A 60,948-nucleotide genomic window follows, 5' to 3' on the forward strand; every position below is an offset into this window, starting at 1 on the left:
GTCGGCTACAACGTCTCTTTTCCGGCCTGCCATGGCTACTGAATTCACTTCCTCCGACCATACAGGCTTTTCTCCGGCACACACCTCACCTTCTCTCAGCCACTCCTGCCTCGCTGCCCGACTCGCCGGATGTGATCTTGCCCGGCCCGTCGGAGCCGTCTGCGGGGAGGAAACGCCGATCGCGCCGCAAGCGCGCCACCCCACAGCCGGACGTTCGGGCTTCTAAATCGCCGGCTGTGGTGAGTGAGGACTCTTTTTCATTTTCAGACTGCATGACTGTTCATTCAGGGGCTCCGTTTTGTGTGGCGGATGTCAACGCGAGCTGCTTATCGCCTGTGCAGCTACCGGCAGCTCGGTTAGCTCCCCCGCAGCCATTCTCAGCTCAGTTAGCTCCCCCGCAGCCAGTGCTCCTCTCAGCTCAGTCTCCTGTGCCTCCTTCAGCTCAGTCTCCTGTGCCTCCTTCAGCTCAGTCTCCTGTGCCTCCTTCAGCTCAGTCTCCAGTGTCCCCTTCAGTTCAGTCTCCAGTGCCCCCTTCAGTTCAGTCTCCAGTGCCCCCTTCAGTTCAGTCTCCAGTAGCTCCAGTTCCGCCTGTAGCGCAGGCCCCAGTAGCTCCAGTGCCGCCTGTAGCGCAGGCCCCAGTAGCTCCAGTGCCCCCGCTACCCGTAGCTCTGGCTCCAGCAGTACCGGTTCCACTCATTCACTCCATGCAGGGAGAAAATTTAAGGTCCAGTCAGGGAGTTTCTCGCGCTTTAGCTGCTTCAGGCACCGTTCTGCACTCCAGGGCTTCCCCAGAGGCTAGGTCTCAGTCCCCAGCTGATTCTGGACCCCTGAAGATTAAGCAGCCCTCAGAGAACAACTCCGTGTCAGTGCTGTCTGAGCAGGGCCAGTGCTCAGCACAGCACCCATTGCCTTCATGTCTGCCAGAGGACTCCATGCCTGTTGGCTTTGTGATGGCTTCTGCTGGAGGGTCCAAGGGGCCCGTCCAGCCTTCGTCTCGTGTCTCCGCTGGAGGGTCCGAGGGACCGCTCCGGCCTTCGTCCCGTGTCTCTGCTGGAGGGTCCGAGGGACCGCTCCGGCCTTTGTTCCCTGTTTCCGCTGGAGGGTCCGAGGGACCGCTCCGGCCTTTGTTTCCTGTTTCCGCTGGAGAGTCCGAGGGACCGCTCCGGCCGTTGTCTCCAGTCTCCGCTGGGGGGCCCGAGGAGCCCGTTCAGCCACCTGTCTCAGCTGGAGGGCCCGAGGAGCCCGTCCAGCCACCTGCTGCAGCTTCATCATCATCCTCGCCGGCTGCAGCATCATCATCATCCTCACCGGCTGCAGCAGCATCATCATCCTCGCCGGCTGCAGCATCATCATCAGCCTCGTCTGGTCCAGCCTCAGAGCCTTCAGCCTCGTCTGGTCCAGCCTCAGAGCCTTCAGCCTCGCCTGGTCCAGCTTCATCCGAGTCTTCATCCTCGCCTGGTCCAGCCTCATCCGAGTCTTCATCCTCGCCTGGTCCAGCCTCATCCGAGTCTTCATCCTCGCCTGGTCCAGCCTCTGCAACCTCGCCTGGTCCGGATCACCATCGCCTGAGTGGCCGCCGTTGCCTTCCGCACGGCCGGCCCCCGGACCGCCATCGCCTGAGTGGCCGCCGTTGCCTTCCGCACGGCCGGCCCCCGGACCGCCATCACCTGAGTGGCCGCCGTTGCCTTCCGCACGGCCAGCCCCCGGACCGCAATCGCCTGAATGGCCGCCGTTGCCTTCCGCACGGCCAGCCCCCGGACCGCAATCGCCTGAATGGCCGCCGTTGCCTTCCGCACGGCCGGCCCCCCGAACTGTGTCCACGTCGCCGCCGTTGCCGTCCGCACGGTCGGCCCCCCGAACTGTGTCCACGTCGCCGCCGTTGCCGTCCGCACGGTCGGCCCCCTGAACTGTTTGGACTCCTGTGCTGTCGGCCCCCTGGCCGGCCCCCTGAACTGTTTTGGACTCCTGTGCTGTCGGCCCCCTGAACTCTTCTGTTTTGGACTCTGTTTTTTCCTGTGTTCTGGTGTGCTTCGTTTCTTTTGGTTTTGGGCTCGTTTTTTGTTTTTGTCTTTTGGCCTTCTGGTGCTCCGGTTTTGTTTTGCTTCGTGCCCTCCTTCCTGGGCCCCCGCCGCCCGCCCTGGTCGGGTTGTTTTCTGTTTTTTCTGGCTGTTTTGTTTCTTGTTGGGCTGTCTGGGGCCAGCCTTTGAGGGGGGGGGTACTGTCATGATCCTGGGTCCTTTTGACCCAGCGTTTTGTGTTTTCTCTTCGCGATTTTGGTTCTGTTCTTCCTCTGGTTAGTGTTTACTCTGTTCTGCCCGTGTGTTCCTGTATCTAGTCCGCGTTTCTTAGTTTGTGTCCTTTCATGTGTAAGTTCCTGTTTTATTGTGAAGGTCGGTGTCTTATGTGAGTGTTTTCAGTTTGCCTCCCTAGTCTCGTCATGTTAATTACTCCCAGCTGTGTTCCCACCTGTATGTAATCCCCCTGTGTTCTCTGAGTGTATTTAAGTTGTGTCTTCTGTCATAGTAGTTGCTGGTTCGTCTGTGTTGTTTCCCCTCGGTCTCCCTGTATGTATTTCCCCGGACCTCCCTGCACCGTCATTCCTGGTTTGTGTTGTTAGTTTACCCAGTTTAGGTTTCGGTTTCATGTTCACACCCCGTTGCTGTTTGTACCCACTGCTGTAAATAAACACTCACCTGCACCAGAGCTGCCACCTTTTGGGTCCTTACTACAAATCCACACGGCTTGCCCCGCAGACCGTGACAAATACAATGACACAGTCAAAGAGAAACTGCATTGAAAGCGCATGCTAAGGTGGTTTTCCACACTGGAATCTCCACGGTGCTGCTGGAACTCAGCTTTATCTTGTCTCTTTTTTTAAAGATTTTGAACCTTGCCTTATTTTTCATTCTTGTATTTATTCACCTACATCTACTAACACCATTTTGAAAGCCTACAGTCAGAGGTTCTTCTCTTCAGTACAGCATATTAGTAATAAGACCTGGACGTAATATTGCACTGACAGCGGTGGCAAGCAGTATGAATAAGAGATTCTTGTGAATTTAATATGCACACCATATTATTATTGATGTTGTTCTTGTCTGCACTATATTTCTTCCTTTCTGTATTTTAACTGGTGGAGGTTACAAGCATTACTTTGACTTTAGCTCCATACAAAACATGTGTTTGACATGTGTATATTTGTAAGATTTTTTTGTGTGTTGTCATACTTCTACTGTGGTTTCTTGTATGTTTTACATAACTTTTCAGCTCCTGATTTGGTCAAATGACAAACATAACAAGCAACAAAATAACTCGTAAGTTGAGGCTGTAGTTCAGTGGTTTGAGATGTTACAAACCTCACACATTAAAATACTGCAATCAGTAGATACCTTGAGTCTTTGGTAAGAACCCACAAGATGGACGCAAATTTGGTACATGTAAAAACGTTTTGAGACCTTTTGATCACATATAGAACCCAAAACCTATATATAGGCCCCGATAGATTTGACACATTTCTCATATAATGAACTGATATAATAAATATATTTATATTTTGTACTGAAGCTCAATTAATGTCATATTTATAACTTGTTGTCTCAAAACTAAAGATAGTCAGATAGTCAATAACAAAGACAGTCAGTTATTTAAAGAACAGGGATTCTCAGACAAGTTCCAGACACTCAGTCAGTGTAAGTCACTCAGCCTACATACAGGTTAAACTCTTTGTCAAACATTTCCTCTGTAGAACATCTCTGCAAAGGCTTAAAGCTTTCATTTTCTCACCACATAGTGTTTCCTTTTTTCACATTTCCATATCTATCCCATCAGAAAAGAGGAGGAAAGCCATCCATTAGTGGACAAGTTGTAATTGTCATGAGGCTTACTGTACAGAGAGATGGGCCTTTTGGAAATAAAATAAAATCCTGCTTAATTAATGGTGACATTAATCATGGTTTAGCCCAACTGGCTAAGAGGTGCTTCATTCCCTGTCTGATTTATGGGCAGGACATGAGAGAGGGACGGAAGTTAAAGTGATGACACAGTAAGAGAAGGAGACTAAGAGAAAGTAATAAGAGATATTAATAGGAATTACAGTTGTTGCCTTTAGAAAGTTATATTTTGCTATGCCTTGTTTTTGTTTTGGGGCTTTTGAATCAATAAAAACAAAAAATTATGTCATGGTTTATCAAATCGATTTGCCAATTTTTAAACATCCCTTGGCTGTCAAGTTACCATGTAATAATTTATGTTTAGGGAGGCTTTATCACACTGGGGCTTGTGTTTTTAATATGAAGACCTAAAAATGGCTTATTGCTGCATAACTAAGGGAGGATTCAGGGTCACCAGATCCAGTCCTAACTATATGCTTTATTGAAAAGGAAAGTTTGAGGTCTAATCTTAAAAGTAGAGAACGTGTCTGTCTTCCAATTCCAAACTTTACTTAGAAGCCAGTATGGGAGAAATATGCTCTTTCTTATTAGTCCCTGTTAGCACTCTTACTGTAGCATTTTTCAAGGAGTTTTGAGGAAATCCTGATAGTAATGAATTACAAAAGTCCAGCCTAGAAGTAAGGCAAGGCAAGGCAAGGCAAGGCAAGGCAAGGCAAATTTATTTGTATAGCACAATTCAACAACAAGGTGATTCAAAGTGCTTTACAGAGACATTAGAAACAAAAACATATAAAAAGCATGATTTAAAATTGATTAATTCAAGCAAACAAACAAACTAACTAAACACACACATTTCACACCTGTTCGCGCGATCTGAACCCTTATCGTAAGGGGAGCTACCAGTCCTTCTGTGGACGAGCTACTTTCTATTTTAAATTCAGGGAATTTAAAATAGAGTAATAAAGTATACTCTATTTAACTCTATAATAATAAGTAATAAATACATGAACTAGTTCTTCAGCATCACTCTGAGACAGGAGGTTTCTAATTATAGAAAAAAATGGAAGAAAGCAATACAACATTTTTTTTGCACATTGAAGGATATATCCTTTTCAAAAACAACTCCAAAATTCCTCACAGTGTTACTAGCAGCCAAGGTATGCCATTCAGAGTAAGCATCTGGTTAGACACCATAATTCTAAGAATTTTAAGACTGCAAGATTTTGAAGTTTTATTTGAATTTAGAAGCAGAAAATTAGTGGTCATCCAGGTCTTTTTACTTTAAGAGATTCCTGCAACTAAAGTGTGTTATCTGGCTTCATGGATATATAAAGTTGGGTATCATCCGTATAGCAGTGAAAATGTGCTCAGGCCTTCTAATGATACTACCAAAGGAAAGCATGTATAATGTAAACAGAATTGGTCCTAGCACGCAACCCTGTGGAACTCCATAATTAACCTTAGTGCTCCATTAGTCTCCTTAAACTCTCTATTTACATAAAAAAGTTGGAGTCTATTGGACAAATATGATTCAAGCTGCTGCACAGCAGTACCTTTAAGACTTATTGCATGCTCTAATTGCTGTAATAAAATATTATGGTCAACAGTATAAAATGCTGCACTGAGGTCTAGGAGGACAAGCACAGAGATGAGTCCACTGTCAGAGGCCATAAGAAGATCATTTGTAACCTTCACTAAAGCTGTACTAGTGTAGTGAGTTCTGAAACCTGACTCTTCAAATAAAGCATCCTATAATTAATTGATTCATAACCACAACATAATTCATCTCATCTCTTTTATTGGTGAAGAAATTCATGAAGTCATTATTGGTTAAGGTTAAGGGAAGGCTTGTTTTTTTTGTCAGCTTGGAGTGCTGTTCAGCAACTTAGAGTTGTTTTTATTTTCTACAGTCAGTGGTGAATATTAAGATGTTCTATGTTTTGGGGGGGGGGGGGTTTCAAGCAACAAACTGTTTTTCCAGGCTAAGTGAAGATCTTCTAAATTAGTGAGACACCATTTCCTCTCCAGCTTACGAGTTACCTGCTTTAGAGTGCGTGTTTGAGAATTTTACCAGAATGTTGCCATCACACAGCAGCAGTAATTCTCAACTTGTCATTTTGATCTTACATCAGCTTAGACCCATCAATGCTTAGTGTGTCTGTGTCTCCCCAACAAGTTCAAATGGCAATCATGTGTGTGTGTGTGTGTGTGTGTGTGTGTGTGTGTGTGTGTGTGTGTGTGTGTGTGTGTGTGTGTGTGTGTGTGTTGTTTTTGTATAAAAGCTTTACTGCATAGACACTGTGATCACAATATGCAGTAGTGGCATTGGGAAAACATACGAAAAACATACGATTGCACATAGCCAATTAAATAGAAATAAAGCAACAGAGGCAAAAAAAAAATGAAATAGAATTTACTAAATTTAGCACACAAGTTATTAGACACAATAAAATCGGTAACGCAGATTTATGAAAGATAATTTTCTTGTCTGGTCAACATCTTCTGGACCAGAACTTCAGAGTCTTTTTATTTATTTATTTATTTAGGACAGTGCATGTTAATGAACATAAATGTAAAAAAAAAAAATGACATGAATGTAAACATGCCAGATTATAGCCAAAGGCTAATTTCCATCTGTTGTCCTTAAACATAACGTCTTCTGTATTGTTTTACTTTACACTGAGAGAGAAAGAGCAGGACAGAGCCAAGTCTGGACATGACATTCCCATTCCTCATGTACATATTGTGTAATATCTAATTTTTAAAATTCCACAGCACACAGGAGAATTGGTTAAGTGTATTTATCTCATTAGTAAACTCATTAAACTCATTAAAACTTTTTTAAACACTTTTTTAGGACTTCAAGACTTCTTTTCTGTACAAACTTTTCTGTGTATTGCGAAAACACAGTAGCCTTGATCAAGTTAATTTGAAGCTATAAATGTTATCTGTTGTTTCTTTAATAATATTGAAACATGAAATATAACTTTGTGTTTACAATTGTAAAGAAATAGCAGCAGCCACAGCTGCATGTCCTTTGAAGCCAGAGTGTCTATGATTGTCCTTTTCTGGAAGACAGCAAAGGTCAGAGGTTACACGTCTATAAGGAAAGACTAGGTTTTTTTTTCACTTTAAGAGACTAAAAGACTTAATGTAACTTAAAATGCTGCTTAACATGATTTAATCTGCTGGGATGCTCTGTAAATACTAAATAAAAACAGAAAAAAATGATGAACAAATCTCATAAACCTACATATTATACACAATAGACCATGATTATGTTATTGGCAGCATAATGTGACAAATAATGAGCCTGCCAACCACAAAAAAAATGACATGATGCATTTTGGGCGATTGTGTCTCAAGAGTTGGCAGTTTGTCTTGTAATCAGAAGGTTGCTGGTTCGAGCCCCGGCTCGGACCGTCTCGGTCACTGTGTCCTTGGGCAAGACACTTCATCCGTTGCCTACTGGTGGTGGTCAGAGGGCCTGGTGGCGCCAGTGTCCGGCAGCCTCGCTTCTGTCGGTGCGCCCCAGGGTGGCTGTGGCTACAATGTAGCTTGCCATCACCAGTGTGTGAATGTGTGTGTGAATTGGTGGATGACTGAATGCAGTGTAAAGCGCTTTGGGGTCCTTAGGGACTAAGTAAAGCGCTATACAAATACAGGCCATTTTTACCATTTTGTAAGTACATGGATTTTAACATCAAATGAAACACTGCTCCATCAAAATCAAAGTGTTATTATTATTATTATTATTATTATTATTATTATTATTATTATTATTATTATTATTATTATATTAAAATAAACGTTTTGATGTATGCTCAATCATCCAGGTAAGTAAATCCCCAAAGTTTGATTATGTTCTGCGTTTTCAGTGGGAGAAACGTTTCGTCACTCATCCAAGTGACTTCTTCAGTCTCAGCTGACTGCAGGTTTCCCCAATCTTATAAACAGTACATTTGCATAATGACTGAAACTAGCACCACTGAAGGAACAATGGGCTGGGAGGTCAGTTCCTTGATCATTAATATGCAAATTCTCATGACCATTGATCAACAACCACTGATCAAAGCTCACTGGTTTCACTTTACAGGTGTGCCTGTCAGGGTTCATTTGTGGAACTTCTTGCCTTCTTAATGGGGTTGAGACCATCAGTTGTGTTGTGCAGAAGTCAGGTTAGTGCACAGCTAACAGACCTATTTGACAACTGTTAGAATTCATATTATGGCAAAAACCATTAGCTAAAGAGAAACAACAGTCCATCACTACGACTGAAGGTCAGTCAGTCCGGAACATCGCTAACTTTGATTGTGTCCCCAAAAACCATGAAGCGCTACGATGAAAATGGCTCACATGAGGACCGCCCCAGGAAAGTAAGACCAGGAGTCAACTCTGTTGCTGAGGATAAATTCATCCGAGTCACCAGCCTCAGAAATCTCAAGTTAACAGATTAGAGCCCAGATAAATGGCACACAGAGTTCCAGCAGCAGTTACATCTCTACATCAACTGATCAGAGGACACTGTGTGAATCAGGCCTTTATGGTCGAATAGCTGCTAAGAAACCATGACTAAGGAAAAGCAACAAGCAGAAGAGATTTGTTTAGGCTGAGAAACACAAGGAATGGACATTAGACCAGTGGAAATCTGTGCTTTGGTCTGATGAGTCCAAATTTGAGATTTTTGGTTCTACCCACCATTGTCTTCATGTCATGCCTTAAGGAAACATTGCAGACATTGAGGACAGCTAAAAGTACCTGGGAATTCCACAGGCAAATGAAGAGGCTACCCACTATCAGCAAATATGGGAAAAACAAGATCCGGGAAATCAGTATCTTCACCCTGCTGGTGATCAGGTACCTTGCTTGGATAATAAGCTGGCAAAAGGAGAAGATAGAAGCCATAGACATCAAGAAATAAAAGCTCCTTACCATGCATGGGGGGTTTCACCAGTCAAGCACCCTGAGAATGTACATTAAGCAGAAGGAAGAAGGCCAAAGAGTGTCAGAACCACTATCCAGGAATAAACAATAAATATCCACGAATAAGATTGCCATCAGGTAGATAGCTACAACTGGTCATTTGCTCAGTGAATACCTCAGGCAGCACAAACCTAAGAAAGAAGAGTAGCAAGAAAAGGAACCATTATCGAAGGACAGGCCACTGCATGGCGTCTGCCACCAGAAAAGAGAAGTGGCTGACACTGAGAAATCCTGCCAGTGGTTGGACAAAGCTGGACTGAAATACAGCACAAAAGTGCTAATCATGGCAGCACAGGAATAAGTGGCTCCAGCAGATCCCAGGACAATATCAGAGATCTCTGTCCAGAAGAACGTAATCCAAGGAACAGGACCTCAAATCTCACTACCATTTTGGGGTAGAGAGTTTAGAGATTTAGAGATTTAAAAGGTGACATCATCAAAATTTGAATTAAGTTATATAGTATCTTGTACTATTGTATTTTATACTCAGATTTGGCCTGGAAGTACTTAAAAGACTCATTAAGTCATATGAAGATGAAAGCAAAGACTTGTGATCTTCTTCTAATAAAATTCATTATATGACCTTTTTATATGTGAGTGGTTCAGGTGCAGTCTGTAGTCTGAACTGATGTGTATTTGAAAGAGAGGCACACAGAGACAGACATGTTTGTGGTAGGAAGAAAATCAAATTACATAAAGACGTTTACACACACACACACACACACACACACACACACACACACACACACACACACACACATGCAGACTTAGCAGATGTCAGTTGTATCTCCCATCCCGCAGGCAGAGATGAAGTGCTGTTTCTGTGGATGCATGAATGTGTATGATCATTTGTCTCCCTCCAGCTAGTGAGCAAGCCGTCCAAAACACAACCTGCTGTTTGGACAATACACCCTGATGGCTGGCTGTAAAAGTGTGTGTGTGTGTGTGTGTGTGCGTGCGTGCGTGCGTGCGTGCGTGCGTGCGTGCGTGCGTGCGTGCATGCGTGCGTGCATGCGTGCGTGTGTGTTTAATTGTCTCTGAGTTTGAGGTTTACAAAACCATAGCTCTTCTTGTTTCATCTGTCCAAACAGTCATTTTTGCCATAGATTGCTGATAGTGTGTTTTCTTGAATTTCAGAGTTTCTGATTCACATAAATTCATGTTTGTATGAGGAGAGAGGTTTGAATATTGTGTTAGATGTGTTGTGTACATGAAAAAAATGCACTTTTTGGTGAATTCTGGGCTGGCACACAACAGCAAACACACCACAGTTCCAACTGTTTCTGCTGAACAGAAGAACAGACCAGAACCGGTCGCAGTGCAGAACTGTATTAACAGTTTTGCACTGAGGAATTAACTTTTTGGTACATAACCCTCTGATTGTTGAAAAATGGTTAGCATGTTCCTGGTCTTGGTCCTCACCTGACCTGCTACCTTTGGGTCACCGAAAAAGAAGACAAGCATTTTTGTTTTCTGCAATTTTGAGGTTTATGGAGAAATCATAGAGCACACAATTGGATTAGTGTATGATATCAAAGACATATCATACACTTTATACTTTAAACAGTTCAGACTACTTCATACTAAAAAGCATGCATAAGGTATTAAATAATATTTCATATCTCAAGCATTTTTTTTATTTGATTGACTTTTTCCAACTAACTTATGGCATCAAGCACAAAACCAAAGTTAAGAAATTTAGAAGCTGCTGATGATTAATTGCATCATTTACAAAGTCTAAGTAAATGATTAACATGTCTTTAGATACATATTTATGCATATACAGAATAAGAGATTATTTTTGTGAGTGTGTTAACAGGTCTTATAATTCATGTTTAATTCTGGCAGTGACTAGTTTTTAATTAAGTACTTCATCTATACCTTAAAAAGTATTTATAATTGACAGATGTGTAGACATGATTCAGCTTAGACCTTGGCAGATTAGTGTCTTTGTGGTGCAGGTTCTCTTCAGGTACTCTTTCTTCCTCCCACATTTAAAAGATATGCCGTTAGTGGGCTAACAGGTTAATTGGTGATTCTAAATTCTCCATAGGTATAAAAGTGAGTGTGAATGGTTGTTTGTCTCTGTGTTAAGCTGTCAATATACCAGTCATTTAAACCTCAGCTTTAGCTGCTGCAGTATTCTCCTGAGCAATAGATGTCGCCATTCAGACAATAACACATGAAACACGCTGAGGAGAATGAGGAGAAGAAGCCAAACCAGAAGCCAAAACTTTGTCAAGGGTTTTTTGTTTTTGTTTTGTTTTTTTGCAAAATTCTTTCCACAAACTTGAATTTTCAAAAATAAAAGAAACTGGTGTTTAGGGACTGGTGTCTTTAACCCAGCCACGGTGGCCACAGACTCTAAGGAGCCACTAATCGAAATCTGAATCTCTGATGATTTTAAAAATAAGCTTAAGCTTTAACAAATACACAGTTATGAGGAGAAAAAACTGAGAAAAAAGTATTGCTATGTAATTGAGTTAAAAAGAGATCATGATGGAATCATAAATAGTCACATTTATGTGATTGAGCTAATGATAAATCCTGTAGAAGTAAAATAGCACAAACTGAATGAAACATGAAGGAAAATATACTGATATTTAACTGAATATTCATATGTGATGGAGTTTGTGATAAATCCTATTAAAATACAAAATAGAAAAGAAGTTTGAATTTAGTTTTAAATCATGTTGAAATAAGGGAGAGAGAGAAATGATGAGAACCTGGGTGACTGGGTGTCAAAATAGGTGAGGCCAAATGTCATCTCAAAAGATGTGAAATCAAGAAAGATAAAAAGAGGAACCAGATGTAAAGATTTTGTGCAAACGAGATAAGTTGTTCATGCCTTTTTCGCCTGCGAGTACAGAGAATTGGATCTAAGCTGGGCTGCAGCAATCTATTATTTTAGTAATAGAGTAATCTAATCTATCTAACTCAAAGAATACCATCCCTGCAGTCAAGCACGGAGGAAGAAACATTATGCTATGTGTTGTTTTTCTGCTAAAGGTACAGGATGACCTGACTGCATTGAGAGGTCAATTGACAGGGCCATGTATGTTAAAATCTTGTGTGAGAACCCTCTTCACTGAGCCAGAGCTCTGAAGATGGGTTCTCTATGGGTGTTTCATCATGACTATAATCAAAAACATACAGACAAGGCATTATAGGAGTGGCTAAAGAAGAGTCAGACTAAGGTCATGGAGAATCCTAGCCACTATCAAGACCTCAATACTATTTTTCTAAAGAGCTTTCTTTCTAATGCTGATATTCCAATAAATGGATCAGAGAGCAACTTGGGGTTCAGTATGTTGCCCAAAGATACTGTAGCAGCCAGTAACTGAGCCACAAACCCAAACAAAAGCATAAATGAGTACAAGTATGTAAAATTAGTATGTTTATGTAAAATAAGTATGTAAAAACAAAGATACAGTAAATAAACAATCTTTCATAACTTTATATTGGATTATATATTGTAATTTCTGCTGTCACACAGTCTCCCAAAACACATGGCACTGACTCAAGGCATAGCATTTGAGATCCACTGTTCTAGTCACATTTACAGGATTACAAAATCTAACTTTCCTTGAGCACCATATATATTCTATATTGAGTTTACTCGCAAACTGATAAAATGGCAATTTTATCTATTTAGAAAGGCATTTATGACAGGTGGAATGATGAATCACTTATGAAGTAACTGTATTTTTTTCTAACAATTGTTAATTATTGCACACTCATCTTTCAGCGCTACCTGGATATACTTAATATTCCTCTACCATCGCTACTGTTTAACATACATTTTAATTCTTTTATTAATTTCTGATTGGACAAAACAGAACCAGCCGATGTTTTGGATGACAACTTTTCTTTTTTTTACATTTGTCCTTGTTTTTTTCTGCCTCTCCTTCTTTCTGGTAATAAATAGTCTCTGCTGGTACCTTTGTCACTGTTATCTCTCCACTTCATCCACTACTCAGTGGGACCTCAGTCACTCGTTGCTCTCTCTCTCTCACTTTGTTTCCCTTCCGTGTAGTTTTGTTTGTTCATGCAGTCCTCCTCAGACTTAACCTCAGTTTTAACCTTTTGCTATCATCTGTATTATTTTTTTGGCATTCTTTTAGTTTTTTCTTTTGCTTCCATGTTTTAATCTCCTTTAAACTTACAATTTTTGACCACTGATTTTTTATTTGTATGTGTGCCTTACTTTCCTATTACCCTTTCTGTATTTCTTACTCATTTGTCAATTCTCTGCTTTTCTACCCATCCTTTCCCTGCCCATGTTAATGTCAGCTCAGAGGCGCAGTCTGGAACAGATAGCATCTCTATTGAATCTCCCTCCAAAGTGGCCTTGTCACACTTTTCTCTTTTATTCTCTCCTTTAATTGCATTTTTGTGTGTTTTCTTTGGCTTATGTTCTGTCTCCTGTACCCCCATCTTGTCTGAGTTCCACACCCTGTCACTATAAAACTGTCATGATGCTCATAGGGTGGCAGGGTGGGCCTCTCTTATTTCCTTTACCCCCTAAAAAACACACACTCAAATGACTAGAAAAATACTTTAGCCAACAGAAAACTAAACCAAGCATCAGGCCACCCAGAAAAGTTCAGCTTCACATTTAAATGTTTCTGTAATGTTCACAAGCAGCAAAACGGACTGCCTGTAGCGTAGTGTAACAGCAGCTTCGTGGAAAGTTCGAAGAAGCATTTTTCAAGGTATTAATATAAAATGGATATTACAAGCAAAGCAGTAGTCAAGACTGTTGCCTCACACCATGAAGTTCCTGGGGCCATCTGGCCAGGGCCTTTCTGTGGAGAGTTTACATTTCCAAGCTTTAAAGGTTTTTAATGGCATCCTCCAGGCTACAGATTCAGAGGCCTATTTGATCCTTTTTTTCTTAGACTTAACTGGTGTCTTTTCACACAGAGGACCATAATATTTTCTGTACATGGCTACACATGAAATGGTTCAGATCCTACTTGGCTTAGAGAACTATTTATGTTGGTGTCAATGATTTCAGATCTTTCTCAGCTCCAGTTTTTATTGTGGAGTTCTGCAGAGCTCAATACTTGGGCCTCTGCTAATTTTGTTGTATATGCTGCCCCTCAGTTCCATTCTTAGAAATCACAAACTTGCTTTTCATTGTTATGCAGATAATACTCACGTTTATGTGCCACTAAAACAGAAGAGGCTCAGGCTCATTTATTTTTATTCCTATATTCCACTGGTCAGTGGTTGCCGTTTTTAGAGTACTTTATAAATAAAGTTGGCACCCTTGGCTTGGCTTCTTATTTAAATCATAAGTCTTATTTAGATCTGCACACACACAGATAAGTGTTCTTTTCTATGCCATAGCATTTGTAACATAATATTCATACACATTGTTTTGTTTTGGGTTTTTGTTGTTGTTGATGTTTGTCATACAGTCACTCAATGAATCCCATCCCATGCAAAGAATCTACATAATGTGATCTATAGGGAATATCATTTTTGTGCTCTATATTCTACAAATATATGAAGTTAATAATAAGTTTTGTGGTCTGTTGAGACACTACGTAAATGATATTGTTAAATGTCTGTCTTTCTATATCTTTCTTTGCTACTGTGCTCAAAACCTCCATTTTCCCTAATCCCTTTGAGATTAAATCAGTCTGTCAATAAAGCAGATTTGAACAGAGCAGTTTAAAAAAGAGCAAAGAAAAAAAGCAATACTCAATCACTCAATGACCTAAGGTACCTGAAAGAGTCTCTTCCATTTCCTGCACACACATTGCATTGCACAGTTCCCAGAAAAGAGGTCACTCCTCAGTTAACACACTTCTTGACACATACAAACACAGACAACCTTTTGTGGCATCTTAACAAAACAGTTGTTGACTTTGTCTCACCTATTCTGAAAACACACATGAAAACAGATACACACACGCACACTGTTGAAGGAAATATAGCGAGCCCATGACAGAGAGAAAGAGAAAGATTTTTTTTCTTCCAGGAAATATAGATGTGTTTTCAATCTGATTGCTCATTCCTCCTGTCTCCTTTTCTCCCACCTTCACTCTACTTATCTCCTTGTCTCCTGCTCTCTGACAATATTTACTGATTTACTGCTTGTTTGCTCGGGTGTGTGCGTTTGTCGACCTGTGTGCATACCTCAATGAATTTGCAGTGTTGTGCACAATGAATAAAAATGTTTGGCAACAGAATGTAATAACTATGCACAAACACACTTCTGGACATGTTTGTGCGTGTGTGAATGTTCACTAGAGCAGTGCTGTTGCCCAGAGGTGCACCGTCACCTCTTAGATAGCCAACCAAGAAATTCATTTGCGTTTGTGTGTTAGCTTTGGGGTTAGTCATTAGCATTACATTGCCAAAGAGGAGGCACTGAAGCAAAGTAGCACACCTATATACGCATACACAAACACACACTTACACAAAGGTTTGCCCCCACCCTGCTTGATTTTCAACCCTGTCTTATTCCATTGTTGGTAAGACATTATGTAGCACAGACACCAAAACACAGACCAAGGAGAGGCAGGTAGATATGGGTTTGGTTTAAGTTTATGTTACTGTAATGATCACTCTATATTAAATACATAGTTGATATATTTTTATTTTACATTTTGATCGTACATTGTTAAAAGTGCATGCGGTATAGTTGTTTTACAGGTAAAACAATCTGATTAATGCATTCAAACAGAGAACTAAACCTTTTCATGATATCACAGTTTTAGTACATTACTATTATGACTTCTGCTGTTACTTTGTGCTTTGTAATGTTTTATACCACTTATTGTCTTTGTGGTCAGACTAGATTCCTCTGACTGTTTTGGGTTTTTTGTTTGTAAACAGGCAGACTGATAGCCATATTAATATAAAGTGATGCTCAATTGGCTGAAGTAATGTTGCATGGACAGCAACACTTTAAGTGATTGGACAATCAGTCATCCACTTCCAGCCTGGGGGGTGACAGTCTGTCTCCTCCCTCACACTGAAGGAAACGGGATTACATCATATTCTGTCCATCTGTCTGTTACTGTCCACTTATACATTCTGCTGACCTGACTCTAACTCTCAAGGTCAGTATGCACACAGAAAGGAGATGAAATTCCAGTACAGGTAAGCACAGATCACCAATCACATACCATCTACTGCTGGGTGTATTATGCACCCAAAAGTGTTGGTTTCACTAATCAGAGAAGAGAAAACTAAGTCAGAGAGGAATGTCAAGTCGTGTGTGTGTGTGTGTGTGTGTGTGTGTGTGTGTGTGTGTGTGTGTGTGTGTGTGCGCGCGTGCGTGCGCGTGCGTTGGGGGGGGGGCATTTCTGTAATGACCCAAGATTCACTTGGTTTTTATCATAACCCAGAAAAAGACATCGTTTGGTGTACACTACAAATGTTATGGATAGTGATTCATGACTGATGCCTGATGTTGGAATATTACTTTAAAATTTCCTGTCACTTTGTACAGTGTACATTTCTAAAATTCTGGCTTCAGCCTTGACTGCCTTTGTAGTAGAGACCAGTACAACTAAATAAAGTTCTCTTTGCATCATTCCACACTACTTCACCATTGCCACATCAAACTCTAACAAGTTAATTAATGAATTTGTCACTCATCATTACTGTAATGACTTTGCACTTGAAGAACTAAAGTGATGTGTGAATGTCCATGACAGGGTTACTTTTGGGATCAAGTTTCATGTCAGGATGCATGTATAAGCGAACACATAGGTCTAATATACATGAAAAAACACATAAATAGACATAAGACATAATCTTTATCCAAATAAACACACCAAGTAAATCCTTATACAAACAAAGTTGTGTCATGCAAATTAATTTGCCAGCTATCTCATATCAGACTGTTGGAGAGAGAGGGGGCGAGAGTGATGGCTGGAAAGCCCAAGGGAAGAAAACACACCATTTTCCAGCTGATTAATTTTTCCAATTTCATCGAGATACGGCCATAACCTGCTTCAATTAAAACACCACTCTGGAGACAGACACTGTGTGTGTGTGTGTGTGTGTGTGTGTGTGTGTGTGTGTGTGTGTGTGTGTGTGTGTGTGTGTGTGTGTGTGTGTGTAGAGCTGATGGTTGTATTTTATTGAGTGGAAAATTGAATCAAATTGTTTCTTTCAAACAGTCTGTTATCCTCTTCTCCTCAGTCTTTTCTCCTTCCCATCTTCTATTCCTCTTTCTGTTCCTCCTTCCTTCCTACTTTCCTGTATGACTTTATATTGTTCCATGTTTTTGTATCTTCATTTCTGGCTCTGATTGGTTCTTTCTTTCTGCAGAATAAAAACAATTTCTAAACAATAAATGCTGGAAGGCTGCGTCAGGTTAGCACAGCACAGATTTTTAGAGTATATCTCCAAAATGACTGTCAGTAATTTTAAATGTGAAAGAACCAACTGATTTTATTTTTTAATCAGTCAGTTCACGAAGAAGAATCCTGTTGCATGGTTTTCAGGTATTTGGAAAAAATGTGAATGATCCATATAATTAGAATATTATATCCATTCTAGGAGTGTGAAAACTATTGGTTTCCCCACATCTAAAACCACCTGGCTTCTGCACTGTCCTTTCAAACAGTTTGGCCAGAGTGCAGTTGTTTTGTTTTCATTTGTTTGTTTGTTATTAAACAGGCATCTATGGATATCTGTACCAAATATTGTGGCAATCCAGCCATGTCTGTACAAATTTCACAGTAGCTGAGCAGCAGAGATATCAAACACAGATTTACTAAGGACCACACTGTACATGAGATTCGCTGTGGCATGACATATATGTGTATAAGTATATCACTATCACATAGTATTCTCCAATAAAGGATATACTGTAAATCTGTAATGTTGTTCTCTTCTACTAGATATATTTCACAGACTACAGTAAGATATTTTTTCTATATAATTTGTGAAGTGCTAAGTTATCCAGGTTATCTATGTTTCAAGGGACAAGAAATCGTTCCAGTTGTTGTTGGACCAGACGACCCACCATGATCGGTCAAAACAGCACAGATGGCCCACTTAAATATGTGCACATATGCATGCATTTAAAACAATGGCAATTCTGAATAGTACATGCAAAAAAAGAAGAGGAAAAAGAAGAATTACTCACATTATTTTCTGTTTAAAAATGCATTTCTAAGATTAATTATTTTTGTTGTTGGTGTTTTTGTTGGAATGGTATTTTTTTAAAAGCATGTATGCGAGCAGGACTTACAGGTGAGTAAGTAAGTTTTCTATGTCTTTCTCCTCTAATTCTACCCAAACAATCTGGCCCAACTAGCAGAAGTTTATAAAAAATGTTATACAACATCATCTTTGTAGGACATCTTAGTTGTGCAGCATGTGCAGAACATGATTAGGAGTAGCTAAGTACCATTAGCTTGGTTCAAAGCTGCATTTACAAACGCTACAGGTGCAACACACAGACACAGACATTTATCTGCTAATTAGTACTAAGTAGAAAACTGATAAACTAGAATTTCATTCACTAAAACTAAAGCTCTATATAAGTAAAATCCATTTAACAGTAAACACAGTATCTTGCGTTTATAATGCCTGCATCCAAGCCTGCTTCTTTTCCTTCTTCTCCTGTTCCTCAGTTCCCTTCTGTCCTACTACTCTTTCTTCAAAGTTACTTTGGTGTATGGATGAATGTGTGAATGCCTTTATTCATATCCTAATGAAGATTCACGATGCTGTCAGTGAGGAGGTATGAGAGAGAAAGAGAGAGAGAGAGAGAGAGAGCGAGAGAGAGAGAGAGAGAGAGAGTATTTTTGCCTCCTGCTGTGCTGTAACTGTCTTTCTGGGAGCAGGCTTATCCGGCATAGTCCCCCCTCTCAGGGTTCACAGCAGAGGTCAAAGGTGAAGTGTCAGAAAGGTCATTTCCTTCGTGATAATTCTCCGATTCAGACACAAGGGACATTTTTCACACTGTGAGAATCATGCAAAATCGTACACACCAGTGACTTGGCACAGTATGGGGGCAAGTAAGTATACATATCTATCTGTCTCCAGATACATATTTTCTTTGCTTTTGCTGCAGCAAGAACACTGACAGAGACTAGAAAGAGAGAGCATATGTCTACTGACTTCTCTTCATTGGATTCCTGTTAAATCCAGAATCAAATTTAAAATACATTTTGTCACATACGATCACTTAAATAACTGATTTCATAGCACAAAATCCACCCATTACTCACTCACTATGTATATATGTACCACTCTGCATTTATTCATTTGTTTTTTATTTAATCATTATTTAATAATAATAATACATATACATAAACATACACGTATACATTTATACATAATCAGGCTCTCTTCCAGCACATCTTTGTCCAGTCTTGCTTCCCTCACCCACAACCAATTGTGGTAGATGGCTGGCCCTCCTTGATCCTGGTTTCGCTCCTTGAGAGGTTTCTTCCTGTTAAAAGGGAGTTTTTCCTTCCCACTTATTTACATTATTTAATACCTTAATTAAGATTTAGTGTCTCTAATCACTTCTTCAAAATATCTTGATAAAGAAAATGCAAGCTGTCCTTCAAGTATGTTTTAAGTAAGTTTTAGTAGTTATAGTTTCATAGTTGTTGTTATTTTGTACTTTTGTTTTTGTTTTATTGTTCCTTTGTGAAACTTATTAGTGGTAGCCAACCATTGGAACCACAGTGACATTCGCTGGCTAAAAAAACAACAGTGGACGAGAGTGAGCAGGATATTCTACGAGCATAAATAGCAAAAAAAAACTTAAGGGAGGGAAAAAAATTAATCAACATACTAAGTTGGGACTAGATGCATTTTTATTTGAAATCTTTGAGGGTGATAGTGTCCAATTTTCAGCCTTTGCAGATAAAATATGTTTTGCTCGACTAAAATGAGGATTTGGTGAGTCAAATTGTTTTTTGTTGCTGTTAGATAGCATGCTATTCCCTTGTGTTCTTTACTAAATAAGCTGTTGAACACACTAATAGCTAAGATGACAGTAAGTGTATTTTATATTGGGTCATTTATTTTAGTCGACTCATGTTGATCAGAGATAGAGAACAGCAGCTATAATAAATCCAGGTTAACCCCTTAAGGAACTAATATAGGTTAACTTGTAGTTTAAACAAATCAGAATTTCAAACCTAAACTGGAAAGTGAGAGATTTTGTTTTATTTTCTTTTGTGTGTTTGTCTTCGTGTTTAATTTATTTCCTTCTGGGTTCTGGATACAACAACTAAGGTCCACTCAAAATTGTGTATTTCTGTGTCTTCCATTTTCCTTTCCATTGAATACAGCTTTAGCAGTGAATTTCATAGTGTCTGCCAACAACCTTCTGTTAGAGTTTTCGGTTTTACATTATTATTGAACTTTGTTTTTTTATATTATTTATCATTTCTAGTCTTTTGGTTTCTTTGTTAGAGTTCTCGGTCTATTGGTTTATGTCTCTGTGTTCCATAGTTGCTCTGTCTCCCCTGTCAGCTGTATCTCCTTGTGAAGTCCGCGTCTCTGTGTTATGTTTCCTGTTTTACTTTGAAAGTCCGTGTCTCATGTTAATGTATCTGGTTTTGCTTCCTTTCTCTCGTTAGCCCTGATTTGTCCCAGCTGTGTTTCCTTCCTGTCTCCCATTCCCTGATTGCTCCCTCTGTTTATTTAAGGCCTGTGTTTTCCTTTGTCAGTGTTGTGATTTCCCTCATCCTATGCTGTGTGTTCTGTCTGGCTGCATGTGTAAGTTTATTTTGGTATTCTCAGTTTAGGTATGTTTGAGTTCACGTTTTTGCTTCTGCACATGGGGTCCACCATTCCTGCCTGCACACAGCTCATGACACCTTCAGCAAGCACTCAGATGGTTGACAGCTGGTTGTCAAATGGACATTAACTAGCCAAGGAATGTGTGGCCTGGGGTTATCAAGATTAATTATTTGATCCTTTGCTGAATTTGTAAGTTTTTGCACTTACAAAGAAATAAACAACCTCTAATATTATGGTAGTTTCATATTAATGGAAAGAGACAATAAAATCAGCTAAAAATTCTCCCACAGCAGCCTAGACTTATTGTAGAACAAGTAAACAAGGATTCATATGCTTTATCAAAGGGGAAACTTTTAACCCTTATCTTAAAAGTAGAGAGGGTTTCTGTCTCCCAAATCCAAACTGGAAGCTGGTTCCACAGAAGAGAAGCCTAAAAACTGAAAGGTCTGCCTCTCGTTCCACTTTGAAATACTCTAACAACCACAAGTAAGCCTGCAGTGTGAGAGCGAAGTGCTATATTTGGGTGATATGGTACTATGAGGCCTGTAAGATAAGATGGGCCTGATAATGTGTTTTGGTTGTTTTTTTTTTGGTTTGTTTGTTTTGCCAGTTAAGCATCCAATTTAGATTTGTCTGACCACAGAACAGGTTTCCACTTTTCCTCAGTCCTTTTTATGAGCTTGTTTCACCTTCACATACAGCTGCTTCTTTGTGCCTGGTTACAACTCATTCAGTGCTGATGGCACAATGACTTGCACTCACAGGCATGATTTCTGGAAGCATTTCTGACCTATGCAGTGAATTTTTATTTATTTTTTTTTTTTTAACTACATACACAGCAATTTCTCCACATTCTCATAGTCTTTTGATGGTATTAAATACTGCAGATAATGAACTATTCAGTCTCCACAGCTGCTTCACAAATATTATAGAATAGTTAACTGTTCACTGGTAATTTTGAGACTATCCACAAAATCTAAACAAAAACAGATATTTATGAGACAGAGCTCTAAGGTAGCCACAGTATACATTTTAGAAAAGAGAACTTGTTTAAGAAAAGAGCTACACATGTGACTTTTCTATTCATTTGAGTACATAAGTAAATTTAGGCTTTGTGTTTTTGTCATATCTTGTTAAATGTGTTCCCAAGTTCCTAAACATTCATGCACACACACACAGAGCGCGAGACGGGCAGAAACGGACACACTCACACAGGGTCTGATTTATTCCTCATCTTGTTCCTATATTCCTTCACCTCCTTCCACTTTTCCTCCCTTTCAACCTTCTCTCCATGTGATCCACCCATCGATCCTCCTCCACAAAAATTCCTCCTCCACTGCCCCAACATCTTCTACCCATTCCTTCTGTGTGACCCTTTGACCAGAACCACACAGACAAGCATTTATGCAGCAAAAGCAACATTCATATTCTGATTATTAAGCTAAAGCTAGACTCCAACTGTACCTTATTTCCTTCCACAGAACAGAATTTAGTACTTGAGCTTGAATGTAATGTTTTAACATGATTTAATGGTCTTCATTTGTACATGAGTCTGTTTAATGTGGATGTGAAATTGGGGACTCTCCTCAGGGTGAGGGATGGACTCCTGGAGCTGGTTACATTGAATTACACTGAAACTATGCACTATATTGTTGTACTTTTTGTGCAAACACTAAAAAGGTTTAAGTGTTTACATTTTAAAAGTTCAAGCAATTACATGGCCACTTATATTGTGCAAAAAGTGATAATACTACAAAATGGGTAATGTTATTAAACTAATATTATTAATTACACTTCTTTACACTAAAAAGGAGCAGCATTGCCAGTAGCAGCATTCTGGTTAATCTAAGTCTACAGGAAGTGAAAGTAAGTCTATATGATGTCCTCTGAACTAATGGAAACATTACTATGTGTAGTGTTAATAGGCTCGCTGTTTGAGGTCTCATGGTGTTAGTGATATTAAGAGGCATAATTGAGTTGCTCAACAGACCGAGGACCAATCGGCATTCTGTGTGTCACCCTGCAGAGAGACAGGGAGACTGAGCGCCACACACAACGCACTCACACACACTAAGCCAATACATCAGGGTTAAACTGGCCTAACTCATTTTTCTGAAAAGGTCGTTGTTAAACCCTCAAGTCTCACCGAGATATTACTCTTATCATTTCTACTTGTCACATTTCTCTCTGCATGCAAGGCCTTTTATTTTATTTTATTTTTATTTATTTATTTTTTTGTCCTCATTGTTTTTCTTTTGCAAAATATCTGTAATGTCTGTGTGTGTGTGTGTGTGTGTGTGTGTGTGTTTATAAAAGTTGGTTACCAGTGCTGTGTGTTACACAAAATACATACCATGATAAATGTATTTAAATCTAAAGGGTTTAAGTGAGTGAAATGAATGCCAGAATGATTTAAAAAAAGAAACACACAGGGGAGAGAGGAAAAGGGGGTTGAGCAGACAGGGATGGAGTAAAAGCAGGGGGGATGAGCTCAGCTGTGTTCTCATCTCATTTTCAATCTCAAACCAATTAATTGGGCTGAATTACTCTCACAGCGGACACACACACTACGTTCAGATTTTGTAACCTAAGGATAACGCGTGTGCTCGCTCTCCCACATGCACATGTACCATTTCCCATTTGAAGCACAAGATAAGCAAGTACACATGCACACACCCTGCTGTGAGCGCAGCAGCAGTCAGCACAGTCGGACATGAAATACTGTCCAGTAGCATCATCCATCTGCTGTGCTTACACCTCCTTCACCCTTTCTTCTTTTTCCCTCTCCCCTTCTCTATTTTTCTCTTCTCCATCATTACTCTCTTCTTCCTCTCATCACCACTGCTGTCAGTAAATTACATATTCCCTTTAAAAAATTGTCTTTGTAAAGTGGTGAACACAGATGGAAAAGACAAGAATAAAATTACACCATTACACTGAGCTCACATGTGAATTTTTCTCATTTTGAGGGAGGGAAATGTGACAGCAAAACAAAGTCTATCATCTTGTTTCCATAACAACACACTTAATTTGCCAAACTTGTTGGCTTTTTGTTGCCGAGTTTAAAAAAAAAAAAAAAAAAAAAAAAAGGGGGTGCCTGTGGTCCCTCATAGCTATTACAGTTAAATTTGATTTGGATTTGCAGTCGGTATTTATTTTAAAAAAAATCTTGAAGCAACTGTTGTCATTTGGCACTATATAAATAAAGTACAGGTAATATGTAGGTAACGCCATATTATCAGAAGAACATAATGAAAACCTTAATGGTTAGAAACCTTCTGTTAGTTATGTTGTGAAATCCTGAAATGTAATTTAAAAACAACGCATCTAATTCTTGTTCAAAAAAGAATAGCGCAACAAGATTTGCTGGAAATCCAAAAACTTGTTAGCCACAAAATATATTTTTTGTTTTCAGTATATGCAGTAACAATCTTAAATATCTAATAATGAATACATTAAATGTGCTTTTTATCATAACTTATTGTCATGTAGTTGCAACAACAACCTCTTTATAGTGTGTCATGGATTAAGTCAACCAGTGAGACAACCAACCAGATATTAGCTTGTTTCCTTTCTGTCAGAGGTGCAAGAATTCATCTTATTCATTGTACTTTTTTGAACCACCACAAATGGTTCTTATGAGGCATTGTGCTGCTAACAGAACTTCAGCTCTTTGCAAGCACCTGCACTAATAGCAATAACTAATAGCTAATGCAAAACTAGCCAAAAACCCAGAATACTACATGATATTGATATTATGATATTTTACTACCACTCACAAAAAAGAAAATACATCTGTAACACACGTCAGTGTTAATTCGCCAAGTAACATGTGGACACAGCTGTTAAATGTTCTACAGTGCGTATATTTCCATGTTGCCTTTTCAGGCTAGCTCACAACATTTCTTTATCACAACTGATCTTTGCACAGCTGTCTGCTCTCTCTAATAATAAATCCATAAACAACATAAGTGAACAAACAAGAAATGCTCAGTTCCTAATGGAAAGCTCCCAGCAGTCTCGGCCCATTCAAGCATAACTAAAAGTTTTAAACCTCATCTTAAAAGTACAGAGAGTGTCTGAATCCAACCTGAGAGCTGGTTCCACAAAAGAGGGGTCTGAAAGCTAAACCTCTACCTCCTGTTCTACTTTTAAATACCCTCTGACCCACAAATATAAGCCTGCAGTCTAAAAGCGAAGTGCTCTATTGTGGTGATATGGTACTATGAGGAGCTAGCTGGAGTCAGTCCCAGCTGTCACAGAAAGTTGGTAGCCAGAACAGTTTAATGGTCTATTACAAGGCCAACTTAGAGACACCATCATTCACACTCACATTCACCACTTTGAAAAATTTAGAATCACCAATTAACCTACTATGGTGGATGTCCTTGGAAGGCGGCCAGATTCTGCCAACCTGTCCAAAATCTGGCAGGTTATGAGCCAAACCTGCCTGCCTGCTGGGAGGTTTAGCACCAGCTGGGGCAGTTGTGGCTCAGGTGGTAAAGCGGGTCATCTGTAAATCGGAAGGTCCTTGGTTCCTCTTGTCGATGTGTCAAAGAATTGTTGGTCTGCTCAAAGCTGCCACAATGTATCCATCAGCATGTGAATGTCTGGAAATGTTGGATAAAAGTGCTTAGGTATAGCTAAAAGCACTCTGTGAATTTGAGAGTGTAAATGGGAACCCCCTTAACGCCTGGTGTGTCATATTTCATACACAAAATTTTTGTGGGGTTGTTTTTAGACTTTGACATCAGCATTGTGACTTTCCCCCTATAAAAACTAAATAAATTGCACAATACATTGTAAAATTGCACAGAAATATGCTAAATGTAGCAAATATGACACAATTCAAATATATATACATGTTTTAGATTGTCAGAAGATTCAAAAAACATTTCATTTTCAAAAAAATTGAATTTTCAGGCAATTGTTTTAGGCTTTAAAGGGTTAGATGTTAAAATTGAATAAAAATGCACAATGTAGGTACCAGTCCATTTTACCAGCCAGCCCCTGCTGGTTTCTGGAATCAGAAGTCTCAGCATTAGTGTTTTGAAAACTGCCACTTGGTTCCTCTGAGTCAGAAGTGACCATATTTAGACTAAATAATGTTGTTAAGCTTTCCAGTAGTGCTAGCACACTTAAATAAAACTGTGCCCATATAATGCATGGGTGCAATGCACAGACACTTACATGCATCAGCTATTGAGAAAACAAATGAAGTTAAACTGAAGATACTTGAACGTGTTTGTGTTATTTCCTGATCCCATCTGGTGACAGAATAACTGACTAATCATTTAGTTTAGTTTTTTTTATTCAAAATTCATCAGCAACAGTGGGAAAGACATATAGAGTCACTGACCAAGTCCATATTGACTCAATGTGTATTTAGTCACTCTCTCTATTAGAGAGAGAAGTCCAGAGGGCAAAGGTGCCAGGCCACACTCCTCCTTAACATATATACATATAAAGAGGCTCTTCTCTGACCTCTGACCTGCTGACTTCCCGTTTGTCTCACTATCTCTGTTTGACCTTCTCTGTTCATTTTGCTCCCACACTTCCCACACTTCCACATCCTACAGTTCCACTTTTTATATCAAGACATGCTTCCACAAAGACAACGAAATAGGATCAGTCTTTTTATCTTGAAGCAAGCTGCCTGTTTCCTTAACATTCATATACTGAAAAAGTTAAATGGCTCCTGCTGTGGTTGTGCTGTTGCTTTAGAGATTGAATTTAAGTCTCTTGATCCTATAGAGTGAGCCTATGGATACTTCTACTCCGCTTAACAGAGCAGACATCTTGGCAACAACAAATAGGTGGAAATGACAAATAATCTGTATTTGAAGGCACTGATTTAATCTCCGTGTATTCAAGCTTTTACTGCATCAGTGGTACTTGTTTCCTTATCTGTTCCCTCACATACACACATTGACCAGCAAAATGGTAGTTACCGGTGGACATCTGACACACACGCGCACACACACTCTCTCTCTCTCTTCTGGCCCTGAGAAAAGTAACAGCAGCTACAGTGACCAGTCCAAGGGTCAGTCTGGGGTCACTATGTTACCAAGGTAACAGAGACAAGAGTTTCTCAGCAGTCAAACATCAGCAAGGTCAGTAAATGGTCAAATACCAAGACTGGATTAAATGTATGCACACACACAATATTAAAATATACTATTATCACAATATGAAACCTTAAACAAAAAAGTCTAACAAGTGTTAATTCATATAAAACCAGCCGGACAAATGGATGGATGATGGCTGAGCTCATTAACTCTAATGATTGTACCAAAATAAAATGTTAAAAGATTTGTAGAACTGGGACCTGGACGTGAGGTGTTCCAGACATGGCCCAATGGATGGACACCCCAGACCAAGAACACGCTGGATAAGTTACACAGAGGAGTCAAAAACAGGATGGATGGATGGTCTTAACTTCAAAGCAGAAACTCAAAACAGCAAAGACATGCTGTAAATAACTAAAGAAATGACTGCTGCTCAACAAAATGACTTCCAGTCTGAAACTAGTCCAGATTAACTAAAGTAAAATTTGGGATTTTTATGGGCAGCGTCTATAATTGCAAAACTTTAACTTGAAAAATAAATAAGTAAATGTACATAACGAAAAAAGTTTTACATTTTTAAATTACCTTTATTTAACAGATCAAACCCAGACCTATCTAACACCCAGTGGTATTGTATTTTTTTACATCCCATTACAATTTTCCTTAACCCTGTGAAGCCTGAACCATAAATTTTTGCTAGAAAATTTGGAACATTTCTTCTTTTTTAAATTTAATTGTGCAATTTATTCAGGTTTTTCAAGAAAACAAATATTCCACTGCTGATATGGAGGTCTTAAAAGCTCAAAGTATATTTGTATTAAATACACTTGGTGTTAATCAACAAGCACATACCAGTTCTACAGTCAGCCTGCTGATGTTGATATTAAAATCAGTTGCTCTAAAACAAAAATTACCCATATTGAGTTTCTACATATAACCAATGAAAGAACAGTAAATCCTGGAATAAGCCACAATTCTAGTGTTTTTAATGTATTTATTTATTTATCTGTATAATTCTATTGATTGATATATATTTTTAATTGTATTTCTTTCTTATTTCCAAAAATTGTTTGTTGTAATTACAAATACAACCAGGTGGTAAAACAAATTACCACCTGGTAAACAGCATTACCAATAATTTTACTATGCAGCCATGGGGGTCTTTTCTTTTTTCCTTGTTCCTCCCAACAAATCCCATCCTGATTGCAAAGATAATTTTTTTTAACAATATATTTAATGATATAGTCGTCAGGTAGTAACAGTAAAAATATTTGTAAGCATATATTTGGAGATTTAGAATATACTAAAATCACTTGTTCTTTTGAATCAAATTCTAAGCAATATTTTGCTCAATAAAGATAATAATAAACATTATAACCAGATATGATTACAGACTAACAGAAGTAAAGAATGTTGCAGTCATTTTTGTCCAGCAGGAGGCTCTGCCCACACATATAATGAATACTCAACAGTGACCTGGCCTTCAACTCTATGCCTCTGCAGAGGCATAGAGGGACCTGGCATTCAACCCTGACCTTTGCTCCTACCCCCTACCAACTAGTTCAGCCTGGGGTCAGCTTTCCTACACAAAACAGGTTCAGAGAGTGGGCAGTGGGCAGGTACTGTTGATCAGCTGCTGCTCTTGTTACAACTACTTTAGGCACTGGCAATTTATTTCCATCACATTAAGCCTAACACTTTAATAAGATAAAATACTGTTAAAGAGCACTACTACTGTATCTACCAAATACAGTAAAACTTCTTCTGACTGTCACTGTATAAATAGGAGAAACATTTAAAGATGAAGATGATGTCGGCCAAAAAGTCCCATCTCATTGATCTCATTTTTTTTGTGTAAATAAAGTTTGCATTTCCGAAGTCTATCACAGCTAGTCACTAGCTTCCAGTGAATATCAATTAGTAATTTTGTCAGGAACATTAGCCGTCATTTGGAGCTCTGTTTTTGGCCACTTTGCAAGTAAGCCATTCACTCATTTTAAGCCTGTTTTAGTTTTTACCCGACTGCTGATAAAAATATAATTTTAAGCATCACAGAAGAAAAAATAAATAAATATCAGATGTACTCTTCTGATGCCTAACCTTACAAACCATACTTTTAATCTTAAATAGCTGCAAAAACAGTTTTTTTTTTTTGTGTCCTTTTTTCCACATTTATGTGTGCATCTGCAGACTGCAAGTTTTCAGTTTCTGCTGCAAGAGTTTTAAAGCTGCCAAAATAAAACACTGCTGAAATATCACAATTCTACTTAATGAAAGTGAATTTATATAAAGACACTTTCTGTATCCCTTCTGTTATATAGAATATCTTAGGCCCAATTATTGTATTGGTCTCTATAACTATGGAAACGTGTGTGTGTGTGTGTGTGTGTGTGTGTGTGTGTGTGTGTGTGTGTGTAATTGAAAGTAAACTAAATCAAATTTTATCTTTTGGTTCACTGTTGAAAAACAAAAATGTAAATAAAAGCAAATGTTTGGTTACTCAGTAATAGCAGAAATAAAGCTGAATTTTAAGGAGGCTATTATTGGGATTCTGTGTGTATATCTCAATCTGCATATGTGTATTTCAGCCTGAGTGGAGGGTTGTTGTGAAAATTGGTCAATAGATTTGTGAATCTATACAGAGATTTGTGAATTTGTAGAGGAATCTGCAAATGTGTAGCCAAAGTTTCTGATCAGATTTGTGACTGTGTAAATAAATGTGTAAGCATGCATAGATAATAATGGCTGAAAAGTCTTTTTGCATGTGTGATTTTTGCTAAAAAACAAAAAAACAAAAAAACAGTACAATGCTTTGAATCCACTCTGAAATACGTTTTAAATTTCCATCTGAATATATACAATGATGGTATGATGTTTGTGGCATTACCTTTGATTATATAGAGTCATATAATGTCATAATGGCTCTGTGGAAATAAAGTTTTCATAATTTTCCCCTAAACATTTCTTTAACTTCTTCAAAAGTTAATTCTATTCACCTGAACGTTTTCAGTGGAAGAAACATTTCATCACTCATCCAAGTGACTTCTTTAGTCTCAGCTGACTGCAGGTTTCACCAACCTTATAAACAATACATTTTTATAATGACTGAAACCAGCCCACTGAAGGAACAATGGGCTGGGAGGTCAGTTCCTTCATCATAATTATGCAAATTCTCATGACCACTGATCAACAACCACTGATCAGAGACCACTGATCAATGGTCATGAGTACCATTCACAGAAATTTTGGGAATGGCTGCAATCACAGCATTGTAAGATGGCGAAAGGGTACATCTTTCTTTCACTTATGTGAGCATACATTTTTCTTTTTGCATGGTAGGATACAGTTTATGAAGGACACTATATGGGGATCCAGAGATGTGCAGGCTCAATGCTAATCCAAATTACCTTTAATATCCGGGATTAGTTAGATATCAAATTCTCCAGTAGCTCCTATATAGTGAGGGGTTTTTTTGTTTGGTTTTGTTTGTTTGTTTGTTTTTTGTAGCTAACTACTTCAGCTAGCTCCTTTCTGGTAGTGGGTGCTGCTAGGTGAATCATGAACTATTCCCAGTTTCACATAACATTTTGTTTGGATTTTTATTTTCGGCGGGGGGGGGGGTGTTTGTTTGTTTGTTTATTACAAAGCTTTAATATAAGGTACTTATAGCTATAGTTCTTATAGGCCTGAGTACTTCAAGCATAATTACTGGTGGCATGTACTGAGCTTAAAGGACAGTATGAACCTGTGAGTGTGAGCTCATAGTTAATGAACCCTTGACTTACAGACAACTCTCCACACACATGGTGGCATACATTTACAGATCAATGCACTGAAGAAGGAATTAACTGAAAGCGTGGCTTTATTTGCAGCAGAGAAAAATATAAACAAAAGCAGAAAGCAATAAAGATTAAACTAACCAAACCTAAACTGGGAAGCAACTAAAAAACAAGTACAAAGAAACTAAAGACCTGAATACCTGAAACATGAAACCTAGAAGATGGAAACCTGGACCACGGAACCACAAGTGGAGATACGCAGATGATCCAACGACAGGCAAAGAAAGACAGAGGATTAAATACACAAAGGATAACAAGGGACAGCTGGAATTACTCAAACACAATGAGACAGGGAGGAAGTAAAACTAAACACACTGAACACTAGGGGAGGGACTATCAAAATAAAAGAAGAAACATGAGACATTCACAAAGATGCAGACTTGGCACTGTGACATGGAGACATGACTGACTATAAAGAGAGGGAATACGAAACACAGAGACAAGAGTAACTAAACGTGGAACACGGGGAAGGCACAGTGACAGAAAACTAAAGAACTATAAATATAACACGAACAGACAACAATAAAGATATCCAACAAATCCAAGAATATAACTTAAACAGAATTATACATACTGGGTCACAGACACAGTACCGTGACAAATACATGATTGAGACACACACGCACACACGCACGGACAAATGGTTTTGCTGCAATTATAGCCTCATAAATTTCAAGCTTTGAACATTGGGAGGGTCTGAATGGCTTCTAAATGGGGTCAAACTGAGTTCAAAAGGTTGCATTTTTATGTACATAGACATATAAGTGAAGTGTGCATGTAAAAACAAAAATTGTCCTTTTTCTTTCTATCATGTGAGATGGTTGTGTGTTTCTGTTTGTTTGCTTTTTTGTTTTGTTTTTTTGTTGTTGTTTTTTTAAAGAGAGAAAAAGCACTGCTTTAAAAATTTTATTGATATGTAATGACATTTGGAGTATGAACTGACATGATGAAAACTGATACCATAGTGATAACATATATGTTATGGTTAAAACTGTGGAAAGTTTGTAGTCCCGAGTGTTAAAAACATGCATTTACATTTTCATATTTAATCAAATACCCATTTCTCTAATGAGATTCAGCTAAAAGCACCGTGCTAAACAATCTTGTTTATATCACATTTTATCAGATGAATCCACTTTACTTTTGGTAGATATTTTTAGTTGGTGATAGTCTTGTTAAATAAAATTTACATTGTTGTATGCTTCCTATGAGTAGTTAAACTGTCAAAAAATATTGCCAGCATTTTGCTCTCATCTTTGTTTGTTTCCATCTCTGTTTTTTCTTCTTTCACTGATCTTAAATAGTTCATTTTCTATGTTAATAATTTGAAGCATTATAGATTGGTTTTGTATTATTTTTGTTTTCAAAATATGTTATAGAGTCATTTATTGGTACAGAATGTAATTTAAATGTAGGTTTATGTCTCACCATTTTGAACAAAGGTTGTCTGTGAGTATTTGGGTACACACAAACAAATGTGCACTTGCCCCAATTTTTCCTCATATAATTAATTCCAAACTTCATAGTGGGTAAAATTTCTGACCTTCATGATTAAAGATCTGTACTATAAACAGCAAAGTACCACAATTCCACACTCAAAGGACTGGGAAATTTTCCTGTTTATCATAATACAAGGAATAATTAAATGTCACTAAAGTAAAGGGGGTATTAAAGTGGAGTAACCCCTGCAAGTTGAACTTGTTTGTTCACAGAAATATGCTAACTGGTTTCTATTGTGTAGTGTAACGCAGGTCAACAACGGTTCAAATCTAGGTCAGATTGAGTCATAAAAGCCATACAAAGTTCATCTGCTGATTAGTCTGGTCAACTATATCACCACAATTGAATTTGTCTGCTTCCTAATTTTTTGTGCTCTTATAGTATGCTTGTTTTTTCCACTGAGAACAAGTTCATTCTCATCCAGAAGTGTATATAAAAATTAATAAATACACATTTCACAACTGTATTCTTGTTCAAATTATTGATGGTTACAGTGGATATTTGTGATACAAGGTATTCTATCCACAATTGTTATTATTCATCTCTAGCTCTCTACTACAGCTTGTCTCTTGTCCTGTCTCGGTCGCAGCAGATGGCCGCCCCTCCCTGAGCCTGGTTCTGCTGGAGGTTTCTTCCTGTTAAAAGAGAGTTTATCCTTTCCACTGTTGCCAAAGTGCTTGTTCATAAGGGGTCATCTGATTGTTCGGGTTTCTCTGTATTATTGTCGGGTCTTTACTTTACAATATCAAGCGCCTTGATGTGACTGTTGTTGTGATTTAGCACTATGAATGAAACTGAAAATAACTTCCTGGTGTGATTGCCCTGAGTGGCATATTGGCAGTGGTTACATACTGAAAGATCCTAGATAGATGCATGGATTTCCCAATGGGATTCTGGCTTCCTCCTGTGGTCCTAACATACATGGTAGGTTATTTGAGTGAGTGAACATCTTACCCAATGTAGCTAATGAGAAAATCAAAAGTGCTTGTAGGTTCTGTGTGTCACTTCTATAGAGCCTCATCCAATAGTTGGTTTAAGTCTGAAAAGTGGTTTCTATAGAAACCACTTTCCAGACTGAACATACTAACAACTATATAATAACCATATAATAACTATATAATAATAATAACTATAACTACATAATTAATAACTATACACTGAACATACTAGCAACAGTATGTTACTGTTGTTAAACACAACAGTAACATACTGTTACTGTTACTATAGTTGGTATTTCAGTAACTCTGTGTTTGCATGCATTTAGCTTCTCATAAGTAGTGTGTTTAATTGCTAGCCAGGTTTAAACCTATGAGGTCATCAGTGATGACCCCAAGGTGTGGGGGTGTGTGTGGGTGCGTGGGGGTGTGTGTGTGTGAGTGTGCATGTGCACTTCCTACAAGGTGTTTAATTCATTAATTCTGTAAATTCCTTTAGTTTGTTCTGTTGCTTTGGAAATGAAGATGGACAGGAACGGTTTCAGGCTTGCTATCATTGCACTGCATATGTCACACATGGGAAGGTGATGGAAGAGAAGAGAACCATAGTGGGTTCATCAGTAGGGCAATGACTTTCTTCCTATTCTCCATCACACACATACACCCTGGGGACATGCGACACAGCATGCTGCCATGCATTAAGGAGTGTGTATGTGTGCTTGTGAGTGTGCAGATATACCAAATGAGCACCTTCTGGTTGCTCCGGCTCAATGAGTGACTGTGAAGGGAAAGGTGTAAATAATAGAAAGAGAAGGAGACAGTAGAGTGGCTCCACTTACAATCCACAGACCAAATAGGTTCTTTTGAGATTAACCTCTTAACCAGGTCACTAGCGAAGACATAAAATTATGATTTGTAATTTAGCCACATGCTAAACAGGCATGCTTAGTTTTTTCTGGTTTGAGAAACTAGCAGATTTAACATTTCTAATTAACTGTCGTTCAACCATTTTGCCCATATGCATCTTCTATCAAGATATCACTTCATTCAATTCACTATGCCTTAACTACTTTACAGTTTCTTCAGTTAACTGAGGTTTGTGAGAATTATTTATGCATATGTGTCGTTTGGAGCCTGCCAAGGCATTTAAAAAATATTGAGCATCTTGAGCTTTTACATTTTCAGCCATTCTGTTGTTTGCTGGTGCACTTGACATTATTGTCCTGTTGCATGACCCAATTTTTGGTCTGGTTTTAGCAGTTACATGACCTCACATTGACTCTAAAATATTTTACTATACTGAGGAATTTATAGTCAGCTCAGTGACTGCAAAGGGCTCAGGTCCTGTTTACAAGACAAGCCCAAATTATTACCCCTAAACCACCATTATTGACAGTGGTATGAGTATGATGTGTATGGTTACATTCCCTAACTGTCAAAACTTGAGGGACTTGAGGCTAATAAAAAATGACTTTGAAAAAACAGATGCTTAGAGCAAACACTTGCAAACTTTTAAGGACTCCAATTTTTCAAAGTTTTTTTTTTTTTTGGTTTGCTGGCATCATCCCATTTTGATTAGAGGAGCTTTAATCAGAGTTTTCCATTCCAACATTACTGAAGTCAACAGTATTTCTTCTGTCTGGTTCATCTCAGTAAAGGAAGGTAAAGTGGTGAAGAACTAACTAACTGCTCTCCCTGTGCAGAGATTAGTAGGTTGGCAGGATATGATGACAGTTAGGATGTAGTGTGGAGGGACGTATGTAGTTGGTAGGCTGACATCAGTCACCAAAATTGAAAATTACAACCACAAGAAACAAGCTAAACTAAGGACTTCCAGTGAAGATGTTCCCAGGACTGCTTTAGATAGACAAAACTAATTTGTCTGCTGTTGAATAACTGTTATTTAAAGCCTTAACATATTTACCCTTATTTACAAAATATTTTTTCACAATTTTTTACTTTTACGATCTACATTTTAACAAATATTACTACTTCCTTCTTACTTACATATTCTAAGCAGGCTCATTACTTTGAAAATATTTCAACATTTAGAGGGAGAAAACATAACAGACAGGCAAATCCTATTGCAGTCAGAGATTATTCATAGCACTGTGCTCAGATTCAAATCACCTGCATCAATGTCCACAGTTTGTGGAAGCAACTGTAAATATGGGGAAGTTCACAGTAATGCACTGTGTTTGACTGAAAGCGGTTGTGGCATTCATTGTAATTAATATTAATTAATAGCTTGTCTATAGTGTTTGGCATCAGCAAAGGTGGCAGGACAACACAAGAGGCTTGGTCAGAGGCCAACAGGAGTGACACAGACCCTGTGGTGGGACCCAATGCAGACTTTTGTAGCAACCTGGATAAACAAAAGATCAGACTTTATTCTGGTGGAATACGGAGTCCTTGAAAAAGTCCAAAAGTCTCCAAAACACACACTCACAAAGCTGAACAAAACAGGGAGAACTGAACAGACTGAAATCACTGAATATTACAGATGATCTGACAATAAAGAAAGGAAGACAGTGTGATTGGGGCAGAGCGAAAACACTAATTTGTCTGCTGTTGAATAACTGTTAGTTTTCAGTTTGCAGTTTTCAGTTTTATTTGTCATATGCAAGTTAGCACAGGGTCAACATTGCAATGAAATGTGTTTGACGAGCAGCAGTCACTCAGCAGCATGATACAGTAGAAGAAAATATAATAAAAGAAAAGAAAATATTAAAGAAAATAGAAAAATAGTAAGGAGCCAAATATTAGAGAGACATGGTAAAAGAGAAAAGATGACTAAATATATATGTATCTATAAATATAAATATATGTACACTAGTGATTAAATAAGAAAATCTTGAAAAGAAATATGACGGGAGGGCAGATGGGATATTGCACAGGAATGAGCAGCAGAAAATTACAGTATTGCACTTTTTTAAATATAAATATCAATGACAATAAAGTGGAGTGACCAGTGCAGATTAAACAGAGTACTTGTGAAGCTGCAGGGTAGCTTCTGAGTGCTGTGTTGTGTGTGTTTAAGTGTTGTGGTTGAGGTGTTCTATGGCTTGGTGGTAAAAACTGTTTTTAAGTCTTGTAGTCCAAGCAGACAGGCTCCTGTAACGTCTGCCAGATGGTAACAAGGAGAAGAGCTGATGTGCTGGGTGGCTGTGGTCCTTGATGATGCTGTGTGCTTTACGGAGGCATTGCTGGAGATAAATGTCCTGAATGGCAGGAAGCCTCGTGCCAGTGATGTGCTCTGCTGCCTTCACCACCCTCTGTAGTGATTTACGGCTGCTGGCAGAGCAGCGTCCGTACCAAACTGTGATGCAGCTCGTCAGCAAGCTCTCAATTGCACATCTGTAAAAATTTGAGGTGATGTTGGCATTCGTGCTAAACTTCCTCAGCCTCCTCAGGAAGTAAAGCCGCTGGCGAGCTTTCCTGATAGCAGTGTCTGTGTGAAGGGTCCAGGAGAAGTCCTCAGTGATGTTGACTCCAAGGAATTTGAAGCTGCTGACCCTTTCGACCTTGACACCGTTGATGTGGATGGGCTGGTGTTCTCTGACTGGTCGTTTCCGGTAGTCCACTATCATCTCTCTAGTTTTGCTGATGTTGAGAGTCAGGTTATTTTCCAGGCACCACTCGTACAGCGCCATCACCTCCTCTCTATAGGCCGTCTCATCGTTGTCTGTGATGAGGCCTATGATGGTTGTGTCATCCGCAAACTTGATGATGATGTTGGACTCTTGTTTAGCAACACAGTCGTGTGTGAACAGGGAATATAGGAGGGGGCTAAGCACACAACCCTGTGGCGTACCTGTGTTTAGGATGAGTGATGATCCTAAACACAGGACCAGGTGTGCTTACCAACTCTCACCACTTGGGGCCTGTTTGTGAGGAAGTTTAGAATCCATCTGCAGATCGGTGTTCCCAGCCCAAGGTTGACGAGCTTCGTGGCAAGTTTTGAGGGGATGATGGTGTTAAATGCCGAGCTGTAGTCGATGAAGAGCATCCTTGCATATGTATTCCCTTTCTCCAGGTGAGTGAGGGTGGTGTGCGTTGCCAGGGCGATGGCATCCTCTGTGGCTCTGTTTGTCCGATAGGCAAACTGAAGAGGGTCCAGTGTGTCAGGGAGGGAGGAGCAGATACGACCTTTGACCAGCCGCTCCAGGCACTTCATGATGACGGATGTCAGTGCAACAGGACGGTAGTCATTCAGACAGTAGACCACTGATTTTTTGGGAACGGGAATGATGGTGGATGCTTTGAGGGACGTGGGGACCACTGACTGCCTCAGGGAGAGGTTGAAGATGTTGGTGAACACCTCTGCCAGCTCGTCTGCACACACTCTGAGTAGCCGGCCTGGGATGCCGTCTGGTCCTGGAGCTTTGTGAGGATTTACCTTTTTAAAGGTCCATCTCACAGCTTCTGTTTTCAGAGTTAGAGTTGCAGCCTCACTGTCCTCCTGAGGGTAGAGGATCTGCTATTATTATTATTTAAAGCCTTAACATATTTACCCTTATTTACAAAATATTTTTTCACAATTTTTTACTTTTACAATCTACATTTTAACAAATATTACTACTTCCTTCTTACTTACATATTCTAACCAGGCTCATTATTTTTAAAATATTTCAACATTTAGAGGGAGAAAACATAACAGACAGGCAGATCCTATTGCAGTCAGAGATTATTTATAGCACTGTGCTCAGATTCAAATCACCTGCATCAATGTCCACAGTTTGTGGAAGCAACTGTAAATATGGGGAAGTATAAGTCTTCTATGTAGAGAAGATGGAGTGGGAAAAGTTTGTTAATAACTCCTTTAGTACATCAGCAAGAAAACTTGGGATTGTCTTTGTTTGCCTTTCTGTATAAGTCACTGCTTGAGCCTAACATCTTAATCTTATTAATATTAGCATATAACCAGCTGTTGTTGTTTACCTGGGTTCTTGTCAGCTGTCTGGAGATGGGATGGGAATCTGCTGACAGTAAGTAATTATAATTATATCTGTAATAATCAATGTTTTAATGTGTTAGGGTTAGGGTCGTCACCTTTGATGACTTAGACCTCGGAAGGTTTGTTGTCGTATATATGTGACTTTGGTTGGTTTGACTTCTTTTTTATTTAATGTCTAGAACTACCATGCACCATGCAAAAAAAAAGCTTTTGCTTTCCAAAACCTTTCAATGACCTCACTACCCTTTCTGCAAGAATTTGAGTAAGTCACACTCAAACAAAAATACCTTCTCCTAAAGCTAAACACATGGTGGCAAGCGTTTTGTCATGGTAATTTGAAAGACAGACACACACTTGGTTTCTCCTTTTCTCTGCCATTCTGAAAGCAATGAATGTCTTCACTAGATTGGAATCGGTGTGTGTGAGTATGTTCATTTTCTCTCTCTCTACAATTCCATTAGCTACTCTCTACTTATCTGTTTTTTTCCTGTATCTCCATCCATCCACTCTCAGGTCATTTTAAGGTTGGAAGGAAAACTGAGCTGCCTGCTTGCCACTGATGAAAATCTCTCATCCTCCCATCACTTGCTGTGTTTTCATCTTCACATGTATTTCCTGTGTTTCCTCTCCTCTTTGATCTCTGCACTTGTCAAAGCTTGATAAATGCATATGTACTGAATCTTCTCTTGCAGAGCTTACGCCATTCCAAAAGAGCTGCATTCAATATTTTTACTGGATTTTGCAAGTACAAATGTAAAAATAAAGACTGGTCTAGAAACACAGGCCCCAGAGAAAGCCTAAAAGCAAAACTGTTACGTTTATATATACATGGATCAAGCTTTTCCACTTATGAGCATTACAAAATATCAGATTCTTTGATTAAAAAGTCAGAGGCGCAAAATTATGTGCAAGGACAGGAAATCAGTTTAGTACAAAACTGAAGCTATATTTTAAGATTGAGTCTTGGTTAAATATTTGCTTATTTTAAAGATGTAAGTATTAATGTATTTCAGAATTTATGTATCGACTGCAATAATAAAGCTCGTTGAAAGATAACTCCCATTTCAGCCTCCACCTGGATTCTTGTCCATAGAAACTAACGCTAGGTTTGAATGTTTAAGTATTTTTCCTGGGTTTTTTTTAAGTATTACTTTCCTTGTCTTTCCAAATTGTTTTCCACCCTTGTGCTTGTCACTGATTGTGTTTATATCTTTTTACTCTTGTTTATAAGATGGTCTTTGTGTTTTGTCCACATGTCACCAGTACTAGTACTAGTATTCACTGGTGTGCTCCTCATTTGGGTTTTTGCCATTGCTGCTTTTAGTTTGCTTATCTAAAAAAACTAAACTAGCAAAGGCTGCTTGTATCTGAATTATTTTTCACCCTTAAGAATTGACTTTTATATTGTCACTTTTGCTTAGCCTTTTTACATAGACCAGTATGCAGGATAAAACAAAAACTTTTCCTAATGGGAAAAGTAGTGTCGGTGTGCTCGTAAAGTGGTGCCTTACCTTTATTATGTTCTAAAGGTTGAGTGTGGCTAAGGGGTTATAACAGGTTGACCTGCATGATAGCCAATTCAATGCTGTAGTCTCTTAGGAATGATAGATAAACAAATGGTTCCTTCAGCTGCCACCTTACATCTAAAAATTATGTGCAGTCAGCTGCAGGGTCGGGGTTCAGGAATTTCACAGTGTTGATTATTGAGATTTGCTTCATATCACCACTGCACCAGTCAGTATCAACTCTCTCTATCTCATGCTCGCACAGCATGTTAAGTGTTGCGGTGAACTGATGGTGCAGCTGATGTTTAGATGTTTAACTCACCATTAATATTGATCATTTCTTTAGATGGTGCATATGTTCAGCTGAGTGTGTGCGTGCGTGTGTGTGCGCGCGCGTGCGTGTGTGTGTGTGTGTGTGTGTGTGTGTGTGTGTGTGTGTGTGTGCGTGCGTGCGTGCGTGCGTGTGTGTGTGCGTGTGTGTGTGTGTGTGTGTGTGTGTAAGAATTCCAAGCGGTAGATTTGAAGAAAAGCAGCAGTGAAGTTTTGGTTTCCATGAAACTTGGGTTTATGATGTAGGCCGGTGAAGGTCAATCCTATGTCTAATTTTACTGTTATTAAATTATTAATTCTTGGTATTACTTTTTTTATCCTATTAAATAGGCTCTATGTGGGGAGTATACACAGTATCTATTCTTATCCAGTTGTATAAAGAGCTTTGAGTGCTCATGTACAGTAGAAAAGCAAGTCCATTAAGCTGTTTTCATTCTTCAACTCCAACCTCTGTCAGGATATTCAGACTAGGATACTGTCCCAAGTTTGCTCTTTCTCATGTGAAGCAAGAGCATGCAGGAGGCAGAACACAGACAGGTAACTCATTAGTTGACTACTTCTCACACCAAGAAGGTAGGTGAAAGGTCTTTTTTGTTTTGTTTTTTAATTGACAGAAACAGAAAATCTAATCTTATTTTATCAGACAAATCTGCCTACAGTCCCTTGACCTGAAATCCTGGACTGCAGCACTGCGCCCTCTGCTGCTTGAAAATAATATTTAACGGAAACTAGTCCCTTTTATTAGGTTTGGAGTGGTGCACAAGAATGTTGAATACAATTTTATTTTTTAAACATAATTACAATTATAATTACTGTTTTTGCTTTCATAACATTGTCAATAATAATAATAATAATAATAAATGTGTCCGTCTTCTAATTTTTGTATATTTGTACAGCAAAAAAATGAATTTAAAAGAACTGAAGACATACTTGCGTCAGTTGCTCTTGAATATTGTTATATTATAATGTGTACAAGCACATGTAAAAGGTGCGTGTGTGTGTGTGTGTGTGTGTGTGTGTGTGTGTGCATCTTATTTGTATATTTTTATATTATTTATATATATTTATATTCATTACAAGTAACCCTGAAATATTAAAAATAGCATTATTTTAATAATTAAAATAACATTCATATTCAAATGAATATCATGAATTATAAAATTAAAATACTTGTTTTTAAATATATTCTAATGAAAAGGTGTGTGCAGTAATTGCATAACATAATGGTAAATTAATAACAGAAAAACAAATAATTTAGGCAATTTATTTAGAGATGTAGGTTTTCTGGCATAGAATGAGTTGGTAACAGAAAATACAGAAAATAGTGAAAGGTCGATGTTTCAGACGGAAGATTAAAATAAATAAATAAATAAATACATTCAGAATAGAAATAAATCTTTCTCCTGTAGCCAGGTTGCATATTTAAAATTATATCATATTGTGTTCACCAAATGACATTATATTTATGTATTTCCACACCATTTAGAGAGGTATTATATTACTTCATTTGGGTTCTTTTATGGTGTTGAAATCCCCTGCTGATGCTCTAGTGCTCTTACACACCAGCAGTCTGTGGTGTTCAACAGTTCCTGCAGTTATTTAGTGTTCAGCATTCTCCTTGACTTTATTACCTCAGAGCAGAGCTTCCCACGCATTCACTTATGTGTCACTACAGTTTTTCACTTCTACATTCAAACACACAAAGAGTAAACAGCTGTTGTATATTTGTAATGTTAATAAGGATCACTGCGGCTTGTGATATCTAACAAAAAGTTTCGCTTTCACGCTGGAGATCATTTACGCGAAGCCTCACAATGCCGACATCTGGTTGTTAGTACTGGCACTGCAGTCATAAAACATGACGAACATTATCTTTCAGTATAATTAAAATTAAATACATATTTTTTAAAGGACATGGGGAGAAATGAAATGAAATGTGTAATGAAATTATGTCTGTCCAAACTTCATATATATTTATATTCTTCCTATTGCTACATTTTTTTTCTTTACATTTTTTCAATTTTTACTCTTCTTAGCCTGTCTGAGACTAATTTGTTTCCTAGTCCAACAGTCAATGATATTTTAAGGAAGACCTCCTCCTTTTGGTTTTCTTTTTATATGACTGTGGGGATTTGTTTTGGGGGGGTTTCTTTTTTACTTTTTTGTTTGTTTTCATGCTTACCCCATCACTGTTTTGTATTGCTATTTTTAATTTTAGATTTTAATATGTTTCTAGATGTTTATCCTGTGACAAGATGTTTCCTCTAAAAGGCTTTAAATGTTTGTTAAAATGTTCATTTTAATAATAGTAGTAGTTGTTCTTCTTCTTCAAAACAAATACTAAAAGCTGCACCTTCATTGTTTTGCCACTAGATGTGGTAATTGTATAAGTTTAGCCAAATTTTAAACGTCAGGACTTTTATAAATACTTTTTGCAGCCACCAGTTGTCGTTTTCTGATGGAACTACAGTCATTATATGGCTGTTTCCATTTTTCTTATACTCAACAGAAGAACTGTGATATAAAGATGAACAGGCTCTTTATATTATTTGTCCTTCCGCTCTCTTCCACTTATTCAATTCAGGTTCGAGGTGGGTGAAGGGTGGGTGGAGCCTATTCCAGCTGCCATAGGGAGGGAGGGTGCGTCCTTGATAGCTTGCCAGTCATTCTGTTTCTCTGTGTTAACCCTGTGACAGACTGGCAACCCATCCAGGATTCACCATGGTCTGAGTTACTGGTACAAGAGCCAAGAGAGCAGCCTCACCCTAAAATCAGCAAGCTCTTTTAACTCCAGTCCTGCTCTTTCAGACTGGATTATGGGCTAAGAACGACAAAAATGCTTCATAGGACATGAGAGCTGGAAGGCAAGTTAATTCAAGAGAAATTGTAACGCACGTTAGTGTTCATTTTTGCCCAGCGTAACACGCACATTTCAGTGCTCACAGTCCTTTTATTTATACTATAACTTATTTGTACTGTCTGCTCCAAGCTTTCAGTTCTCCTGTAGACAACATTTTAACACATAGCTTTCTATGAATTGCCATCTTATTGCAGTGGAGGAGTTTGTGTCTCCCAGTGATCCCAGGAGCTATGTTGTTCCATGGCAGATTGATCCCAGGTGAAGGGCAAGACTGCAGTCGATTTACACTAACCTCCTGATAGAGTCTCTAGGGCGAGCATCTGGTGGGCCAAAAACACGACATGGGAACGTCTTCCTGTGAGTCCACCACCCACAGAAGTGGCCGTAAGGGGTTAAGTGCTTAGTGGATTGGGTGGCACTCAGAGGTGCAGGTCCTGATCCAGTTTGCAAAACAAGCTTGTAGTACACAGAATTTAACCTCACTGGTGGGGAAGGAGCCTGAGCTGGGAATGTGCAATGTTGACTTGGAGAAGGCATTCAACCAGGTTCCTCGGGGTATCTTGTGAAAAATGCATACATTTACCTTCATCCTGAGAACCAGGGATAGAAGACTAAAGAAGAACTACTTGTACCTGTAGAATGGAAAAGCTCCTGGGTTCTTTGAAGTCTCCAATATTTGGTGCACTCTGCAGGAGAAACATGTAGCTATATAAAGAGAAAGGAAACAGTCAGAGAAACTCTCCTTTTCAAATAATAACAGGAATACAGAAGGGAACGTTATTGCGTTGTGTTTACTTAGTGCAAGCCAAGTGGGAACTTCTGGAGTTGAAAAATGATGCCTGCAAAGAAATACCAGAAACTGCAGTTTCTGTAAGCGAGTCAATCTCCATACACAAGTTACTGTTACTGCCATTACTACTTATGTCCTCTAGGGCTGCCACAAACGATTATTTTGATAGTCGACTAGTCACCGATTATTTTTGCGATTAGTCGACTAATCAGATCATCATCCGTTGGACGTAAAACTACAGCTTATTGCACCAGCAGCATCTGCTCTTATATAACTATCATTAGCTTACAGCTTTAAGTGTTTAAGGTCTGTGCTAACTAAAAATAAAGAAAAGATGATAGTTTATTAAATTTTAATGAAATTTGCAGATTGTTTCGGTGAAGTTTAATAAACTCCTTGCTATCTAAAATATAACAGGACACTGGAGTATATTCTGGAGCATCTCACACTTCTGATAATCAGTTGTCTGCTTGACGTTTATTCAGCTGTGTAAAAACTATAACTTTAATCTCAGACAAACTGATTTACTCAGGAACAAATAAAATACTAAAAAAAAGCCAAACAGTAACATTTTAAGTTATCTAAGTGACTCATATATATATTTAACCTGAGTAGCGAAAGACGGCGGTGGGTTTGAAAACGATTTGCGGGGAGTCCGGTGTTCTCACGGTGCTAGTGAGCCTAGCCCCCGGCTCGCTAACGAGCTAGTGGGTAACAGATGTCTCCGAAAATGTCGGAGCGCTTTTGAAAATATGTGGTGTCCTGATAAACTGAGCAGATATTTGAGGTTTACACAGCTACATTCTCGCCTGAAAATATGTTAAACGTTTATTTTGTGACCCAGAAAGAATAATAAGAGTAACATTAAAACTAACTAGCTGCCGCCATTGTTGGAAACTGCGCTGGGCCGCGCTATGAATTCTGGGACACAGCTGCTTCTTCTTCTTCTTCGGGGTTTAACGGTAGCTGACATCCTTGTACATGCAATGCTGCCATCTTCTGTTTCAGTCCGGTATTACACTCTTAAATCCTGCCACTTATTCCTGCGTCTTTTGTGATCTTACAAAGCTTCAAACGACGCGTCGACTATTAAATCAGTCGTCGACGATTTTGATAGTCGACGTAATCGTGACTAGTCGACAAATCGTGGCAGCCCTAATGTCCTCTAAATCTTTTGTTTGTGCTGTTGGTACCATTTTGCATTAGATCACTTTTTTTTTCTTTTTTTGTGAAAATAGCTTTATCCATCATCCATCCATCTTCTGCTGCTTTTCCGGGTCTGGATCGTGGGGCATACCCAAGCCACAAAGGAATGTAGTCCCTCCAGCCTGTCCTAGGTCTGCCCCAGGGCCTCACACCTGAATGACCAAACTCTTCACCCAAAACTCTTTACTAAGCTGCCAGAAATCTATTTACAGGCAGCTCATTATAACCACAAGGCTGGTCACATGGGATGTATTTAAACTCTGCATCGAATTCTAACCCAATTCTATTAGCCAGGTATCCGAGGAGATATGCATCACTGATGTAACTAGGCTTACCTTTGCATCCTTTACCATTAATGGAGGTTCTATTTAAACCTCATTGGACCATTTTACCATTATGTAACATGATATCCAGAAGCACTGCTTTTGCATTTCATCTCTGCCAAGAGCATGGCCAGGGATTGTTTGTTTTAGATAATCTCCAGAGTCAGCTTCCTGAAAGAAACTGGTTTTGACCAGGGTTAACATTATGTCTTTGTCTTATGGCATCTGTCTATTATACACTGAGTAGCTGTACAAAAGAATGATAAATAATCAAAGTAGTCAACAAATAATTAATAAATATGTATGACTTATCACGTATAGGTATGGTTCTTAATGGTATGGCAAATGTTTTCCTAAAGTGAGGAGTGCTAACTAAGGGTAAATGTGCCCAGAAAAGCATCCATTGTTACCTAAAACAAAGAATTCAATTACTCTCAGCAAGCAAGGAAACACCTTCATTACAACATAGAACAGGATAAAGGACATAATAAATAAAACTGAACTGAACTGAATTAATGGTGGGACACACTACAATAAAACAGAGGAAAACCCCAACAATCAGACAACCCCCCATGAGCAAGCATTTGGTGACAGTGGGAAGGGAAAACTCCCTTTTAACAGGAGGAAACCTCCAGCAGAGCCAGGCACAGGGAGAGGCGGCCATTTGCCTCGACCGGTTGGGGGTGAGAGGAGGGAGACAGAAAAAAAGACACCAGGGTCACCTGATACAGCCCTAAGCTGTAACAAAAGGAAAAGTCTTAAGCCTAATATTCAAAGTAGAGAGGGTGTCTGTCTCCCAAATCCAAACTGCAGAAGAGCTTCCTGAAAGCTGAAAGCTCTGCCTCCCTTTATACTTTTAAACACCCAAGAAACTAAAAATAAGTCTGTAATCTGAAAGAAAAGTGCTCTGTTGGGGTCATATGGTGCGCATTAGATCTTTAAGTTAGGACAGGGCCTGATTATTCAAAATCTTGCATGTAAGAACAAGGATTTTGAATTCAATTCTTGATTTATAAGGCAGTCCTACATATTTGTTTAATATGCCAACGTGTTGAATGTGCACATTGAAGGACATAAGGTGGTCAAAAAGGACTCCAGGATTTCTCACAGTGTCATAGGTGAAAATTTCTCCATATTACTGTAAGCAAAAATAATACCATTCAGCATAAGTATGTATTTAGAAAGTGTCTGTTTCCTTATTTAACATCTTGCATTTATGCACCATGCATCAATAATACCTAGTGATGACCAGATGACACCACAGGAAGTCGTGAAGTTTCCTGTGTAATTGGTTCAGAAAAAGTGTAATTTCATGAGGCTTCAGACCCCCCCGGTCATAATCTTTGCTGTCATTTCAGCTGTTTATAGTGGCCTCTTGGGTGTCTTATAACAGTAACACTTGAACCACCTTCTATAACAGCGAGGCCTCAGACATGATCAGTGACATCACTCACCCTGAAAGAAACAGGCCACGATATGTGCTTTATAAAAAACTTCCTGGATTTCTTGATACATGCTCCAAAGCTTCGGCACAGTACATCCCATCACTAATGATATCTAGTGATGGGTTAGAGGACACCTCACGGAGTGTGTGACACAGTTTCCCTTAATATTTTGACATTGTAGTGACATTGTTTTGATGTGTTTCTCGTAGCTAGATTTAAGAATCATTGTAGCAACCCAGATAAAGAGTGTGGAGAGGGTCAGAACTTCGTTCATTCATTCTGGCATCTGCACACCAAATGAGTGATGAATGATCCTGTTTACATAATCAGCTGATGATGAAGTGCTAACTGAATAAAAGAGAAAAATATTTATTTCAGATAATTTGATTATAACAAAAAAATAATAGGATTAAAAAATACAGTGTCCAATGCAAAATTTACAAAAATATGTTTTGCAAGCAAGTATAAGTGAAAAATTGAGATCAAAGTCAAAGTTTTGTTCAGGAAATGGGTGCTTGTGACAGTGGGAGTGCTTGTGTACTTGTGTGTGAGGGGAGAAAGTACGGTTTACACATTTTATTAATAATGAGAATTTTTTTGTAGCGTATTGTCACTGAGGCAATTTCAACTCTTAAAAAAAATTAAAGCCAATTTGTAGAAGTGTAGTAAGTGTGTTTTTGATTCTGTCAGTATTCTAAGGTATCCTGCCCTGTGACGGATATCACTGGATTCAATTATCGCAGTTGTATTAGAATTCATTCTGTTTTCCAAAACTTCCATATATACCTGCTGCCATAGATTAACTAAGAAAGAAGATGTCTGAAATGGGTGCTAATGGTAAATGTTGTGATGAAGGTCCAGGTTGTGCTTTTTCCAATCTTCTCCCAATAGCAATTGATGGGGTCAGCTCAGGGCTAACACATTTTATTGCTTCATTGACTTTAGATGAACTTAGAAAGAAAAGACTCTTGTATCTGGGGTCCAGCCAGGGCTGGACTGGGACAAAAAATTGGCCCGGGCATTTTGACTAGAGACCTTCCCACCAGGTATTATAGGAAAAACCATAAAGCCTTTGAATGAAAACAAACGCTGTTATCACAGTGATGTACACTGTCTTGTTGGTACATATGTATCAATCTAATAAACTTAAACCTACACCATCCTCCCTATTCTGGTATTCTAAACAGTACCCGAAAGTAGACTGCTTGGTCGAGTTAACCTCCTGAACTATCTACAACACATGGTGAAAACCTGAAATTAAGACAGAGAAGACTAGAGGTGAGACATGATAATTACTGATTACTGATGACAGATTGAGATATATTTTGATAAACCATTCATTTGCCACATCAATAAACAGCATGGCAGGGCAAAATATTTTTTCTAACATGGCAACCTTTAAAAAGTGAAAGGAGATAGAAAGACAGCTGAGAAAGAATAAAACTTAATTGACTTTTTGATGGCATTGTACACACAGTACTGGTACAGTATCTAGAAAATGTGGGAAAATACTGGCATCATATACAGTACTTACTTCTGAAGGAATTATGATGGGACCCTAAAAAAAAATTACTATGTACAATAATGGATTTCTATATATTTTCGATCAGATGAAATCGTTTGTTGTAAGATTCAGATAATTATTTATTAAAAGTGAGACATTTCAAATGAGAATAAGAAAGAAAAGTATTTTATTTGTGCCCCCCTTTCTGTGTTAATGCCCTACCTGGGCCCCTGGCAAAACTTTGCTAGACCCGCCCCTGCACAGTTACCAGCTGTCAGCTACTTAGAAAAGGATCCTGGTGTTATTTCTCAGAAACAGTTCATAACTTCTCCATCACCTGTTCAGCTCTGATGATTCAGTAAGGACATCTCCTGGTTTCATCTTCATGTTTCCTTCTCACCAGATAACCAAACCGATATCAGGACCAGCAGCTTTTACAGCTGTGGCTCCAGCAAACATCAGCTGATACTAGAAATTAATATTAAATAAATTCTAACAACAGCTGATCAAGCTTAAACGTGTTGCTGCTGTTTAGCGCGACATCAACTGGTTTCTGGGCGATAAACAAACAAGAGAGAGAAACACTGATCAGCTGATCATTGATCAGTTTCATGATTGAAGTAGAAACAGGAGAGGGGGGGGGGGGGGGGGGTGAGAATGAGAGGAGAAGAGGCAGCTGTGCAACAAAGACACAGAATAACTCCAGCTTTGTGTCTTTTTCATTGTAGCTGAAGTCTGGGACAAACTGTGTTCCTTTTCACCTCAATGCGAAATGCACAATATTTTCTCTGAATACGAGACGATTCCGTTTTTTACGGGACGGTTGGCAACTCTAATAACTAACCTTATAAATAAAATAAGATAAAAACAAGTTCAACATCAATAATATCATAGCACCCGCCCAGCAGTATATAAACTCCGTCATGCTAGCTAGTACGCAGTACGAGTTATTGTAACTGACTGTAAAAAGTCAGCATAACGAAAATAAACTACACCTAAACTTGGTTTATATCTGACCCAGATAGACTGCAGGTCATAACTTCTTACCTGAAGTTCAGTTCACCGCCTCGGGTCTCTGCTCCTCCTGCCATTCCGTCATCCACCTGCCAGTGTGTTGCATCTGCTGGCCTCCACCACTTGCTAATGTTACTGAATCTGTGGAAGCTCCGCCATAGCCACTACCAAACAACTGAGTTATTTTTACACATCTCCCTTCATCTGGCCAATCCACCACCTTTCAGTGTTTATACCGTTACGGAAAAAAACGAAAGAAAAAGACCATCAGCCCATAAAAATGAAAAATCAACAAATGCCCGGTGGGCCGATGGCCAGTCCAGCTATGGGTCCAGCAGTGTTTCAAGTCCCGTCAAGCTGAATGGTTCCAGACTGCACAGTGTATCTGTGACTCTTCTATGAGTTTGTCATTGAGCTGTGTTGCAGTTTGTGTGAATACAGGTGAGGCATTTCGCTGAAATGCATTGTCCAGCATTTGTAGTATGGGAATGATCCATGAATCCTAAGGGTTTTTTTTCTTAAGAGAACTCCACTGTAGCTTGATTTATAGGAGTGAGTATGCTGAGTGTTTTCCTCTAGGCAGTTCTGCAGGATTTTTTTTTTTTTTTTTTTACCATAGCTGCATCTCTCACAAACCTGCTCACAAACCTGCTCAACTCTAAGGATAAATTCTAGTAGACTCGCAGGTGTCAAAAGGCCCAAAAGCAATGATGAAATTATCAAATCAATTCAACTACTCGATTATTGAGAAAGAAAGGGGAACAACTAAGCTGTAGTGCCTCTTCACCTCACTGTGCAATACCTTTTGTGCAATACTTTTGTAAATAGTCAACGGTGCAATAGACTCAATACTTGAAATGTGCAATTCACTTGTATTTTTATTTTTATTCCTATTTATTCTATTTATCCCCTTCGTATATTTTATTTATATTGTCTCTGTATTTATATATATGTGTGTGTGTATAACTCTGTAACTTCTGTCGGTGCTGTGCTTTTTTGGAAATCGAATTTCCCAGAGGAACCCACCCGAGGGATTAATAAAGTTCTATCTTATCTTATCTTATCTTATCTTATATATATAAATTAGTGATGTGCGAATCATGAACGAATCATTCAATTTGAAAATCACTTTACTGACTCATGAATCATGATTCACAAGCCCAACTGACTCACTGACTCATCCCTGTTGCTGTTAGCAAACTAATTTCATTAGTAGAAATATATCTAGCTTCTCTGAACTGGAAGAAAAACCCTGAGTAGAAAGCTCACATCAATACAATAGCTCCTCGGTTCACAGTAGCATCGCTCTGCAAACATGCTAACAGCACATTTGAGTTACTCACCCGCTCCCTTCCTGTGCTGAATCGTAGCCAGTGTTGGGGAGTAACGGAATACATGTACCGGCGTTACGTATTTAAAATACAAAATATGAGTAACTGTATTCTGTTACAGTTATCGTTTAAAAAGGTGATATTCAGAATACATTTACTTGTCGAATTAAAAAAGGATTACATGGCGGTCTTTTCCTGCTTCATATGTTAGGCTATGCCCTCTTTATTTTTGGTAATTCCACGCCAGTGGAAACCCAAACAAAACATGCAATAACAGGCTCTAATGCCTGGGTCTCAATCTTGCGGCCCAAGTCACCCCTACTTGTGGCCTGCATAAATGATGTGAAGAAATATTTTTTTTAATTATTATTAAAAAAATTATTTTAATGTGAAGGCAATAGGCAGAGTGTTGGCCCTAAGGAATGTAGCCTCATGGGCAGTGTAGTTTGTGGGGAGAATGGACTGCCATACCCGTTTATGTGTCTGTGAGAGTGAGGGAGGGAGAAAAAGGAGAGCCAAACAGTACGAGTTGTCACCAACCAGAAATGGGAGATGGAATCATGTAGATATAATAATAACCAGTGCAGCCAAAAAGAGTGCCTGACGAGCCCATTTGTAAGTAAGCTATTGAGACTCGACTGTACACTGTGTTCGTGTTTTCCTCCGAAACAATAAGTTCAGTTGGAGCAGCCTTTCAATGCCTCTCTCTGTCTCTCGTTAGCAAAGTTGACCAAGACAACAAAGTAAAGCTATTTTTCGGCTACAAGCCCGACACGAACCCAGCGTATTAGCCAGAGGTCCCTTTACTACGTTTTGGAGCCGCGGACCTGTTTTATATACGCGCGCAATAGTTTTCTATATGAGATGACTGCAAAAAGTTCAATCTTTACCTAATGTCCATCCTATTGTTACTCATTTTATATTAAGATTTAAAAATCTTGTTGATATTTGTATGGCGAGTAACCTTCAATAATAGTAATAAATCACACAGCAATAGTACATCCATGTACTTGTAAAAAGCATGATAACATATTAAGTAATAAAAAGTATTCAGAATATGTTACTCTCATTGAGTAACGTAACAGAATAATTTACAAAATACATTTTGGGGCATGTATTCTGTAATCTGTAGTGGAATACATTTCAAAAGTAACCTTCCCAACACTGATCGTAGCATAAGCAAATCACTCACTCCCCCCCCCCCTCACAGCTTCTTCTTCTTCTTGGTTGGCAACCAATGTTAAGGAGCATTACCGCCCCCCTGGCACACAGCTCAGTGGACATTTAGATGAGAAAATATATATTTGACACATTTAAGGAAAATACTAATAAAATTAAATAAAGATAAATAAAATAAATGTTCCCTTTAGAAATTTTTTTTGCTCTTTTATGCTCTATAAAAATAGTTGTTTTTTCTTTTTCAATCACTCATCTTAGCAGTAGGATTTACATGAAAAGAGAAATAAATTAAGTTTGAGGGAAAATGTAAATTTTTTGCACTCTCTGGTCAACTGACTCAGTGACTCAAATGACTCAAAAAAACGATTCACTTTGGTGAGTGACTCATTCAAAGTCAGTAAAAATTTACCATCACTAATATATATACAGAGATGTGAAGAAGATAGATAGATAGATAGATAGATAGATAGATAGATAGATAGATAGATAGATAGATAGATAGATAGATAGATAGATAGATAGATTCTTCACATCTCTGTAATAAATAACTTTACTGTGTCACCGATTACTCTGCAAAGGAAAGTTAGTCAACATCCAACGACACGTGTTATAAACGGGGAAGCTATCCATAGAAGCCAAAACATTTTTGTATGCTCTGCAAAGTCCAAGGGCATTGGCTCATTTTCGAAGCCTGTCTGAAGCGGATATGAGAGGAAATGCAGGTTTTAGCGTCACCACATTACATTCATTTTTATCTCCTTTGGGTTGCTTGGGTTGATTATCGATAGTTTAGGCTGCATCAAAATGTTACTTAATCCACTGTGGTACTGTTCTGAACAAACGGTTTAAAAGAAGGCCAAGCTCTTATTTCAACTCCCATGCCTTGCTTGTAACGTTACCTACTGACGTAACATCCGGTGGTGCTGTTGGCGGGCAGAAGGTGGTCTTGCGGATTGTTAGCATCGAGGCAGAGGCTATTGTGTGACTCATTAAGAAAGCACGTTGCAAATATCGTTCTCGAGCACGCTGCAAAGCCAGCTCATATTCTTGTGTTGCCACTGCCGTGCATCCAGTTTCTTTACTCGTCTGTTGGATACGGCTAAATCTCCCTCGGGCCTGCCATTAAGCCATACAACCGCCGCGAAGCTTTCTTTTCAAAGGTAAGGCTCGTGTTCGTTAGCATTTTGAGGCAAAACGTGCCTGCGATCTGCCTCCTGCCCTTCGCTTGCAGGAGGCAGATCGTCTGGCTAGTCTCCGTGCTCATGTTGTGAACTTTACATTTCTGGCGAGTCCAGTTCAAGTAAACCCAACTAGTCTGGAAATTATATTAGCATTCGTCCATTCTTAAGCTAGTGCTGCGCAAGGAGCTCACGTCATGTGCATGCATAAGGGACAAACTGCGAGCCACACTCGTTGTCTTTGGCACTTGAAAATAGATTGGAAACACTGGTATTGTTGTATGTGTGATTACAAATTCAACATTGAATTTGTGTGTACAGGTTGTCGCAGTTTGCGTTTGCAGGTGGTGGCATGCTGCAAACTGCATTCATGGTGATACAGGCAACATGGAGGCGGGCGCTTTTCTTCGCTACCAAACCACCAGACTCGAGAAATTTAAACGGCGTATCATTTAGGATTTCGCGCTAGAAATTTGCTGCCGACTGAGGCTCATCTCATATCATTAGTCTTTTAAAGAGTGAATAGGAAAAACGTATTAGTTGACACGTATGTAGGCAGTGTGGTCATCGGCGTTTTACCGCCTCGGTGCATTCATCTTTGATGCTCGAAATCGCAGGGAAAGTTTAGCCTGCAGTATAGGCGAACAACCATTTGTTGCTTCAGCTGGAACCCCTGCATGCCATTAAACAGTGATTTGGTCAAGCCATTAAGCCATCAGCACCGTCCTCTCTTCCTGGCTAGTATTTACTGTATTATCCTATTTAGTATTCTCCTATTTGCCTATGTTGATTCCACAAAATTGGCCAACTAACACTCTCCAAACTTTATACCGTTTTCATAATTTGCATAATTCTTACGATCCCCCACTTTCTGTGTGCACATTGTGGAAGCAAGAATACTGGCAAGGTTCTGAGAACCCAGTTTTTAGTTTTATTTTGTTTTGGGAGTTTTTGTTTGTTTGTTTTTGCTCCAATGCATGCATTAAGAGCAGAACAATCCTTAAATGATCATGAACTAGGGTTAGGGAAGCTATACTTTAAACAGAAACATGTCAATGCACAAACAGGGCTAAGTAACATTTGAAAAGCTGGATGGAAACCTGCAGATGCAGTTAGTAGTGTTCCAGCTTATGGTACTGTCTAAGAATGCTGTCAATGTAGAAAAAAAACAGACTGAGTGATTGTCTGCAGTTTGGAAATGGACCAGTTCCGAAAAGTCCTGTAGCTGGTCATGTTTTAATGACCTGGGTGCTTGGAGGAATTTGTTTCTTGAGGGGGCTGGGATGAGAAGAAAAGAGAGGGGATCACATTCCTAACAAAGACTGTTTTCACCATTTGAGTTCACCTGTGACGCAAACTGGCTGAAAGAGACCTTGACTTTTTTTTTTTTTTTTTTTTCCTTTACCGTCAGTAAGGTTTAAATGAGAATGATCTAAATGTATTTTAGATAAGACATTTAGATGCAGGTAACCCCAACCTTTTAAACAGTACATTTGAATAATGAATGAAACTAGCACCACTGACCAGCAATGGGTCATATGTTTAATTTTTATGATTGTTAATGTGTAACTTGTTTAAGGTTGGAGAAACCTGCAGAATCAACTTCTTGGGATTTCCTTGCCTGGATGATTGAGCATGCATCAAGACAGTATGCAACATATAAGTGTAATCTATTGACCTGTAGAACGAGTTGTGGGGAAAAATAATTTGGTAGTGTAGAAGCATCATGCATTTTAACTGAGAATCATCTGCATGAACATTTGTTTTACCTGGAGACGGCCCTCTCACGCAAATTCTAGATGTTCAGTCTCTGCTAAACACATAGACCCACTTTTGTCATCTACAGGCTGACCAATTGCTGCTGATCAGATATGCGCTGTCAACATTTCATAGTTTTTGATCAAGGAGATAATGCAGACCACAAAGTAATATTTTGATGTCTTTTAATTGCAATGATACTTTTAACTTTCTAACCAGTTCATTATAACCTGTGCACTTTTCCTCCTGGGACCTTCAGAGGTTATCTTATCAGACGTCAAGCTGGCGACCCAAGCAGGAAAGAAGCCCAAGAAGGCAGAGGAGGAGGAGCAGCCTGCAGCAGCTCCACCACCAGCTGCAGGAGCAACAGCAGCCCCTGTAGCAGGAGCAGCTGAGGAGGAGGAAGAAGAGGAGTATGTGGTGGAAAAGGTTTTGGACCGCCGAGTGGTGAAGGGCAAAGTGGAGTTTCTGCTCAAATGGAAGGGCTTCTCAGAGTGAGTGCAAATGTATCTTTCATATTTTAGTTAGATTCTTTATTCTGACACATCTTTATCAAATGTAGTGACTAGTTTTGTTTAACTGTGTTCAATTGAAAAGTGAACTTTACAAAACTTTAACTTTTTAAAATTAAATGTCTGAGGTTTTGTTTTTTTTAGCTTAACCAAATTTCAGCTTTTTTTGTAGCTTTTATATTTGTCATGGTGACGTGCTCATTGAACAAGGCAATGGACTGAAAAATGTAAAAGAACTAGGGAATACAATTAGGAATTTTAGATTAAAGATTGATTTAATTTGAGCTAGAATATCTGCAAATCACATCTTTCCATCTGCACTCATGTTATCTAGTGAGGACAATACATGGGAGCCAGAAGAAAACTTGGACTGCCCCGACCTTATTGCTGAGTACATGCAGAAACACAAAGAGAAGGAAGAGAAAAAGAAGGAGAGCAAACGGAAAGCAGCCAGTGAAACCTCGGGAGATGGAGAAGAGCGAGGAAGCAAAAGAAAGAAGGAGGAGGTGAGAACCTCAGTAAAGAATCTGAGCAGTCAAGCTCCCCCCGCAAAAGTTGTTTGTGTTGTAAATCTCCCCACAGTTGCTTTAACCCTCCTGTTATGTCTGGGTCAAACTGACCCATTTTTAAAATCTTTAAAAAAATAGTTAAAAGGGTTTTTTGAGTATGGAACTTCTTGTACTTGGCTTAATGAGGGTAATCAACAAATAAAATAAAAATGGTTCATTTACGTATGTGCACCCCGAAGGCCCATTAGGCCCTAATGTCACAGTGGATGAAAGACTAGTGGCATTTCGAGCTCGCTGCCCATTCAGGCAATATATGCCTACCAAACCAGCCAAATATGGCATAAAAATCTGGGCAGCATGTGATGCAAACACTAGCTATGCATTGAACATGCATGCTGAAAAGCTGGGTGGAGGAGTCCCAGAGAAGAATCGGGGCACAAGGTCTCAGGGAGCACAGCATAACATGTGACAGTTTTTTCACAAGCTACAACTTGGGTCAGGAGCTTCTAAAGAGAAAGACTACAGTGCCACCTAAGGGGGGGTGGACAACTTGGACAAAGTCACAGTGTCCTACAGGACCAAGCGAATGACTGCACGCTGGCCACTGGTCATCTTTTACAACATGATTGATTGTCCGCCTATGACGCATTTGTCCTTTGGACGGAGATCTTTCCTGAGTGGTACATGTCAAAGCTGTACAAGAGGCGCATCTTTCTTGAGGAGCTGGGGAAGGCACTTGTGGTACCGCATATACAATGGAGGCAGCACATGCCAAGGACCCCACCTGCTGCAGCTACAGTGAGGGAGAGGGCTTCACCCATTACACCAGTGCTTGAGGTAAGTGTGTGTCTCTGTGAGAGTATGTTGTGTGTGTCTTGAGATCAGCAAAAAACATAGTAATCATCATCCTCTTCTTTCTAGATTGCTGCTGGTGGGAAGAAGCAGAGATGCCAGTTCTGCAAGCCATCTGATGATGTCAAGACAAGCATGACCTCTGTAAAAAGTGCAAAATTCATTTGCACAAAACATTCAGTGATGACATGTCCCTCATGTGCTGTGTAGACACATGCACCTGTTTCAGTTCCACCTATTAATTTTTGTGTATTTCTAGTTCTAAACATTGCATAGTGTTGCTGTCACAACATTGATGGTCTGTCACTAGTGTACTGTGGCGACTCAGACACACACACTGTCTTCATATTGCTAATCTCGTATTTTGATCCTTTCTGGATCTAAAACAGTGCTTAAATAAAGTTTACTTTCACTACAAATCCTTTTGAGTCATTAGTTTTGATTTTAAGTCAGCGGGTCAATTTAACCCAGAAGACATGTCACATGTTACTTTTTCTGCATCACTGCATAAAAAAGAGAAAAATAGAAATTGTAAAATAACTTTAAAATAATCAATTTCATGTAAAACTATTGATATATGTTGATCTTTCCAACATACATTAAGTTTTAAAATGTTTTTTATGAAAAACGAGTGAATTATCCTAATTGAACCGTGATCTGTGAGGGGTATACACCATTACACCAAATATTGATTGAAATGGTTAGTAATGGAGTTTATAATGAGATATAATCAATGTTTATTGGAATTTTTTGTTTTCTGAGACTTTTGGATAAGTAAACATGCCCCAAACATCATTGGTAATCCTGAGAAACAGTTGCTTTAATGTCTATGGAGTGATGTCCCCTGCCTGCTTGTTTTCCTTACCTTTTGTCAAATGCCTTCCTGTGTCTAGGGTGAGAAAGCCAGAGGTTTTGGCAGAGGACTGCAGCCTGAGAGGATTATTGGAGCGACAGACTCGAGTGGAGAGCTGATGTTCCTTATGAAGTGGTAAGTTTTCATTGTCACAAACGTATCATAATGAATCCGTTATTTCTCCGCTCTGTCATTTGGAAGTTAGAAGTTATCCAAATTCAGCGAAAGGTCTTATAAATTCATAGATGCAAGTTATTTTTTCCTCTCACTCTGGATTCCAGAGTTTATTGTACTGTGTAACTGAGCACTTTATTAGGGAAACTGTGAGTTTTAATCAATTTAACTCAAAGAGCTTTTGGTAAAGCTCTTTTATGGGTTTTTTGTTACTCAAGGTTATTCATTTTACATTTTTGTTAATGATTAGAAAAGTGATTATTTGTTTGGAAATTCCAGGAAGTACAAATAAGCCTGCAGACTGAGAGGGAAGTGTTGTGAGGTCTAAGATATATTGGGTCCTGATCATTCAGGGCTGTTGAATGATTTTAGATTAAGAGAAGGATTTTAAGTGACAATATCCCATCTAGGTTATCTGTGTCTGGTTGGACTGGGTTGTTCCTGAGATTTTACAGCCAAATAAAATCATTTTGTTTTGCATGGATATGGACATTTACAAGAAAAGATCTGGCATTTTTGTCAATATTTAAGAAGTGTCTGTAGTGTAACCACATCTACAGAATAATATACAATGTATTTTCAGCACAGCATGCATGTACGCACCAGCTGTCAGAATATAGCTGAACAGGTGGGCCTATTAAAAAGGCCAGTGAGTCCATTGGCTATGGCTTCAAAATAAGAAGTTTGGTTCTTGACATTAATGAGATTTCTCTCTTCAATAAAACTCAACAGGAAAAACTCAGATGAGGCTGACCTTGTCCCAGCTAAGGAAGCAAACGTCAAATGTCCACAAGTGGTCATCTCTTTCTATGAGGAACGCCTCACATGGCACTCCTACCCCACAGAAGAAGAGGAGAAGAAAGAGGAAGACAAAAAAGACTAGATTTTTTGGGGGGTGCAAAGAAAAAAGGGAGGTGCAGGGCAGGAAATCAACTGTGCCCTGGTGAGGTGTCATCCAGGTTGGTCAGCTCTAGCAGCAACTTTGGCAGCAAAAGCAATGAAAAATATCTGCCAATGTGGCTGACAGAGGGGGAATAAGAATTGTTTTCCTGCCCTGCAAGGAATTCTCAAAAGATGGTCCCACCTGTATCTTGGCCGAAAAATTTTTAATTATTTATTTTTACCATCTTTTTTTTTTTTTTTTTTTTTTAAACAAGTATGCTGATACTTAACTTCCTCCCTTAACCCCCACTATGTTTACCAATATTCAACTGAAAACAGTGGAAATTATGAAATTTTCTCCTACACTTAGTGAAAAGTGGCAGCCAGCTGTCAGCTTACCTCTTTGCCTTGAAGCAAGCTCAAAATTTGGCTGTGATTTGTAAGTTTTTCTCCTCCAGTCACTGTTCCTTATTTCAGATATCTGTTTGAAGAGGGGGGAGGAGGGGAAAAAGAAGAGGGGGGGGGGGGTTGTAAAAGAAGATCACAAATTGTGACAGACAGGACAAAGTTTACTTCCTGCTTTGTCAGGATACAAAGGTGGGAAATTCTTTTGAATGGGGATGAAGTGAGGAGTGAAAGAATGGACAAACAATGTCCTTTCAGTGTCTGTTCTTTGTGCCACCCATTTTCTCATTATTGTTGATGTGGTCATTTTAATCTCATGCATCATTGACTGTTCATAGTGATAGGTTAGACTACATGAGGGGCCTTAATCATCCTACCAGCCAGCGTGGCAGCTACGGATGTCACAGTACAAGTGGACCAGGGAATTTCCACTATTCTGAGATGTGGATTTAATACCAGTCAATGTATTTTCACCAAAAAAAATGCAGTATAGTTGGACATTTTGACACTCAACTACTATGACAGTAGCTTCATGTTATAAGCTATGTGTTGGGATAAACAGGCTCTTGTTAGCCGCTAGTTTACAGACATTTCAAGTGGTAAAGGTTGTGTTAAATGTGAAGAGTGGAGTATGTTACCTGCTGTTAGTCGCTGGTTTTGAGTCCCAAACTGCAGCCAGTATTACCATGTTATACTTGGTTGTTTGGTTACCTAGTACTGTCTGGTGTGGTTATTATTTTAAACGAGCTGCTTGTGAACATTGTATGCAGTGTTTCCTGAAAGTTACTCTCTCCACTCTGTCTGTACTCAAAACTATTTTAGTGATACTAAAGCCCCTTTCAGATACATTCTGTCAAAGTTGTTACATTGTTACTAAAACATGGGTCACTGATACATACAGTTTCCAAGAGCCTTGTGTCTTGTATGCTAAGACTTCATGTTTTTTGACAATGTGCATAGACTTGAAGTGCTGCCAGGGTTGGAACATGTAACCTCTGCTGCGCACACTTGGTGAGTCGGATCTTTCTTCTGAATTTGTAAAAGGCGAAAGAGACTGAGACATGGGGGGACATTTTGGTCCCATCTATTCATGTGATCTTCAGACCTGTGCCCTGTTAGTCTCAGTCTGGTAATAGATAGGATTTTTTTTCTGATTGGGCAAAACATTTAAGTGAACTAAGTCCACTGAAGGTCAGCTGCTTCTGTAGTCTTGGAAAGAACAGGAAAACGGCCATATGAACTGCTGAACTATAAAGGCAGCTTGTTAAGTTTGCTGCCACTTTGGCTGGTAGGTGGCAGTGTCTTCTGACTCGATAACAAACAAGTGGGTTTCACTGCTGTGGCAGATGGCTGAAAGTTTGTCAGATGATTTTTATTTCCACTAATTTGTTTTTATATCTTCACACACATTTACCTGTGTTTTGTAGGCTGTATTATTTGAGCTTGCACTGCCCGGGCAACACTTAACATACAGTATTCTTTCACATTCTTTGCTTGACACTTATTTTGGTGAATAAATTAGGATGTATCTTTAAAACTTTAGCATGCTGAGCAGAATCAGTTTAAAAATACTTGTCAAGTGTTCTGTGTTGAATGTAGCCCGGTTGTGTACATGTATGTATACTGTATTAAAGTTAGAACAGTAGCTGGCATATCTGGGTAAGCTGGTTCAAAACGGTTCATACTTCAGGTGGCGTTTTGCTGTGCCTGTTTTGTTTTTCGCTCCTTTTATTAGCCTTAGCCCTGACTGTCACATATGGAAGCCGTACAAGAGTACTTCATGCATACACAGACTGGGTAAAGGTTGCAACAGTTTCTTGCCTTTTAAATCAAACACAAGAGGCTAAACTAGTCTGGTTTAAGTTTTTACTGTGAAGTCCTGACACGTCCTGCATCCTGACTACTTCACCACTGACTGGAAGGAACTGAACTATCTGCACCCAGGTCTGCTACTTAGGTTTTCTCATCTTGTGTCAAACTTTTGTTGTTGTGTTTTTGTTTGTTTTTAGTGGATTAGCTTGTGTTGTCTTGTTGCATGTTCATTTTCCTTTGCTATGTTGGCATCATGGCTGATCTACTTTTAGCTGTTTTGAAAAAAATAAAAGGTTTTTGTTTTCTAATTATTTTGGGCTTTGGACTCTCAATTACTTTTTAAAGGTGCACACAAAGATGTATTACTCTGACCAGAAAAATTGCAAAAGCAGAATCTCCATACAGTTACCAACCAAGACACTTAAAATGTGTTCTTTTCTAGTAGCCACTTTTCTCAGTATTAGCAGATGCAGAATAAGAAAAGTAGTGGAGATGCTGAAATAAATATCCTGAGTTGTTAAGTGCAGATTAAGATTCTAGATTCTGTATAATCTAAGATAGGGATGTGTCTGTCTGCCATAACAAAACAAAAAGGTTTAAAAAAAAAAAAAA

General features: G+C 39.0%; 1 protein-coding gene across 1 annotated transcript; it reads left to right on the forward strand.

The window, feature by feature from the left end:
• The first annotated feature begins 54,722 nt into the window (after positions 1–54,722).
• cbx1a (chromobox homolog 1a (HP1 beta homolog Drosophila)) lies at positions 54,723–60,647 on the forward strand. The gene is made up of 4 exons (XM_082531418.1): positions 54,723–54,831; positions 55,184–55,355; positions 57,104–57,198; positions 57,970–60,647. The coding sequence occupies exons 2-4, from the start codon at positions 55,245–55,247 to the stop codon at positions 58,118–58,120; spliced, it is 357 nt and encodes a 118-aa protein (XP_082387544.1). The 5' UTR covers positions 54,723–54,831; positions 55,184–55,244; the 3' UTR covers positions 58,121–60,647.
• Positions 60,648–60,948: the final 301 nt, after the last annotated feature.

The sequence above is a fragment of the Aulonocara stuartgranti genome, assembly GCF_965226115.1.
Source record: "Aulonocara stuartgranti genome assembly, chromosome: 4".
Lineage (NCBI taxonomy): Eukaryota > Metazoa > Chordata > Actinopteri > Cichliformes > Cichlidae > Aulonocara > Aulonocara stuartgranti.

Coding starts and splice junctions, on each gene's coding strand:
- cbx1a (XM_082531418.1), top strand. CDS start 55,245: ATGCAGAAACACAAAGAGAAGGAAGAGAAAAAGAAGGAGAGCAAACGG. Junction 55,356..57,103: donor GCAAAAGAAAGAAGGAGGAG/GTGAGAACCTCA, acceptor TCCTGTGTCTAG/GGTGAGAAAGCCAGAGGTTT. Junction 57,199..57,969: donor CTGATGTTCCTTATGAAGTG/GTAAGTTTTCAT, acceptor AAAACTCAACAG/GAAAAACTCAGATGAGGCTG.